This window comes from Phyllobates terribilis, unplaced genomic scaffold (assembly GCF_046119375.1).
Source record: "Phyllobates terribilis strain yellow unplaced genomic scaffold, ASM4611937v1 Scaffold_4__5_contigs__length_816908805, whole genome shotgun sequence".
Lineage (NCBI taxonomy): Eukaryota > Metazoa > Chordata > Amphibia > Anura > Dendrobatidae > Phyllobates > Phyllobates terribilis.
The window spans coordinates 255,468,820-255,540,908 of NW_027362764.1; positions in this window are offsets into that span (position 1 = coordinate 255,468,820).

Here is a 72,089-nt window from a genome sequence, read left to right on the forward strand (position 1 = left end):
AAATCCATTTTGGTTTCATTTTTGTATGTTTTATTGTGAGTCCGTAAAAGTGGCGTAATACTCTGACAACGTTGTTGACAGCAGTGACCTGGGGGTCAGAAATGCTTTCTGGGGTCTTCCCCATGCTGTTCCCATGTCATTTCAGCACTGTTCCCATTGATTTGGGCAATTTTTAGGCCCTCTGCAGACCTCCGGGGGGAGCCGCCTGAAAAATGCTCAAGTTTCCCATAGATTTACATTGGGCTCATTGCTAGGGTCGAGCACCCGAGTATTCCAATTTGCTTGACCCGAGCAACGAGTATCCGAGCATTTTAGTGCTCGCTCATCGCTAGTAATAAATGTCAATGATTAACATATCATCCTAAACCAGCAGAGATGGTTTAACTATGTAGAAACTGTTAACCACTGCAAAGCACTAAAAGTAATGCAGAAGCAGCATCACTTACTTAGTTACTTTGTATGTTCTTGAGACTCTGATAAATAGGGTCATCATGCAGTCCACGCTCCACATTTTAACAGGGTCATCATGCGGCCTTCGCTCAAAATTTATAGAGGGTCATCATGTGGCCCTCCTTCCAAATTTTTACAGGCTCATCGTGTGGCCCTCACTCCAAATTTTTAGCAGGTCATCTGGCGGCCCCCACTCAGTTACCCAATCAAACAATCAGATTCTATGTCTCGACCAACTAATTTAACTCATAACTACCCTAAGCCACCATCTATATATATAAAATCGTCTAATTCTGTCTGTTTGTCTGTAACGGAAATCCCACATCGCTGATTGGTCGCGCCAGCCGCCCGCAACCAATCAGCGACAGGCGCAGTCTGGCCGCGAATTGGCACGGGATTTTAACTACGCTTCGCTGATTGGTCGCGGCCCGCTGGGCACGACCAATCAGCGACAGGCGCAGTCCGGCCGCGAATTGGTGCGGGATTTGAACCACGCTTCGCTATCAGCGATATTGGCGTGGCTACTTTAAATTAACCCCCCAATGTATCCCCCCCGGGGCCCCTAATGAATTTCGCAAATACCTCATGTTGCCAATACTGCCTGTGTGCGGCGCTATTGATGACCGTGCACAGGCAGCACGTGACCCCCGAATGCAGCCGGCTGTTGCTTCCGCTTACATCACGACTATTTGCGGCTGCAGACAGGGGTCTCCTGTTCCGCGTTCCACGGTGAGTGACGGGTTGTGGGTGTGGTTACCCCCCATCGCATCACACCCTGCATCCACCGCGCGCTCTCTCAATGAATGAGTGCGGTGGATGCCATGTGTGACACGATGGGGGATAACCCCGCCCACAACCCGTCACTCACCGTGGGACTCGGAACAGGAGACCCCTGGCTGCAGCCACAAATAGTCGTGACGTAAGTGGAAGCAAGAGCTGGCTGCAGCCGGGGGTCACGTGCTGCATGTGCTCGGTCAGTGATAGCGCAACGCACAGGCAGTATTGGCAACATGAGGTATTTACGAAATTCATTAGGGGCCCCGGGGAGATACATTGGAGGGTTAATTTAAAGTACTGGACAATCCCTTTAAACCCTGCTTTGCTGATTGGTCGCGCCCGGCCGCGACCAATCAGCGATATTGGTGCGCAATTTAAACCCCACCGCGACAAATCAGAGATATTGGCGTGGAATTTAACCCCCAATCACAGCGCGACGTAGTTCACTCATGTTTACTGGACAAGTTCTGTCAGTCACTGTGCCACGTAGTTCAGTCACGTTTACTGAACAAGTTCTGTCAGTCACAGTGCCACATAGTTCACTCACATTTACTGGAGAAGTTCTGTCAGTCACAGTGCCATGTAGTTCAGTCACGTTTACTGAACAAGTTCTGTCAGTCACTGTGCCACGTAGTTCAGTCACGTTTACTGAACAAGTTCTGTCAGTCACAGTGCCACATAGTTCACTCACATTTACTGGAGAAGTTCTGTCAGTCACAGTGCCATGTAGTTCAGTCACGTTTACTGAACAAGTTCTGTCAGTCACAGTGCCATGTAGTTCAGTCACGTTTACTGAACAAGTTCTGTCAGTCACAGTGCCACATAGTTCACTCATGTTTACTGAACACGTTCTGTCAGTCACAGTGCCACGTAGTTCACTCACGTTTACTGGAGAAGTTCTGTCAGTCACAGTGCCATGTAGTTCAGTCACGTTTACTGAACAAGTTCTGTCAGTCACAGTGCCACGTAGTTCACTCACATTTACAGGACAAGTTCTGTCAGTCTCAGTGCCACGTAGTTCACTCACGTTTACTGGACAAGTTCTGTCAGTCACAGTGCCACAAAGTTCACTCATGTTTACGGAATACGTTCTGTCAGTCACAGTGCCACGTAGTTCACTCACGTTTACTGGACAAGTTCTGTCAGTTACAGTGCCACATAGTTCACTCATGTTTACTGAACACGTTCTGTCAGTCACAGTGCCACATAGTTCAGTCACTTTTACTGAACACGTTCTGTCAGTCACAGTGCCACATAGTTCAGTCACGTTTACTGAACAAGATCTGTCAGTCACAGTGCCACGTAGTTCACTCACGTTTACTGAACAAGTTCTGTCAGTCTCAGTGCCACGTAGATCACTCACGTTTACTGGACAAGTTCTGTCAGTCACAGTGCCACAAAGTTCACTCATGTTTGCTGAATACGTTCTGTCAGTCACAGTGCCACGTAGTTCACTCACGTTTACTGGACAAGTTCTGTCAGTCACAGTGCCACATAGTTCACTCATGTTTACTGGACAAGTTCTGTCAGTCACAGTGCCACATAGTTCACTCACATTTACTGAACAAGTTCTGTCAGTCACAGTGCCACATAGTTCACTCATGTTTACTGGACAAGTTCTGTCAGTCACAGTGCCACGTAGTTCAGTCACGTTTACTGGACAAGTTCTGTCAGTCACAGTGCCACGTAGTTCACTCACGTTTACTGAACAAGTTCTGTCAGTCTCAGTGCCACGTAGTTCACTCACGTTTACTGGACAAGTTCTGTCAGTCACAGTGCCACAAAGTTCACTCATGTTTACTGAATACGTTCTGTCAGTCACAGTGCCACGTAGTTCACTCACGTTTACTGGACAAGTTCTGTCAGTCACAGTGTCACGTAGTTCACTCACGTTCACTGAACAAGTTCTGTCAGTCACAGTGCCACATAGTTCACTCATGTTTACTGGACAAGTTCTGTCAGTCACAGTGCCACATAGTTCACTCACATTTACTGAACAAGTTCTGTCAGTCACAGTGCCACATAGTTCACTCACATTTACTGAACAAGTTCTGTCAGTCACAGTGCCACATAGTTCACTCATGTTTACTGGACAAGTTCTGTCAGTCACAGTGCCACGTAGTTCAGTCACATTTACTGGACAAGTTCTGTCAGTCACAGTGCCACGTAGTTCACTCACGTTTACTGAACAAGTTCTGTCAGTCTCAGTGCCACGTAGTTCACTCACGTTTACTGGACAAGTTCTGTCAGTCACAGTGCCACAAAGTTCACTCATGTTTACTGAATACGTTCTGTCAGTCACAGTGCCACGTAGTTCACTCACGTTTACTGGACAAGTTCTGTCAGTCACAGTGTCACGTAGTTCACTCACGTTTACTGAACAAGTTCTGTCAGTCACAGTGCCACGTAGTTCACTCACGTTTACTGGACAAGTTCTGTCAGTCACAGTGCCACATAGTTCACTCACGTTTACTGGACAAGTTCTGTCAGTCACTGTGCCACGTAGTTCACTCACGTTTACTGGACAAGTTCTGTCAGTCACAGTGCGCTGAACAGATACTACTTTACTGTACGCTACCACGATTTACGCTTCCTGTCTTCCAATGGCTTGTAAGCGAAAATACGCCACTGAGAATGATAGAATAAATTACATACATATTCTAGAATACCCGATGCGTTAGAATCGGGCCACCATCTATTGGGTAATAAATGTCAATGATTAACATATCATCCTAAACCAGCAGAGATGGTTTGACTATGTAGGAACTGTTAACCACTACAAAGCACTAAAAGTAATGCAGAAATAGCATCACTTACTTTGTTACTTTGTACGTTCTTGAGACTGATAAACTTTGATAAAAAGAATCATAACAAAAAGGGATTATTTATCATCAGATCTAATATAAAAGTGTCAATATAACATGTTCAATGGTCATCACACTTGGAGCCAGGATGACTGTGAGACAAACCACACTAAGTTAGACACAGCTTTTCATAGACACTTTATTTTAATACTCTCATTATTTTTTGGAGGGGCTACAGCTCTTCCTGCACAAGTGTGTAGTTATACCGCCATGTGAATGACTGTGTGCATGCCAACATTTTAAGGCAACATAAATGGACCTAATATATTTACCTAGTGTAATTTAATTAAGAGTTGGTGACACAATTGACTGTAAGAGTAACATATTATGTACTAGAGCAGTTGAAAAAAAAAGGGGCAGACCACAGGGCATATAAAAAGTTATATGTTTTACTTTAAAAAAAACACATTTTGCACATTTTGTAAATGCTTACACTGTGTTTTCATTGACCAACAATTCAGAGAGTAGTTTTGCAGAAATCCTTATAATTGGAGCTCTCTTTTATATACAAACGCAATGTTCAGGTTATTTAAGAACTGTTGTTCTGTGTGGTAGGAGAAAATAACTGCACCATGTTTCACACATAATCAAATTATATATTAGTCTGTAAGGAGCCAAGTTAATATGTGTATTAAACATACCTCTTATGATACATAACCATATAAGATTGGCACAAATCAATGTCTAACCTGGCTCACATACCAATTCCATACAGTTATGTGACTTTAAACCTATGGAAGTTGGTATAAACATCAATCTGACTCATGAACCACTTTTCCAGATGTGTTAAGAAGGAAATTAAAGCAATAAAGCACATCTCTACATGGCATGTTCCCTGGACAACACATTTATGTAAAATATTACTTTTCATTTAAGAGACAACTGCCATATAAACAGGGATATTCTAGAGCTACTGTACAACTAGATTTGGTGGGGAGGTGTTAGGAACTGGATGTTTTAGGAATTTAAACCCCAAGACTAAACTAAAACCAGTCTTTCCTATTTAGTTGCGTTAATTATTATCATTTTTATTAAGTCACCATTTTATGTGGGAACTATTTGTCAGTAGTATGTGGGTTTTTCATTAGTACACTGTATACATTATATATGATATACAGTATATATTGAGCACTCTATGGTATTGTGTTCTTTTGTCTAGTTGATTGGTAGTTAGGCTAATAGATGCTGGTCTTCATATTCAAATGAGTATGCAATGGATGACACTACCAGCAATCAGTACTTCCTCTAAATCACCGCTCTGAAAGAGTTAAAACAAAGTTCTACTAAGATCAACAAAAGCCCCCCAGGGTGTGGAATTGTTTCCCATATTGGGTTTGTTGTAGATTTTGACCTCCCCATTGCACTTAATGGAGAAAATCTGCATTAAATCAGCAACGCAACATAGATTGATATAGAGTGGTTTTACAGTCCACACCATAGGTCGAATTCCGATAGGTTTCCTGACAGATTTTTCCCAGCATGTGAATGAGATTTACTAAAATTGAAAATACTTGGCAGCTACTTTAATACACAGGTTTCCCACTTTCAAATCCATTTTGAAAATCCTCAGTGCATCTGCCTTGTGTGAACATCCCTTTAACCTCTTATCAACATCCTCCATTCTTGCAAGCCACCATATATGTACGGAGCGACGATCATGCCGACTCCCCAGCAGAGTCGGTGAAATCATCAGCTATATTTCACAGCTATATTTCATAGCTGACACCCTGCAGTAACACCTGCGATCATTGCTAGCACTGATCACGGGTGTTAAACCTCTCTGATGCCACTGTCAATAGTGACAGTGACATCGATCAGCTTGTAGAGAGAGAGGGCCCCCTCATTGCTCCGATCGGCACAGCAGGATAGCAATCGCATCATGCTGATGGTCTCCATGGTAACCCCTGGCCGAAAAATCACCCTGGTACGATGGCCTGTAAGGTCCTGCCTTGAGCAGGACCTGATACGCCTCCTGTATGTGCCAGATTCACAGATGTAATACACTGCAATGCAAAAGCATTGCAGAGTATTAAATCAACGATCAGACCAGAGAAAGCTTATGTTCCATCCTGGGACTAGGTGAAAAAAAAGTGAAATAAAGTTTCTAAAAATGTCAAAAAAATGAGAGGGAAAATAAGAAAAAAAAATTGGAAATGGAAAAAATGTTTTGCAAGTAAAAATGCTCTAATTGCTTTTTATTTGTCTTGTAACTGAAAGAGCAGCAGGTTGCACTTCCCTATACAGGTGAACACTGCAAAGAGATGTACAGTACAGACCAAAAGTTTGGACACACCTTCTCATTTAAAGATTTTTCTGTATTTTCATGACTATGAAAATTGTACATTCACACTGAAAGCATCAAAACTATGAATTAACACATGTGGAATTATATACTTAACAAAAAAGTGTGAAACAACTGAAAATATGTCTTATATTCTAGGTTCTTCAAAGTAGCCACCTTTTGCTTTGATGACTGCTTTGCAAACTCTTGGCATTCTCTTGATGAACTTCAAGAGGTAGTCACCGGAAATGGTCTTCCAACAATCTTGAAAGAGTGCCCAGAGATGCTTAGCACTTGTTGGCCCTTTTGCCTTCACTCTGCGGTCCAGCTCACCCCAAACCATCTCAATTGGGTTCAGGTCAGGTGACTGTGGAGGCCAGGTCATCTGGCGTAGCACCCCATCACTCTCCTTCTTGGTCAAATAGCCCTTACACAGCATGGAGGTGTGTTTGGGGTCATTGTCCTGTTGAAAAATAAATGATGGTCCAACTAAACGCAAACTGGATGGAATACCATGCCGCTGCAAGATGCTGTGGTAGCCATGCTGGTTCAGTATGCCTTCAATTTTGAATAAATCCCCAACAGTGTCACCAGCAAAGCACCCCCACACCATCACACCTCCTCCTCCATGCTTCACGGTGGGTACCAGGCATGTAGAGTCCATCCGTTCACCTTTTCTGCGTCGCACAAAGACACGGTGGTTGGAACCAAAGATCTCAAATTTGGACTCATCAGACCAAAGCACAGATTTCCACTGGTCTAATGTCCATTCCTTGTGTTCTTTAGCCCAAACAAGTCTCTTCTGCTTGTTGCCTGTCCTTAGCAATGGTTTCCTAGCAGCTATTTTACCATGAAGGCCTGCTGCACAAAGTCTCCTCTTAACAGTTGTTGTAGAGATGTGTCTGCTGCTAGAACTCTGTGTGGCATTGACCTGGTCTTTAATCTGAGCTGCTGTTAACCTGCGATTTCTGAGGCTGGTGACTCGGATAAACTTATCCTCAGAAGCAGAGGTGACTCTAGGTCTTCCTTTCCTGGGGCGGTCCTCATGTGAGCCAGTTTCTTTGTAGAGCTTGATGGTTTTTGCAACTGCACTTGGGGACATTTTCAGAGTTTGCCCAATTTTTCGGACTGACTGACCTTCATTTCTTAAAGTAATGTTGGCCACTCGTTTTTCTTTACTTAGAATTTGTATTATGGCAAGAAAAAACAGCTAACAGTCTATTCAGTAGGACTATCAGCTGTGTATCCACCTGACTTCTGCACAACACAACTGATGGTCCCAACCCCATTGATAAGGCAAAAAATCCCACTTATTAAACCTGACAGGGCACACCTGTGAAGTGAAAACCATTTCAGGTGACTACCTCTTGAAGCTCATCAAGAGAATGCTGCCAAGAGTGTGCAAAGCAGTCATCAAAGCAAAAGGTGGCTACTTTGAAGAACCTAGAATATAAGACATATTTTCAGTTGTTTCACACTTATTTGTTAAGTATATAATTCCACATGTGTTAATTCATAGTTTTGATGCCTTCAGTGTGAATGTACAATTTTCATAGTCATGAAAATACAGAAAAATCTTTCAATGAGAAGGTGTGTCCAAACTTTTGGTCTGTACTATATGTCATGCAGTAACATCTCTTTACAGTGGGTCCCTATGCTGGGTGGATGCTTCTGGATCCCTCCTGACAGTACACAACCATGGGTGCATGGTCCTGAGCCTATGCACTCAACAGTGTCTACAAGCGCAGTGTGGATCTAGCCTTGTTTTGGGCCAATGCCGCAGCAGTTTACCCAGACACGCACCAATCTTAAGATGAGTTGTCAATTGTTGGGTCCTTGACAACTCTTTCAAAATCCTATGCGGCACATGTCTCTGGAAGCACAAGCCGAGCACTATGTATTGGGCACTAAAATGGCATATTTGCAATTCTCACTCTACAACATCCATTGCACACTAATTTCTGGAAATGCCAGTGGGGTAAAAATAGTCACTACATCCCTAGATGATTTCCCTGAGTGTGATTTGCTAAATGGGGTCACTTTTGGGGGATTTCTGCTGTTTTGTAAGCTTGGGGTCTCTGCAAACGGTGCCCACAAACTACTCTAGGAAACTCTGCTCCTAAAAGCCAGATGGTGCTCTCTCTCTTCTGGGTATTGCTGCATTCATAAAAAAATGCTTCATAAATGTTTGGGTCCATTTCCTTCTCTTATTGTGTGTAAACATTAAAAAATTGGAGCTAAAACAACATTTTAAAGCAAAAAAATTATTTTTTAATTTTCACATACCAATGTTATAAAAAAGTTTGAAGCATCTGTGGGTTTAACCCCTTCACGACCTTAGATGTATCCTTACGTTCAGGTTGGGAAGGACTTCCCAACCTTGCACTTATGGATACGTCAAGGCGACATGACAGCTGACACCCAGCACAAACTGCCAGGAGCGGTGCCCACATCACTCTTAGCATTTTAGCCACTTAAATGTTGCAATCAATATCAATTGCAGCATTTAGAAGGCAGGCAGAGGGAGGGGGCCCCCTCTCAACTCTGATTGGCACCTCCGTGACTTCATTGCGAGGGCCCAATTGTTGCCATGGTGACCTGAGGTTGTCATGACGACATCCAGGTCACCAGGCTCTAGCAAGCTTGTTAGACCATGCTCTAAGAAGCTTAAGTGAGAGCAGAAGTGACAGTTATAACGCATTGCAATGCTGACGCATTACAATGCATTATAACAGTGATCAGGGCTATGAATGTGAAAGTCCCTTAGAGGGACTAAGTAAAAAAGTAAAAAAAAAGTAAAAAAAGAAATTGTAAAAATATATATAAAAAACACAAAATGATAATAAAAATATTATATTTTATACCCATAAATAATTATTTTTATGTTAACTACCCTACCTATAAAACTGTCAGACTAACCTCTTCAGTGAACACCGTAAAATACAAAAATAAAAATCAAAGCAAAAACTATACTTTTTCATCATACAGTCAAACAAAAAATGGAATAAAACGCGATTAAAAAGACGAATGTAATAATAATGCTATCACTGAAAACATAATATTGTCCGGCAAAAACAAGCTGCCATACATCTCCATCAGCTGAAAAATTAAAAAAGTTATAGCTCTCAGAATAAAACGATGATTTTTTTTCTATGAAATAGTTATTTTTATGTAAAAGTGTCAAAGCATAAAGCATTATATAAATATGGTATGGCTGTAATTGTACTGACCCGATAAATAAAGTTGCCTCATCAATTTTGCCACATGCGGAACAGCATTAACCCCCCCCCCCCAAAAAAGAATTCCTGAATTGTTGGTTTTTGTTTATTCTGCCTCCCAAAAAGTGGAATAGAAAGCGATCAAAAAATATCATGTGCACAAAAATGGTACCAATAGAAACTTCAACTCGTCCAGCAAAAAACAAGCCCCAACATGACTCTGTCAGCAGAAATATAGAAAAATTATAGCTCTCAAAATATGGCAATGTAAAAACTAGTTTTTGCAATAAAAAGCGTCTTTTAGTGTGTGACAACAGAAAAACATGAAAAAAACAATATAAATCTGGTATCGCTGGAATCGCGCCGATGCGAAAAATAAAGTCGCCTAATCACTTATACCGCATGAGGAACGGCGTAAAATATAAGTAAAACCAATTCTTGACCTTCTGTTGATTTGTTCATTCTGCCTACAAAAGATCGCAGTAAGGGTCAGCTCACATTTATCCTGCGATCTGCGCTGAGCACTTCCATGTAAATCTCTGATTCAGACGGAACACCAGCCGGAAGATTCCCCATAATGAGGCAGATGGAGTCACTTTGGACTTTGTCTGGCCTGTGATCTGGCAGTGTCCGTCTTTTTAGTGGTGCAAAAAACGTGGTCCACCACAGTTTTGTGCACTTCTGAAAAGAAAGACACCGCAAAACAGAGGCCAGATGGAGTCCAGAATAGCTCTACTGCCTCATTATAGTGAGTGGATCCCTCAGGGGTGTCATCTGAATCATGTCACTAGGAGATTTAGATGGAAACCCCGAAGTAAGTGCTTAGCGTAGAACGCAGGATAAATGTGGAAAAACAGAGGATTCCAGCAGCAGGCAAGTACGATAAAAGTTTCAATATTTATTTAAAGCATATAAAAGTCCAAAGTCAGCTAACCCACCACCATCTATAAAGTCTAAAAAGTCTGGCAGACACGTTTCGGATACATGTCCTTATTCATTACAGTGCAAGGGCTCTACAAATGCAGCATGGTGCCCGTAAACCATACAAGCAAAGTCTGCTTCTCAAAACAGCACTTCTTTCTTTTGGAGCGCTACTGTGTACCCGAACAGTAGTTTTCCCCAAAATATGGTACAACGGCAGAAGAGATTGCTCAACAAATTGGGTGGTTCATTTTCTCTTGTTACCTTTGTGAGAATGAAAAATGTGGGGATGTGAGCTTCATGGTATGGGTGTCAATGGCAGAACATCTGTGTGCAATACTCACATTACCAAGCACAATGCCAATGTGTCAGATGAAGTGGTGTAAAGTACGCTGCCACTGGACTCGAGAAATGTGGAAATGTGTATTGTGGAATGATTGATAACAATTTTTAAATCTCTAATAGACTATTACCTGTTTGGTTAATTCAGGAGAACAATACCTGTCTGACTGCATTGTGCCGACTGTATAGGATGGGAGGATAATTCCATGTGGTTATTTTTCAAGGCCCATTAGATTCAGTAAAGGGAAATCTTAATACTTCAGCCTAACAAAACATTTTGAATAATTGTATGCTTCCAACTTTTTGGAGGCATACAAAAATACGGAAGACTTATTCTATTTCAGCATGATTGTGCCCAAGTGCACAAAGTAAAGTCCAGAAAGGCATGTTTGGGTAAGTTTGGTGTGGAAGATCTTAACGGGCCCACACAAAACCCCAGCCTCATTGAACACTTTTGTCTTGAACTAGAACTGAAATTGTGAGCCTGGTCCTCTCATCAAACATCAGTATGTGCCCTCACAAATGCTCTTCTGGATAAAGGGGCCAAAATTCATACAGATTGCACAATAATACTGTTCATGGAAGCCTGGAAGCTGTCAATAGAGTTTCCACAGATAGGCTTAGTGCAAGCCACACTGTTTATCAGATTACAGTGGTTGCCCTTGTTGCACGCTGCTGTTCACAGGTACCACAGGACCCAAAAGGGTGCATGGATGGACTTCTCCACAAAAGGCCCTCATTACATGCAGACACCTCCACCTTTCCACCTCATACCACCAGAGGGAGCCCTGTTAGGGATATATATATGGAGGGTGGAGTTAGGCAGTGAGCAGAAAGTGGGAGAGCGTGCTGACGCTGAGACCAGTGAAGGAGCAGCACGTCTGCTGCTGTGTTCTGAGGGCCTCGAGTGTGGCCGAAGGCAAAGAGGAGAGGAGAGAGGAGTTGAGGGGGCAGCATGAGGATGTGTGTAGATTATAGACAAATTAATCAAATAACACATAAAGATGCATACCCTTTGCCCCGTATAGAGAAATCCCTGGCTGCACTAAAATCTGCCAATTACTTCTCTATATTGGATCTCACTAGCGGGTACTGGCAAGTCTCTGTTGCTGAGGAAGACCGGGAGAAGACAGCCTTCACCACCCCGATGGGATTATGCGAGTTCAACAGTATGCCATTTGGGCTCTGCAACGCCCCCGGGATGTTCCAGAGGCTGATGGAGTGTTGCTTAGGACACCGGAACTTTGAGACAGTGCTGCTGTACCTGGATGACGTTATCGTGTACTCGAGGACGCATGAAGACCATCTGAAGCACCTGGCGAAGGTATTTGAAGCATTGTCCCGGTATGGGATGAAACTAAAACCTTCCAAGTACCACCTGCTCAAACAGAAGGTTCAGTACCTGGGACACATAGTCAGCTCGGAGGGAGTAGCACCAGACCCGGAGAAGGTCACTGCCATCCAGAAGTGGCCTGAACCGAGAAACATCAAGGAAGTACGTCAGTTTCTGGGACTGGTCAGGTACTACAGGAGGTTCATAAAGGATTACACCAAAAAGGCAGCACCTTTACAAGATCTCCTGGTGGGACAGTCCAAAAGAGGTAAAAATCCCCCATTCCAGTGGGGTAAGGAACAGGCTGAATTCTTTGCAGTAATGAAGGAAGTCTTAACTGGTGAATAAATCCTTGCTTACCCTGACTACAGCCAGCCTTTCCTGTTGTACACCGACGCCAGCAACGAGGGACTGGGAGCTGTGTTGTCCCAGAAGCAAAACAGCAGAGAGAAGGTAATTGCCTATGCCAGTAGGAAGCTTCGCCCTACTGAGAGGAACCCGGAGAATTACAGTTCCTTCAAGCTGGAGTTCCTGGCCTTGATCTGGGCTATCACTGAAAGATTCAAGCATTACCTAGCCTCAACTAAATTCACAGCCTTTACCAACAATAATCCTTTGACACACCTGGAGACAGCCATGTTGGGAGCCATGGAACAGCGTTGGGTAGCCAGGTTGTCGAATTATCAGTTCACAATCAAGTACCGGCCGGGTCACAAGAATACCAATGCTGATGCCTTGTCAAGAATGCCCCACCAGTCGGACACCAAGGATGAAGTGGATGATCTCGAAGAAATTGAACTACCTGCTTTCCACAGAAATGGAATGGTCCACAAGCAACACGCCTCCAGAAGATGTCATGGTAGGACGCCAAACCCTCTACCTCATCACAGCTGGAAGGAGACCCAGGACAGTGACCCAGTTGTCAGCCTCATCAAAAGACTGATAACCCAAGAAGGTTCTCACCTGGAGAAGGATGCTCCCCCCACAAGCCAAGCACCTGTGGAATGAGAGAAGCCGGCTGTTCATCTACAGAGAGAAGCTGTGCAGAAGGTATGTCAACCCCAAGACCCATGAAATGGTGTGTCAGATTGTTGTACCTAGGACAGATATCCAGATGGTGTTAGAGACCTACCACGACCAAGCAGGTCACTTTGGCTGGAAGAAGCTGGAAACCCTGCTGAAGGACCAGTTCTATTGGGTTGGAACGCAGAGTTCCATAGAAAGGTGGTGCCGGAATTGTGGACCTTGTAGCCTCAGAAGGAAAGACTACGGCAGCCAGAAAGCCCCTTTGCAGTCCATCAAAACAACCCAACCCCTGGAGATTGTCGCTCTGGATCACGTCAAACTGTCACCCAGCAAATCAGGCTACTTCTATGCCCTGACCATGGTGGATCACTATTCCCGGTTCCTGGTGGTAGCCCCTGTCAAGGACCTGACAGCAGAAACTGCAGCAAGAACGTTCCAAGCCTACTTCTGCAGACCCCATGGATATCCGGAAAAGGTGCTCGCAGATCGAAGCTGAGCTATTCAAGGAATTCTGCCACCTGTATGGATGCAAGAAGATCCGGACTACGCCATATCATCCGCAAAAAAACGGTAAGTGCGAGAAAATGAGCAACATCGTTATAGACCTGTTGAAAACCCTACCTTTGGAAGAAAGGAACCAGTGGCCAGAAAAGGTACCTGACCTAGTGGACCTGTATAACCACATACCCGTTAGTTCTACTAATTGTACCCCAGTGTACCTTATGAGAGCAAGACCTGGAAAATTGCCCATGGACCTGTAGCTCGGAGTGGTAGAATCGGCTGCAGATACGTCCACTGAAGACTGGGACACAAGTCGGCAAGAGCAGTACAGGAAGGTACAGGCCTGTGTCGAAGACAGTCTAAACAAGGTGAGGGAAAGACAGGAAGAGCTGTATAACAAACATGCACCAGCAGAACCCTTGGCACATGGAGAGATAGGGCTAAAGCGGAAAAGAAGAGGTCACAAGCTCGCTGACCAGTGGGGAAGAGAGCCCTACACTGTGCTAAACTCCAGATTTGACAACAGTAAAACCTGCCTGATTAGTAAGGATGGAGGTAAGACAACTGCAACAGTCTCAAGAGACCACTTGAAGGTGTGCCCAGGTCTCCTGAAGACAACGGAGGAAGAAGTACCTCCTATAGCACCGGAAGAACCCAAGGAAGATGTGCTTCACACAGTTCTAGGAGATTTCCCTGCGGACTGGCCTCAACTTGATGGAGCAGTTATTATACCAGTAATACACTTCTATCAACCACAAGAAGAACCTGTGAGCGCCCTAGAGGAACCTGCTCAGGAACAGGAAGAGTCCCCACTCAGAGAAGGATTGCCCGTTGAAGCAGAGCCTGAAGGCCCAGTAATCAGTGCACTTGCCAGTCCCATAGAGAGATTGAGGCAGTTTTATAATCTACCAGCACGTACACCTGATAGGTTAGCAGAGAGTGCATGCACAGACACCAGTATCACCCCAGTGCTACGAAGGTCCACACGCAGCACACAAGGCCAAATCCCTGCCAGGTTTAGGGATTAAAATACAAAATGCCTAAAGTATAAATAGTTACCCAGTTGGGTATTGCTATTGTTTATTGTGTAAACTGAAATTAATGTGTGCCTGTAGTTACCCGTCAGGGTACAGAGACTTGTAGGCTGAGAACTGTGAGCAGCCAAAAAATGTCCTTGTAAATTGTTGCACTCTTCAAAAGTGCCCCCCCCTTATTTGACCACTGAACAAAAACCCGTTTGGATCACTTATGCCCTGTAGCCATGCCCAGTGCCTACGTTGAGGGTTTTCAGGCGGGTACATCATGTTACTTATTTTAACGCTTTCTTCAGTGAAATGGACACCGGGTTACGGGACTTACTGTAACTTTATTATTGTTATTATAATTATTGTTGTTACCTGTTTTAAAAATGCTTCAGTCCAGGAGTACTTAATTGTACTAGGGGGGGATGTGGCACCCTGCTGTTCACAGGTACCACAGGACCCAAAATTGTGCATGGATGGACTTCTCCACAAGAGGCCCTCATTACATGCAGACACCTCCACCCTTCCACCTCATACCACCAGAGGGAGCCCTGTTAGGGATATATATATATGGAGGGTGGAGTTAGGCAGAGAGCAGAAAGTGGGAGAGCGTGCTGGCGCTGAGACCAGTGAAGGAGCAGCACGTCTGCTGCTGTGTTCTGAGGGCCCCAAGTGTGGCCGGAGGCAAAGAGGAGAGGAGAGAGGAGTTGAGGGGGCAGAGGAGCATTATAGGCTAACCCCAAGACACAAACCGGACACTGGGTCCGCGCCTACAGGGTCCTCTATACCCAGTAGGGACTACCGGCTTACCAGGAGGCTTCCAGACCCCTGGTCATCCTGAAGCTACCAGCAATAACCGGACAAGGAATCACGAAGGCCCCGGTGTCCAGGGATAGTGGTTGCCAAAGAAAGGTCCTACTACCAAGCGGTCAGGTGAGAGAGCAACACAACACAGAAGCTAGGTCAAGTTTCAGGCTGGCTAGAAGCTTAGAGAGAGGGAGACATGGATCAGGAGGACTTATACCCGCTCACTGGGGAGAAGTCCTGAAGTGCACCCTTCCTAGCAAGTACCCTGGACCATACCTGCCGTTACACCAGTAAAGGTACTGAAGCAAATCCCCTGTGTGAGTGTCCGTCATTTCCCCTGACCTGGCCATCTCTCACCTGCACCCCTTCCATCTACACTGCCCCGGGGGCTCGCTCCGCCTGTTGGGACCGGAAACATCCCAGCTGCCATCCCATCATCCCCGGAGGTCTGCAGCAGCACCGGTAACCGTTACTGGAAGCCACAGGTGGCGTCACAAAACAAACTTTATACTAAAGAACCCCCTTTTTCAAGACAGGCCCCAGAGTACGGGCCCAAGAGCCGACTGCCGTGACATCATAAACAAAGTAAAAGGCCCGGGTACCGAGTCCCCTATATCCCCCTGGGTGACACACCCTGACCTTCACCCTTTAACCCCTGTACAGGCACCTGGGCTTACATATGAACCCCTGGGCTGAGGGCACCGAGTCAGTTTCCACCTGGTGGAGCAAGCTGGCGACAAGTAGGGTCATCACATGGAGTGGATACCAAGACCTCACATCTGTTGCAGTCATGTGTCACCAGCAATAAAGGCACGCTGTTACCCAACAGCCAAAGTGAAAACAGAGGAGGAAGAAATTGGCACAGATGTTACACAAACACAGTCCAAAATCTTATGGAAAGTAGCTCCAAAGTCAACATTAATGTCTATGGTTTTAGAATAGGATGCCATGAAACTCCTGTAGATGTAATGTCTATGCATCCCAATACTAAAGTCCATATGGTGTATGTTGACGAACTATTGAACAAGTGTTTAAATCTAATGTGGCACCACCACTGGGACAATGAAGCCATACACAATTCTCCACGGAAATCAGTTGTTTGTCTGTGTGATGCAAGAATACACCCAATCTTCTATTTACTGAAAACAATCAGCAATCCTAAAATTGAAGAGGAATTAATTGTATATTATTTTTTCCACTATGCAATCAGAAAGAATTTTGCATAAGTCTGGAAACTACATTTACATAAAATATTTGCTCTTAGTGGTGATACCAATATATAAATTAAATTCCCTGTTATTCATGTGAAAGTGTTCATGACAATTTATTTCCAGGGTATCCATACATATTTTTCAATCCATAAACATGTATATACAAAGGCATTGTACACCCATTTCATCTTTATTTTGCATATAGTGAGCAAGAATATTGTATGAAAGTGCGTTACCATGTGTTCCATGATAAAAAAATGTATGATGGATCAAACACACAGCAGTACTGAGCTAACTTTGCAGACATTGCTTCCGTAAACAAGCAGCTAGCATGTGAAAGCACTTCCCTACAAGCTGAATCACATATGGGTAGGCGGAATCGCATAAGTTGCTATAACAAATCTTGTTGCCAACATCATTGGGAGTAAGACCCTCATGTCGGGAAGTTCTTTTGCTGCAGCATACTGTTACTACCATGGTGTCATGACCTGATGAAAGAAGTAGAACAGACAACAAATTTATACTGCAGCTGCTATATAAAAATATTTTTTGGGTGAAGGCAAAAAAAAAACCCACAACAAATATCGACTATGAAGATCAATTTAGATGGAGCATAGGCAAAATTTTAGCAGCACTTGCAGTAAATTTGTAGCCATGTGTCTCGTATTTATGCAAATATAAACTTATTTGAAAACACTGTTGGTACGGGGTTATTAAAGGGAATTTGTCAGTATGAGCAACTCTCCTAAGTCGTCTATATGGATATACAGGTCATAGAACGTTAAATATAATGATATCGTGATATCTGCGATATGATGTCTTATTCCAGAGAAATACACGTTTTTCTTAACATGTAAATAAGCTATTAAGATCTATAGGCTGGACAGATCTCATAGATCTCCTCCACAGCTTATTTTAAATAATAGGGGGCGTTACCGGTATGATACATGTAATGACGGACACTTTGCTCTCCTCATCTCACTGCAGAGCTCTGCCTGGTTATCAATAGCACAATATAGCCAAACTAATCTTTGACTCATAACAAAGACAATGAATATAACCAAATGAAAAAACTTTACAAGGACAAAAATGAAATAACAAAAATAACTCAAAATTTAATAAACTTTATTTGGTACAAATCTTAAAAGCAGTTAAATACAAGTAGTTCCAGTAATACAAGCAAGGAATAAAATGTGGGTAAACTGAGGTGGGAACCCCTAAAATAGTAGGTATAGATCACGTAGATACCGTATATGTTATAAATGGTATAATTTTACAGTATGTGTTAATAAATATTCAATGATATATAAACAAAAATACATCGATACAAAAACAAGTCAATAAATATATGATCCACTGCAAAATGTCATGGGTAATAAATGAATATAAATAGTTAGACAAAAAGACCCCCCCCCACCAAGCAGTCGACGTGCATTTTACTGTTGCTTTGTTACCTCTGCTTTTGCAATTAAACAATTGCATCGAACATTAAACATTTAGAAAATGCAGCAATATAACATGTCAGCACTATAAGGTCTTCAGGAGGGTGTTTCTTTTCTTTTTGCACTTTTGCAGTACCACATTAGGATACTTTGTCAGTATTTTTCATATGCTTCAAAGTTTATTTTCCAAAAGCTAAGTTGGAATGCGTGTTTTAGACCTCTAGCGTTATATGTAAAGTCTAATTAACTTAAATGAATTGTTGTCAACTAATCGGACAACCTATGTTTCCCCCTCTTAAAATAATACACCTACTGTATAGTCTTCTCCGGTGCCGGAGCCGTTCCAGCGGTGTCATTACTGGCTCTCAAGGGGATTACGTGACATTGTTATGTCAACGATTTAGTACTTTATTTTTATATTTATAAATTAACTTTTAATATATAGTACATCTTAAAATTAGACAACATTAAACAACAAACCACATTATCAGTGCAGGCAAATGAAAGAAGGGCAGTGCCTTTCCTTATTACAGCACTACCTTACACTACCTAGCTGCGGAGGTTGGCACCCTATATCCTGCGCAATGGCGCCCCCGCTCACCGACAACTCACTCTGCTTTCCCTATATCACCCTATAGTGACAAAAATAAAGTGCAAGGTGCAGAAAATTGAGGTAGAAATGTATAAGAACCATTAGCAAATGGTAGGGAAAAATATGTAACAGTTGCTCTGATCAGTCCAATTTAGCAGGATTCATCTGTGTGCCTGTATCAGAGACTCTGTCCGATTGTGAGCAGTCACCTCAGCATCAACATCATGAGTGAACCCAGCAACAACAGCCAAGCTGGTGCCAACAGTCCTACTGTGCCCATCACGTGCAACATGCCATTTCCTGTCCCATTTTATCTTGGGGCACTCTGGTTGCCACGCTACAAGGGGGATCCGCACACCTTCAGGGACTTCCGTGACAAGTTGCTGGCTCTCTTTCTGTTTTACCCCCTCCACTCCAGAACAGCAAGCGCATATCCTGCTGGGTCATCTTGAGGGTACTGCGTCCAGGGAAGTTCAATCCTGGCCCCCAACAGAGAAGAAAACGCCTGAGCAAATCCTTGTGAAACTGAAGGATGCCTTTGAGGTTACATCTCTCTGAGATCAAGATGAGATTCTTTGCAAGATGACAACAGCCCTCTATCCCTCCAAGAGGCTTTCTCTGCTGTTTTACAGGTTGACCCCCATGAAAGTGTGGACTCTAACAAAATCTTGATAGACTGCTTCATAGAGAGGACTCGCACTGAACTGTCGCAGAGCCAACCCCGCATGCTCGCTGCACAATATCCCAGCTTCACCTTTGCAGACTTCAAGACCCTAGCCATCCGTGTCCTTGGCAATGAATATGTACAGGGAAAATGTGTCCCCTTTGCTCCACTAGCTGGTTCTATTACTGCAGCCCCTCCATCTTTCCAGATGACATCGCCAGGTACCATGCAAGCTACACAAGCTGCGCTGATCCCTTGAGGCCCGTGTAGATGACATTGCCAGAGGACTCGAATAAAAAATCTGATTATTTCACCTTCGCACTCCAGAGAGCAAGCCCAGGACAGAACTCTCTCTTCTAAGTCTCCACCAAGAAGTCTACCTCCAGGGAAAGCTGCTCGCCGTAAGAGATCTTTCTGACAGCACTGCTACAGATATGGACACACTGAGGTCCAGTGCTGTCAGTTAAACAGGCCACTCCCGAGGCTGAAGACCGCCCCTCGGGAGGAAGAAGAAAAAGTCCAAATAGAGCATCCATGTGGGTGCCTCCCTTCACTTCGCCCTGCCCACACATAACTGTCCTGGTAAACGGTGTCACTCTGGAAGCTCTCGTTGACACCGCCTCACAGGTAACTACTTTGCAGAATCGGGCATATCTTGAACATTGGGACTTTAGTGACTTAAATAACCCTCCAGATGTCTGGATAAACATAATAGCTAGTAATGGTCAACACATACCTCACCAGGGTTACTATCCACTATTCGGATTGGGGACATTAAGCTCCAAAAACAGGGTGTCATTGTAACCGATGTAGAGGATGAGGGTTTTGCTGTAATAGTTCTAGGCAAGAATGTTCTTAGAAATTGTTTTCCAGAAGTGTTGTCTGCCTTGCATACCTCTCTCCCCACAGCTATATCTTCTGATCAGCGGACCATTCAGCATGCCATCCGTGTGCTTGTCGCCCAGCAGAAGTTTGCAAATAGCAATGGTGAAATTTGTCGTGTCCGCATCCGAGACACCCGACCAGTGATTCTGCAGCCTTATTCAGAAACCATGGTTTGATGCCGTGCCCGACCAGGTATTGAAAATCAAGATTATCAGGCTCTCCTCGAACCAATCCTGCTAGACAGACAACCATTAGTGAAAGCTGCTTGCAGCATTGTAACTGTCTCCAACAAAAGAGTGCCAGTTCGACTGATTAACTTAAGTGATGCACCTGTCAACCTTCACAAATTTCATCCAGTAGCGCAGTTTTCTCAACACTCACCAGAAGACATCATCTTAAGTGAAATAACTGCTAATCAACTTTCTACGCAAGCTGCCCAAGACAGCAAGAAGGTTACTTCAGACCCTGATGGACTGAGCTGAATGTGGGAGATGCCACTACTCCAGTAGAGAGAATCAATGGAGTTCTGCACATTGGCAAACGTTATCATCAAGCATTCAGTGAGCACCCATTGGATTTCGGTAAGACTACTCTGATTCAGCATCGAATCCTCACAGGCGATCATCCTCCCATCAAGGTGTAGGGGGTGGCTTGGTGATGAAGACGTCGAGTCAAGATGGTGTTAATAATTGTTATATGTGTTTATAGTTATTTATTTGATAGAGTGTTTTGCTGTGTCAAACCCATATGTCTGATTATTGTATGCCGGTTCTCCTATAGGCTTTGCCTAAGGCCGTCCCTGGGATGTGGGAGGTCTGCCCATTAGGGGGAACCATACAATAGAGATAGGGATTTAGTACAGTACACTGCTTAGACACCAGAGGGTTAGGATAAGGGTTACATCATCAGTTGGGAGGAGTTACAGCAGAAGAACAGTTTTTACAGAAAATCATTTCCTGGTTACAGACAGTCTAGGAGGGGAGAGTGAGGAGCGAGGAATATTAGGCAGTGTACGCCTGCCATTAGGAGAGGCCGGTGCCAGGCCACTCTATTCCTGGCTTCAAGACCCGAGTGCACAGAACCGGGGTAGGTTTTGTTCACATACACAGAGAGAGACAGAGTGTGGAGGACGACTGAGCAGATAAGAAAGCAGACTCCAACAACAATATCAGCAGTGAAGAAGTGTTTTACTATTGCAAGTTGTCTGAATAGAATGAAGACACATTTGAGACAGAATCTGGACCCTGGAAATGTCCTAGGCTCATGGCCTTTGAGAGGTGCTCAGTGCAAGGCCTCTGTTCCCCTAGAGGAGAGTCTCTCAGCCGGGTCCCAGAAGATGTGGAAGATGTTGAGTCTCAGGAAGGGACGAGAACAGTTACTGGAAAGGCACATTCCCAAGGGGGCTTCACAAACCAAAGATCTTGTCTTGATTTGTATACAGCAGCCGTGTATGGAAGAATTGCACAGTAAAAGTGAGTCTGTTAACCTGGATCTACGATCTCCTGTCTTGCTTGCAGTCGGTGTCGGTCCTGGTCCAAGGGACGGCATAACAGTCAGTACAGCAAATCCTCCATTGCTGCACACACTCCGGTCTCAGTCCTTAATAGTAGAGGAGACATTGGGCGAAGAAAAGATAGTTCCGGCACACATCGTGATGGGAGTGGCCCTGGGTGCTCACCTCTACAAAGGAGCGACATCATCCCATACCACCTGCAAAGTACCAGTCTGTCAAGAAAATGCTTCAAGACATGAAAGAGGCTGATGTCATAAGTGAAAGTCAAAGCTTTTGGGCCGCACCACTGGTCCTTGTGAAAAAAAAAGATTGCTCCATCTGTTTCTTCGTGGATTATCGCAAGTTGAACAACATCACACACAAGGATGCCTATCCCTTGCCACAAATTGAAGAGTCCCTGACTGCTCTCAGATCTGCCTCTTACTTCTCTACTCTTGACTTAACCTGCGGATACTGGCAAGTTCCCATGGCGCTAGAAGACAGAGAGAAGATTGCATTTACCACACCAATGGGGCTTTTTAAATTTAACTTTATGCCTTTTGGGCTTTGCAATGCCCCTGCTACGTTCCAACAGCTAAATTCAGAAGACAATGACAAGCATTGATGTCAAAAGGTGACCGGAGTTCTTCAGCTTTTACCTAAATGGATAAAAGAGGGTGGAAAGTGTTAATTTCAAATACAGGATTTTTTTTGTGTGTTTTGTTCAATTAAAGGACTTTTTCATGTGTGTGTCTTTATTTAATTTTCACAATGGGGTTAGTAATGGGGGTGTCTTACAGATGCCTCTCCATTACTAACCCCTGGGCTTATAGTGTTAGCAGACATAAAACAGCTGACATCAACCCCAAAACTATTACCCCACTTTCCACTGCACCAGGGCAAGTGGAAAGAACTGAGGCTAAGAGCCAAATTTGGCGCATCTAAAGGATGCACCATTTCTGGAGTCGCTGATGGCTGGTGTTTTCAGTCTGGGAGGGGGCCAATATCCATGGCCCCTTCACAGCATATTAATATCAGCCTGCAGCTGTCAGTTTAGCCTTTGCTAATCAGTGTTTTTCCCAATCAGTGATGGTAGAAAGAAGCAGATGTACACAGTTGTCAATTGAACTTTACTCAAAATGAAACAGCCAGCTTGTTTATACATAGTACTATATGAGGCAACTACCTTGATAGTTTCAACAGCCACACATGAGGCCATAGGCTGACAAGAACAAAGTGGCCAGTTGACACCAGTGATCACTGGCAAACAGACAGTATAGGGTCCCTAGTGTAGAAAAAAGAATCAGAGCATACCACGCTTTGTGAGTTGAAAATCCATGGGAGGAAAACCGGTGGGTGCCATGACTTCAGCTGGTGTGGCTCTGCAACAATAGACAAGTGAAAAGAGCGGCACGTCCACAGGTAAAATAAAAACACTATTTTATTTCTTTATACCATAAAACCAGACATACAAAGATAAAAAGCTGACGCGTTTCCGGCGTCCTAGACGCCCTTAATCATAGCGTAGTGATGAAATGACTATGGTTCTGTTTTAAGCTAAACACAGCCAATCACAGAGAGTCATGTGTAATTAGCAGGTGTGCAAGAACACAGAACATGCTATGAAATAGAAAAAAGAACCAATCAATATATATATATGTGGCACCCCAGGTCTAGTCGCCACAGTGGCAGCAATGTCATGTCTGAGAGCAGGTGGGAGGTTCCCTGGTTGGGGACAATTAGCATGCAGCACCTCCTGCCTCAGTCCAGGGAGGGGAGAAACCTGCCCTTTATAAACTGGATCAGGGGCGGGGTTAAAGAGACCAGTTAGAGACAAGCCAGAGACAAGGTTCCAGTGAAGTGGCAGATAGAAACAGGTCAGCAGCAGGCTGAGGAGTCCCTGTAGGCAGAGGAGGAACACGACGCCAGGAGGGGAGCTAGCAGAGCTCGTCCTGGCTAGAGACTTACAAAGCCGGACACTGGAGTCCGAGGCTATGAGGGTTCTAACCCCAACAGCAGAAAACCACCTCACAGGGGACTTCAAGTCCTCTGGCCCAAGGAAGCCCGGAGGCTCAGCCACACGAGAGGGACCACTACTGCCCCGGAGGGGTGAGAAGTATGGAAGGCCCGAGTCACCAGTCATACGGGTGAGAACAACACGGTACACTCAGAGACGTGGGCTACCACCACACTACAGTGGGATAGCCAAGAAAGAGTGAAGTCAGCATGGTAGGCCTACAAACTCCCCCTGACCAGCGGGATTTCCCTGTTGCTCTCAGACTGACCAGGCCTCCATTGTTAACCTGTATTCTGGAAGGATCCCTTAATACCTCCAACAGTAAAGACCCTGAATTGCATGACTGACTCCGTGTGGTTACTGCTGCTCCCGCACACCATCACCACCAACATCCCTATTTACTGCCCTGAGGCTATACTCCTCCCGTGGGGAGTTATACTGCCCTCTGCTGCACCCACAACACCAGCCTCAGCGGTCTGCCCTGCAACGGCGGCTCACTCTGACCGCAATCCACGGGTGGCGTAGTCGGACATTTAATCACAAAACCCTATAAATAGACCGCCATTTGGGTTGACTACCCTGAGCCACGGGACCGGGTCCCCGCAACGCAAGGACTACAACCCCCAGCATCCACAGCGGGTCTGGTTCCGGGTATCCCCACACACACACACGGCCCAGGGGGCACGTCATATATATGAGAGATCTATTCTCTAGTTCGTACATATGCAATATTTTGCTGTTCAAATTTGGCAGGTATGCAAGAGCAAAAAAACATGCAATAAAATACAAAAAGTGACCAATCAATATATACAGGTATATAACAGATATCTATCCTCTAGGTCATACATATGAAATATTTTACTATCCAAATTTAATAGAAAGCATGGAGCAGACAATAATGTACATAGAATGAAAAGTTTATATATATAAAAAAGATCACTAACTCATGCCTTTGGGATGTTTGCTATCTAAATTTAATATCCAGAATGCTTCTCACAGCATAAGGCGTTTTTGCCAACTTCCTCCTCTGGGGAATATGGCACTCTTTCTATTTAAAGTGCAATGAATCACCATTATGCATGGTAATAGAATGTTTGACAGCGCCAGAGTGCGATCCATTTTTTTAAGATATATTATTTAAGTGTTCGGAAATTCGATGTTTTAATTTTCTAGTGGTACATCCTACGTATTGTACTTTACATATATCACAGAAAATCTAGTATACTATATGGTAGGTATTGCATGTAATGAATTCTTGGATATAATGAACATCTTGAGAAGAGCGAAAGCTTTTTGTTTTGTCTGCAGCAAAGGCGCACTTGTTACAACGGTTTCCATTACACTTGAAAAAACCTTTGGGTTTTAACCAAGAGGTCTTTTTGGTCGGACTTGGAACAGGCTTGGAGAAAGCGTGTTGCCCAAGTTCCGGCCTCTTTTTGCTACAAACCTGCAGCCCTGAGATATGATTTTTCTAAATGTGCCATTTTGGTTGATAAATGGAAGAATTTTTTTGATAATATTTTTGACTTGGTTATATTGTAGGCTGTAGGATGTGGAAAAAGTACCAGATGTGTCATTATTCATATTTGGGGGAATATTTTTTTTTTTAGATAGGAGTTGATTTCTTTTTATGTTTTTTACTTTGGTGAATGCACTCTGAATCAACTGACTTCCATATCCCCTTTCTCGCAATCTGTTATGCACAACATTATTCTCCACAAGGAAGCGGTTGTTGTCTGAACAAATGAGTTTGACACGTAACATTTCACCATAGGGGATAGCCCATGTAGTATGTTTGGGTTTACAGCTTATCGATTGGAGAATAGTATTGCCTTATATACTTTTCCTGTACAAAGATGTATGTACACGATCAGCAATGCAATCTACTTCAAAGAAAAATAAATGAAATTTGATTGGAAAGTGGATCAGCCGTGAACTTTAAATTGCATGTGTTATCATTTAGATATAAAACAAATTATAGGGCCCCTACATGGCAATAACCATTTAATAATGTCAATATAGGATTGCTGGATAATATAGCGGCATTAGTTGGCCATAAGTACTGCATTGCTGTAACATACATTACCTAACTGTGAGAGCAAAATACTTTCTACCATCACTTTGCTGGCAAAACGTATGTAGCGCAATAAAGCATAACATAAGATTATGTGATGTAGTATTATGAAGACATTTATAAAGACATTTATTTGGAATTAAGGAACTTTGTAACCTTTGTAAGAGGGTGGCACATCACTTTCCAACCTTCTTACTAGGTATTTAGTTAAAGTCCTAAGAATCCCTGTGACTTGTATTTTAATAAAACTAGAATCTGTGTCTACTATGTTTGACATTTATTATTGTAGTAGCTACTAAGTCCGCTGCAACACTATGTTTTTTAAGTGAAATAAAATGTTTGTCTTGGTTATATGCCAAATCTGGGGTCATTCCCAAACTTAAAGCAGAATATCCCTTCCTGACGTTTCTTAGTAACATGCAAAAATAGGAAAAAACATTTGAGCTGTTGGGGTTTCATTGTGGTCACGAGTGACCATAAAATCTGAACAAGAAAAGATTATTCTGAATTGATCATTGAAAATCCATTATCATCAAGTAGATTTGAATGAACGCTTATATTCATACTCATTTTCATTTCACCCTGTGAAGAAACAAAAAAAATCATATTACATGAAAAGTAGTTGTTAGTGATGAGTGAGCACTAAAATGCTCGGGTACTCGTTGTTCGAGTTGAGCAAATTGGAATGCTCGAGTGTTCGGACCGAGTAATGAGCCCAATGTAAGTCTATGGGAAACTCGAGCATTTTTCAGACGGCTCCCCCGGTGGTCTGCAGAGGGCCTAAAAATGGCCCAAATCAATGGGAACTGTGCTCAAATGACATGGGAACAGCATGGGGAAGACCCCTGGAAGCATTTCTGACTCCCAGGTGCTGTCAACAACGTTGTCAGAGGTATTATGCCACTTTTACAGACTCACAATAAAACATACAAAAACAAAAACAAAATGGATTTTTCTGGGAAATATGTTAAGGAACATTCTTTCCACTGTAATAACTTGTATATAAGGCAAAATAAATAACCAAAAACAAAAATGCTCCTCCACAACTTGGGCTATGTTCACACATAGCGTTTTTGATGCGTTTTTGCATTTTTGCATTGCTTTAAACCAAGACAAATGCATTCACTGGGAAATGTCATTTTAACATTTAACAACCTTATCTGGCCATGTGGTGTGTGACACATCATCAGACACATCCTGTTTCATTTATGATGGAGGGACTCTGAAAGTCACGAAGCCTATTTTTATAGGGCCATCAGGCGGCCCTTACTATTCTTAAAGGGCCAGCAGTCGGCCCTCGCTATTGTTTGAGAGCCATCAGCCGGCTATGCTTTGTTGTTCCCATTATTAATGAGTGGGTCTCCTATACTGTTATTGCGTATGCAGTGGCTGCAAGGGCTGCCAAAAATTTGGACGCACGCCAATGCCCTTTGCAAGAGACGTAGAGGTCAGAGAGCTTCCTAAAAACAATGTTCCCATTATTAGGAAGTGGGTCTTCCATAGTGTTTGCCTATGCAGTGAAGCAATGGCTGCCAAAAATTTGGAGGCACTCCAATACCCCTTGCAAGAGGTGGAGAGCCTCCTAAAAACAATGTTCTCATTATTAGGAAGTGGGTCTCACATAGTGTTTGCCTATGCAGTGAAGCAAGAGTTGCCAAAAATTTGGAGGAACTCCAATGCCCTTTGCAAGAGACGCAGAGGAGGTCAGAGAGCCTCCTAAAAACAATGTTCCCATTATTAGGAAGTGGGTCTCCCATAGTGTTTGCCTATGCAGGGAAGCAACGGCTGCCAAAAATTTGGAGGCACTCCAATTTCCCCTTGCAAGAGACATAGATATGTTGATTTGGTACATATGGTGGTGATATAGTAGTGGAGAATGAGGATGTGGAGAAGGAGGAGGACAAGAGCTAATAGACAAAATCGGTAAGCGTATACCCATGTCTGGGTGTGAAGATAGAGGTGCATGGGAATAGAGTTAGACATCCCCAAAAAAAGACACTGTATTTTAGTTTATGTTACACTGCTATCATTCGGTGGTGTTGAGAAGTCTGGCCCTATCCAACCCTTGTTCATTTTTATGAGTCAGCCTGTCAGCATTTTCAGTTGACAGGCGGATGCGCCTATCAGTTATAATTACACAGGCTGCACTAAAAACCCGCTCTGACAAAATGCTAGCAGCAGGGCAGGTCAGGACCTCCAAGGCGTCGAGAGCCAGTTCATGCCACGTGTCCAGCTTGGATACCCAATAATTATAAGGCACAGAGGAATCACAGAGGATGTTGGTACGGTCGGCAAGGTAATCCCTCACCATTTTCCGAAACTTTGCACTCTTTGTGAGAGTACCCTTGCCTCAGAGCCTGTGCGATGGGAGGGTCTGAGAAAATTGGCCCAGAACTTTGACAGTGTTCCCCTAACTCTGCTGGATTGCATTTGTGGCTCTCTCGCTTGTACTCCTTGGTTGTCCAACAAACTGTGACCTCTGCCGCCAGCATTTTCAGATGGGAGTTTTTTTAATAATTCCGCAACAAGGGCCTTCTCGTACTGCACCATTTTATTAGATCTGTCCTGCAAGGGAATAAGAGACCTAAAGTTCTCCCTGTTGTGTGGGTCTACAAGCGTCACCAACCAGTAATGACTGTCACCCAAAATTTGGAGAACATGAGGGTCACGGGAAAGGCAGCGTAACATAAACTCAGACATGTGTGCCAGACTGCAAAGAGGCAAGAATTCCATGTCCTCACCAAGAGGACGACTGACCATGTTCTCCTCCTCATCCTCTTCCCACCATCTATAGCGCAGGAAACTAGCTCCTGTTCTTCTTCCTCCTCTTCCTCATTGTCACCCAATCCACGTTTGGATGAGATGAGGCTGGACTTTGTGTAATCACCCTGTATGGTTCCTTGCTCCATCTCATTGTGCTCTGCCTGCAATGCATCCTCTTTTATTGAGTGCAGAGAGCGTTTCAGAAGACAGAGAAGCGGGATCGTGATGCCAATTATGGTGTCATTGCCGCTCACTATCTTGGTGGAGTCCTTTTTGGAGTTATTGGCAGAGTCTTTAAAAAAAAAAACAGACTCGGGAAGGCTTAACAGTTGTACTGGCAACCTCCATCGTGTTGATGTTACAGGGAACGGTTGCCCACCTTCTGTCTGCCGCCACCACACTGCTTGTTCTTGCCTGTTGTGGTGCTACGCCTCCCTTCTCCTATGTGCTCCTGTGCTCGCTCTGCAGGTCGCCTTGCCAGGTTGGGTCAGTGACTTCATTGTCCACCAACTCGTCTTCCACTTCTGCACCCTGGTCCTCCTACTGAATTTCTGGCAATTGTGTCTCATCATCATCATCCACCTCTTGTAACAGTTTACCACCGTCGCCTTCGTGTCATCGTGGCTGCTCAAATATTTGGGCATTGCTACATGCGATTTCCTCTTGCCCCGCTTCAAGTGGTCCGAGCAAGAGGCCCTAATCTATAAATGGAAAAGTGACCAGCCCTTCGGAGTGTCCAAGTGTGGGATCAGTTGTCTCTCGGCAGTCGGAATGGTGGGAGGAAGGAGGATCAGGGTGAGGAATATGCAGTCCAGACTCACGGCTACAATATTGGTGTTCTGCGGTCCCCTATTAATTGGGACCGGAAGGTCGAGCGACAAGATGTGGGAGTTTGTTGTGGCACAATTTCAGCTTGCCCACGGCCTCGGCCTCGTCCTCTGCATGCACCATCACCATCATGTCCACTTCCCCTCTCTTGCCACATGCCTTGCCCATTTTAAATGGAGGACAATATTTTCCACGTTCACTACAAATGGCTGGATTTGAACCGCAGTGATACGTGTGATGGAAAACCACAGTTTTCAATAGCTGTCCTGTAGGTTACTATTTTTCACAGCGACAACGTGCCAATAACTTCACTGACACACTGCAACAAAGTTTAAATGGAGGCCAGAAATGCCTGAATTTGGAGCGAACTTATACAGTACAGACCAAAAGTTTGGACACACTTTCTCATTTAAACGCAAACCGTATGGAAAAGCATGCCGCTGCAAGATGCTGTGGTAGCCGTGCTGGTTCAGTATGCCTTAAATTTTGAATAAATTCCCCAACAGTGTCACCAGCAAAGCACCCCCACACCATCACACCTCCTCTTCCATGCTTCCCAGTGGGAACCAGACATGTAGAGTCCATCCGTTCACCTTTTCTGCGTCGCACAAAGACACGGTGGTTGGAACCAAAGATCTCAAATGTCCATTCCTTGTGTTCTTTAGCCCAAACAAGTCTCTTCTGCTTGTTGCCTGTCCTTAGCAGTAGTGTTGAGCCACCCCCGTAGTGTTCGAGTTCGGTTCGGTTCGTCGAACACCCATGTGTTCGCCGAACTGTTCGTCGACCTGTTCGTCAAACACCTTCGAACACCGTTAAAACCAATGGCAGGCAAACAAAAACACATAGAAACACATAGAAAACACCTTCAAAGGTGTCCAAAAGCTGACAAACTGCTCAGAAGACACAACTAACACATGGAAAAGTGACAAGTACATATAGTCATGCGAAAAGAAAAGAGGTGGAGGAGTAAAAGGAGGGGGAGACACAGATATAGGCATGTCATGCCCTTCTAAAATCCAAAAAGTGAGAAGCCGACACGGCCAGTCCGCTCCTGCCCGTGCCACCTCCGTGTCGCTGGGTTTGTGCCAGAGCCGCGGTGAACCCTGACGGCCAGCCCCCCTCTCCCAATACTGGTGCCTGTCCGCTGGTGGGTCGAGCGAGCCCCCCTGTGGTAGAGGCAGCTCTAAGCTTTTTAATTTAAATTGTCTCTCTAATTTGAATGAATACACTTTAAATCCATTTACAAGGATCTATTGGAGGGCAAGTCTCATGCCAGCAGCCGCGTAATTCCAGCTCCAGTAGCGTCCACTAAAGCTGCTGCAGTTAAAAAGCTTTTATAAGGATCCACCGCAAGGCATCCTACTGCCAGTCCCAGCCCCTATGCCTTGGGGTGCCTCCTGATGCTCTTCACTGAGTATCCCGTGGTCCCGAAGCATTTCCTTTGAAAAAATTAATTGTCCAAACTACAGGTGGTGTAGCTTGCTTAACAGCCGGGATAATCCGCTGACTAGCAGACACTGCTACTAGGCACAAAGTATTTCCTGGGCTAGATGCAGTTAAAAATTTGTAATTAGATACTCTCGTTGGATGCTGAGAAAGCATTCCATAGAGTCTCCTGGCACGCCATATATGATTCTCTTAAAAAGCTTGGGGTAGGGGTCTAGGGGACCCTTTTATAGCCAAAATCACGGCCCTGTATCGCAATACGTCACCTAGGCTGAAGATAAATGGAACTGTAGCACCCTGAGGGCTCGGTTGCTACAGAGGTATTGCACCTCACCCAGAGGTGTGATATCTCACTCTCAGGTAAGGATGGAGTGTGGATCAGGACCCGACACCTGCATGCATTACACCACATTGCCGTGGGGCAGGGCGACCAATATGCCCCTGAGATGGGCACGACAGTCCCTGTCCCTGGCTGGAGTGGGGGGAGGGAACACTGAGGAAGGGGAACCCTATAGTGCAGGAGCAGGGAGGAAGCAGTTCCTGGGTGCATTGAGAAGGGAGTATAAAAGGTGGGCACCATCTTAGTTCAGTGCAGAGAAGTCTGAGCAGAAGTGACAGGGAGCAGGGGCTCTGCATGAGCTCTGCTCCGGAGGCGGGCCTAGTAACAGAGGCCCAGGCCTGGAAGAGGGAGAAGGAAGGAAGAGGAGTGGAGAAGGCTCCAGGAACGAGGAACAAAGGGATCCCAGGGGTGCGGACGGGCGAGTCACCACCGCACGCCCGAATCCACCTGCGTGGAGGGGTCAGGCCAAAGGGGGAGACCGGTCCCCGAAACTAGTGGAGGCAGGAAACGACCCTCAGCTAGAAACCGGAGGCTGTGACATTTTATGTGGCACAGCCCCTCACTACACCCGCTAGGAAGGCACCACATAGGGTCAGGGAAACTGGCGCCAAGTTTACCAAGAGGAGGCCCGAAGCAGCCGGACAGAAGGGTTGGTAAGAAAGACCAGACAAAGGACACACAAAGGGGGTCCTGTGAAGCACTCCAAAGTTATCTGGGAGTTGTCTGAGCCCCTCACCTGGTGAGCACAGTACGACGTGGGCAGCCGTTACCTGCAGACGTGGTCTGGATAATAAGAACTGTGAGTAAAGGCCCTGCACTGCATCACTGACTCTGTGTCGTTACTGCTGCTGCCCTGCACCATCACCCCCATCCTCCGCATACACTGCCCTGAGGCTATACTCCTCCCGTGGGGAGTTATGCTACGCTCTGCTGCACCCACAACACCAGCCTCAGCGGTCTGCCCTGCAGCGGCTGTTCACTCTGACCGCAATCCACAGGTGGCGTAGTCGGACATTTAAACATCAAAACCACATAAATAGTTCCGCCACTGGTTTGACTGCCCTGAGCCACGGAACCGGGTCGCCGCCACGGAGACTACAACCACCAGCATCCACCAAAAAGGGTCCGGCTCTGGGTATCCCAAGGCCCAGGGGGTGCATCAGAACATTTTCATCACCTTTCACAATCACCAATGGGACAAGGCAGGGATGTCCTCTGTCCCCTCTCTTATACATCCTAGTGACGTAGCACCTGCTCTCATCAATTCGCCATAACCCCAATATTAGGTGGATTGAGGTGGGAGGCACCGAGTACAAGTGCTCTCTATTTGCTGATGATGTCCTAGTATATATCACTCAATCACATATATCCTTCCATGCTGTTATGGCTGAAATAGATCACTTTGTTACATGGTCAAATTTTAAAATCAATGCAGCGAAGTCTGAGGCCCTCGATGTCTCCCTCCCCAAATCCATACAGGATTCCATCCAGTCCAACTTTCCCTTTGCCTGGCCCTCACAGGGTATCAAATACTTAGGAATTCCTATTCATAGAGACCTCTCCCATCTATGTTATCTTAATTTTGGGCCCTTTATTGAACAACTCCATACAGACCACCGTTGGCAAGTTAGAACTGTAAGATTCACTACGTGAACCACTGGTGTTTTGTGGAAAAGCACATGTACACTGTGTTCCAAATTATTATGCAAAAAGTGTTTAGGAGTGATAAGGGAAGAATTTGTTTGTTTGTCAGTTAAACTCATTGATGGTGATGTGTGTCAGGGCTCTTTATATCACTGTAAGCAATTGCAGACACCTGTGCTAATTAGTTTGGCAGGTGTGTCCAATGAAAGGCAAGACTACTTAAGAAGGCTGTCCCACATTATTAAGCAGCCTACATTTTCTGCCAAAATGGGAAAGAAAAAGGATGTGTCGGCTGCTGAGAAGCAACAAATTGTGGAGTGTTTAGGTCAAGGCATGACTACAATCAACATTGTGCGATGATCAGGATGAAGTGTCTTGGCAATCAAGAAGTATGTAGCTGATTCACAGTACACACGTGTGCGTGCTGATAAGGGCAAATTGAGGACTCTTTCCTACAGGCAATTACGTCAGGTTAAAAGAGCAGCGTCAAAAAAGCCTTGTCATAGCAGCAGACAAGTTTTTGAAGCTGCTGGTGCCTCCAACGTCCCCCGAACAACAAGATGCAGGGTCCTTCAGAGGTTTGCAGCTGTGCGTACGCCATCCTGTTGACCTCCTCTATCCACTTCACACAAGCAGAAACGGCTCCAGTGGGCCAAACATTACATGAAGACTGATTTACAAACTGTTTTGTTCACGGATGAGTGCCGTGCAACGCTCGATGGTCCAGATGGATGGAGTGGAGGATGGCTGGTTGATGGACACCCCACGCAAACACAGCTACAGCGCCAACAAGGAGGAGGTGGAGTAATGTTTTGGGCTGGAATCATGGGGAGAGAGATTGTCGGCCCCTTTAGGATCCCTGAAGGGGTAAAGATGAACTCCATAATGTATGTGGAGTTTCTCAAACAGCACTTCCTGCCATGGTTCAAGAAGAAGAACCGTGTATTCCACAGCAAGATCATTTTTATGCATGATAATGCACCATCTCATGCTGCACATAAAAAATCTGCATCTCTGGCTGATATGAGCATAAAAGGGGACAAACTTATGGTGTGACCCCCATGCTCCCCTGACCTCTACCCCATTCAGAACCTCTGGAGCATCATCAAAAGGAGTGTCTATGATGGCGGGAGGCAGTTCACATCTAAGCAACAGCTCTGGGAGGGTATTCTGTCCTCATGCAAAACAATTGAAGCAGAAACCATCCAAAACCTGACAAATTCAATGGACGAGAGAGTTCAGAAGCTCCTTTCGAACAAGGGGTCCTATGTGAAAATGTAACATCACCTAGAATAAAGTTTTGAGTTGAAAACTGTTTGATTTCAGTTTCTAATAACCTACTAATGCTTATAATTTCAAAAATGACCATTTTTTTGGTCTTTATTAAAATGAAAAGGTTGATCGAAAAGTTTGGGGGATCTAAGAGTGTGGCAACCCAGTAGTCAGGATTACTTCGAATTCTGACAATATGAGGGTCATGTTGCAGGTAGTGCAGCAAGAAGGCACTTATGTGTCTTGCGCATCTCGGATCCCCAAAATTATTTTCCGGGCTAGATGCAGCTAAAAATTATTATTAATTTTAAATCTGGTGTAGCTTAGTATAGATGGCCTAATAGAATCAGTGCTGTACACTGCTACAAAGCCCAAATTATTTTCCAGCCAAGGTACAGATAAAAATGATTAGTAATTTTAAATCTGGTGGAGCTTAGTATAGATGGCCTAATAGAATCAGTACTGCACACTGCTACAAAGCCCAAATTATTTTCCAGCCAAGATACAGATAAACATGATTAGTAATTTTAAATCTGGTGGAGCTTATTATAGATGGTCTAATAGAATCAGTGCTGCACACTGCTACAAAGCCCAAATTATTTTCCAGCCAAGGTACAGATAAAAATGATTAGTAATTTTAAATCTGGTGGAGCTTAGTATAGATGGCCTAATAGAATCAGTACTGCACACTGCTACAAAGCCCAAATTATTTTCCAGCCAAGATACAGATAAACATGATTAGTAATTTTAAATCTGGTGGAGCTTATTATAGATTGCCTAATAGAATCAATGCTGCACACTGCTACAAAGCCCAAATTATTTTCCAGCCAAGATACAGATAAACATGATTAGTAATTTGAAAGCTTAAAACGGTTGGTGAGGTGATTTTAACCAATCATCAAGCTTTTACTCTCCCCAGGATGACACAGGGGTAGAAAAGTCGTTTCGGATCCATGATTTGTTCATCTTTATGAACGTGAGTCTGTCTACATTATCAGTGGAGAGCCGCGTGCGCTTATCTGTCAGCACACCACCAGCAGCGCTGAACACACGTTCAGACAGAATGCTGGCTGCGGGGCATGACAAGATCTCCAAGGCGTAAGTGGCTAGCTCCGGCCATTTATCCAGATTGGAAGCCCAAAAAGAGCAAGGGTCCAGTGACACAGTCATGGCTTCAATGTTTACTTGGAGATACTCCTGTACCATCGTCTCTAGGCGTTGACTATGTGTCAGACTTCTTGTCTCCTGTGGCCTTGCAAAGGATGGGCTAAAAAAGTGGTGAAATGATTACGCAAAATTGATGTTACCAACAGATACTGTGGTTCTGAGACGAGTGCTGAACACTCGACGGTCCCATGGTTGGCAATTTGGAACTGTGAGATTCACTACGTGCACCACTGGTGTTTTGTGGAAAAGCACATGTAAGATTCTGCAACAGTCTCTGCTGATACTCCTGCATGCGTGCATCCCTTTCTATGGCAGGAATAATTTCTGCAAATTTACTTTTGTACTGGGGATCTAACAGTGTGGCAGCCCAGTAGTCAGGATTATTTCTAATTCTCACAATTCTAGGGCCATGTTGCAGGTAGTGCAGCAAGAAGGCACTCGTGTGTTGCGCATCCAGGAGCACCAAGTCCCTGTTGTGTTGGTGGCGAGGTAACAATCATGCTTCCTTCCTCTGTCCTCTCCCCCCAACCTCGCACAACAGAAATGTGATCAAGGTCTCCCTCATCTGATGAGTCTTCCATCAGTTCGTCCTCCACTTCTTCCTGGGCTCCTGCACCTTCCTCACTAGTTTGGCTGCTACCATGCGCCCTAGTAAAACCATCTCCGCCACCCTCACATGCCTGCCGCCTTGGTGCTGCCGACCGTCTGGACCTTGCAGATGTTAGCCCTTCCGCATACAACTCCTCCTCCTCTACTTCCTCCACCTCCTCTTGTGCCACCACCTGACTCCGAATTCTGTTTAACATGTGCTCCAGCATGTAAATCACCGGAATAGTCATGCTGATAATGGCATCGTCAGCACTAAACATCTTTGTCGCCATTTCAAAACTGTGCAGAAGGGTGCATAGGTCCCTGATCTGAGACCACTCCTCCAGCGTGATTTGCCCCACCTCTGGATCCCATTGGCCCAGGCTATACGTCAGAACGTATTGCACCAGGGCTTGTCGGTGCTGCCACAGTCGCTGCAACATGTGCAGAGTTGAATTCCACCGGGTAGGCACATCGCATTTTAGCCGGTGAAGTGGCAGGCCCAACGACTTCTGTAGAGATGTAAGTCGCTGAGCTGTGGGATGCGAACGGCGGAAGTGAGCACACAGTGACCGTGCCCTCTGCAGAAGGCCATCTAGTCCGGGATAGTGGGCTAAAAATTGCTGGACTACCAGGTTCAACACGTGAGCCATACAAGGCACGTGTGTGACATTGCCCCGGCGAAGGGCCGCACCCAGGTTTGCAGCATTGTCACACACGGCCTTCCCTGGTTTCAGGTCCAGTGGAGACAACCATTCATGAAATTGGTTCTCCAGAGCTGACCACAACTCCTCAGCTGTGTGACTCACATTTCCCAGACATTTCAAAGTAAAAACCGCCTGATGACGTTGAGCCCTACTGCCAGCATAGTAAGGAGGTGTGCAGGATCCCTTCTGCACAGTTAGAAAGCTTGTGGCATGACCAGACAGGCTTTGGGTGCAGGTGGAGTACTGAGAGGAGGTTGAGGAGGCAGAAGCAGTGGAGGAACTTTGAGATAAAGAGGATTGACGCACAACTCGTGGGGACGGCAAGACTTGGACAGCAGCCCCTTGTCCTGCTGTCACCATAGTTACCCAGTGCCCAATCAGCGACATGTAACGCCCCTGTCCATGCCTACTCGTCCAAGTGTCTGTGGTGAAATGCACCCTGTCACACACAGAGTTTCTCAAAGAAGCTGTGATGTTGTGTGCGACATGCTGGTGGAGCGCAGGCACACCTTTCTTTGAGAAGTAGTACCGACTGGGCATCTGGTACTGGGGCATTGCGACGGACATAAGGTCTCGAAAATCCTCTGTGTCCACCAGGCGGAAAGGCAGCATTTCTGTAGCCAAGAGCTTGCAGATGGTGAAATTCAACCTCTTTGCTTTCTCATGGCTAGGAGGAAATGGTCTTTTACTTGTCCACATCTGAGGGACCGAGGGCTGGCTATTGTGCTTAGACGGGGTTGATAAGGGTGTCCCCGGCAAACTGCCGGTCTGTGAGGAAGATGCAGGCGGACATGTTAGGTTGCCTTGATCCAAAGGTGGTGCTATTGATGTCAGACAGCACTCAACACCAGCTGGTGTTACCACCTCCAAAGAAAATGATGACCTGCCAATCACGCTGGCTGTTGCGGGTAAAGAGGTGGCAGGTCTGCGTCCCAAAACAGGTGTGACTGCTGTCCCCCCAGTCACAGAGGATGAAGAGGCCGCGGATGCACAAGATATGGCAGACGGTGGTTGGCCTGGCCGGCTAGGCCGCATTGTAGCACAGTGAGCTTCCCACTGCAACTTATGCTTCATATCCATGTGCCGGTTCATGCATGAAGTACTCAAACTATGTATTTTTTGGCCTCTACTTAGCTTTTGCTGACAAATGTTACAGATAACACGAGTTGGGTCATCTTTATCGATCTGAAAAAATGCCCAGGCTATGCAAGGCTTAGCACCCATGCAACCTGAAGAGCCACCACGACTTGTGATGAGAGGCAGAGTTGTGTTTGATAATGCAGTTGTTGACGTGCTTCCAGTACTACGTCTCTGACCAGGAAGGCGCAACCTGACCTCGTCGTCACAAGCATCCTCCTCCACCTCCTGTGCTGACCTCATCTCTTGGCTGACTGTGGGTTGACAGTAAGTGGGATCTCCAACCTCATCATCATCACCCTGTGCGTTATCACACCCGTCGTCCTCAGAGCCAACCTGTTCCTGCCCTGACAAAAAACTAAAGTTGTCGCTCCAATCAGGTATTTGAGTCTCATCATCGTCTTCCTCATTGTCTCCACCAACAGGAGTTACAGTTTGGGAATGAGGGTCTACATTATGGTCAGAACCTTCTGCGTCTGGTCCTGGATCCCACTCATAAAGATTCTGGGCATCAGTGCAGATCATTTCCTCGTCTGGATTCACAGAAGCGCTGGAGTCGACCTCTGATTCCCAGGCTATAGTATGAGTAAACAGCTCTGCAGACTCAACCATCTGTTCTACCTCATACTCAGACGGGCAGCTGGAGATTTGGGAGCTGTGAGGAAGCAAGTGCGATTGGGGTGACACCTTTGAGGACTGGAGTATTTGTGATGTTGAAGTTGATGTGGAGGAGAGCCCACTTAAAGGAACACTTGATATCCGTTGAAGCACCTGCTGTTTTTGTGCCTCATCTGGAATTTGTAGCGATTGGCGTGGCCGTAAGAAAGGGATCTTATCACATTGTCCGCTAAAAGAAGTAGACATTTTAGTTTGGCTGGAAGATGGTCTTTCTTCTGCAGATGTTACTGTTGCTTTAACACCTACCCCACGGACACAACCTTTTTTCCCCTTCGCAACACGCCTATTCCCCTTTCCACCAGCAGCAGGCCTTTTTCCACTCATTTTGGTGGTTAACTAATTCACAACTCTGGAGTTGTTTACACAAAAAAACAATGGATGGGAACCGAGCAGAGCTGAGTGGCCAAACTGTGGTATTAGGCCAAAACTATTGGCTGGGTTAGATACAGAAAAAACTTATATTCAATTTGCAACCTGATGGAGGTCAGTATAGATGGACTAATAGAACAAGTCCCACACACAGCTAGAAGCCCAAATATTTTTTCAGAGGTAGATGCAGAAAAAAATTGTATTCAGTTTGCAACCTGATGGAGGTCAGTATAGATGGACTAATAGAGAAAGTCCCACACACTGCTAGAAGGCCAAATATTTTTTCAGAGCTAGATGCAGATAAAAATTATTTTTAGTTTGCAACCTGATGGAGGTCAGTATAGATGGACTAATAGAGAAAGTCCCACACACTGCTAGAAGGCCAAATATTTTTTCAGAGCTAGATGCAGACAAAAAATTATTTTGAATTTGCAACGTGATGGAGGTCAGTATAGATGGACTAATAGAACAAGTCCCACACACTGCTAGAAGGCCAAATATTTTTTCAGAGCTAGATGCAGAAAAAAATTATATTCAGTTTGCAACCTGATGGAGGTCAGTATAGATGGACTAATAGAACAAGTCCCACACACTGCTAGAAGCTGAAATATTTTTTCAGAGCTAGATGCATAAAAAAATTATATTCAATTTGCAACCTGATGGAGGTCAGTATAGATGGACTAATAGAATGATGCTATGACCAAAAGATTTTACTTCACTAGGTGCAGTAAAAAAATTGGTATTCTATACACAGGTGGTATATTTTGCAACACAGATAGGCTACTCCACTGACTAACACACTCTGCAATAGGCCAAAAAGGATTAGCTTTGCTAGATTCAGCCAAATGCTGTGAAAAAAACTTGCACAGCACTGGCACAGACCTGCCTGGCAAAAACTGATAGGAACTGATGTAGCCTAGTCCTGAAAAGGACTGCAATTACAATTAGTCTTTACTCCCACAACCTATCTATTTAAGAGCACAGACCTGCCTCATAAAAGTCATAGGAAATGCTGTAACCTAGTCCTTAAAAGGACTGCAATCACAACTATTCCCTACTCCCAAGCTATCTGTAGATTTGTGCGAAAATTGGCTTGAAATTTACAAGGTATAGCGCACACAGCAACAGCGGTGCCGTCTAACACGCAGCTGCAGCAGTGAGAAAATGGTGGCGACGGGGAAAATGGCTTGGTCTTATAGGGCAAGGACATGTGACATACACTGCCAATGACACATGCCCTTGCTTGTGTGAAAAAAAGCACTTCGCTCCGTGTGTGCGCTGCTGATAGGCTGACAGATTGCACCTCCCCACTGTAAATGCGGGAAAGAAAAAAAAAAATGGAGATCTTCATTATTCCTGCAGAGATCCACCCCCTGCCCCTCCCCCCGCCCCGCTGTACACTCAAACTGCATATTAACATTAATTTTCATCATTACTGAGAAAAAATCCAGTTATGATTTTGGTGCACGAACAGTTATCGAACAAAACTTCGAACAGCCGAATTTTTCTCAAATCGTTCGTGTTCGCCGAACGGCTCGAACACCGCCCAAAATAGCTTGAATTTGAGATTGGCGAACAGTTCGAGTCGAACAACGTTCATCTCTACTTAGCAGTGGTTTCCTAGCAGCTATTTTACCATGAAGGCCTGCTGCACAAAGTCTCCTCTTAACAGTTGTTGTAGAGATGTGTCTGCTGCTAGAACTCTTTGTGGCATTGACCTGGTCTCTAATCTAAGCTGCTGTTAACCTGCGACTTCTGAGGCTGGTGACTCAGATAAACTTATCCTCAGAAGCAGAGGTGACTCTTGGTCTTCCTTTCCTGGGGCGGTCCTCATGTGAGCCAGTTTCTTTGTAGCGCTTGATGGTTTTTGCAAATGCACTTGGGGACACTTTCAACGTTTTCCCAATTTTTCGGACTGACTGACCTTCATTTCTTAAAGTAATGATGGCCACTCCTTTTTTTTTACTTAGCTTGCCATAATACAAATTCTAACAGTCTATTCAGTAGGACTAACAGTTGTGTATCCACCAGACTTCTGCACAACACAACTCATGGTCCCAACCCCATTTATAAGGCAATAAATCCCACTTATTAAACCTGACAGGGCACACCTGTGAAGTGAAAACCATTTCCGGTGACTACCACATGAAGCTCATCAAGAGTGTGCAAAGCAGTCATCAAAACAAAAGGTGGCTACTTTGAAGAACCTAGAATATAAGACATATTTTCAGTTGTTTCACACTTTTTTGTTAAGTATATAATTCCACATGTGTTAATTCATAGTTTTGATGCCTTCAGTGTGAATGTACAATTTTCATAGTCATGAAAATACAGAAAAATCTTTAAATGAGAAGGTGTGTCCAAACTTTTGGTCTGTACTGTATATGATATGTGTGACGGAAAACCACAGTTTTAAATAGCTGGCCTGTAGGTTGCTATTTTTCACAGCGACCTGATGTCTTTAACTTCACTAACACACTGTAACAAAATTTAAATGGAGGCCAGAATGGCTGAATGTGGAGCGAACTTGTATGTGATACATGTGATGGAAGATCACAGTTTTAAATAGCTGGCCTGTAGGTTATTATTTTTCACAGCGACCTTGTGTCAATAACTTCACTAACACACTGCAAAAAATTTTAAATGGAGGCCAATATTTTCCACGTTCACTACAAATTTCTGGATTTTTATCGCTGTAATATGGAAAGGAGCTGGCTGTATTCTGCAGTGGCAACAAGCAAATGGAGCAGAAAAATGGTATTCTCTGGATTGCTTTTTAAGCAAATAATCAGGATTAAGATAAAAAAAATTATCCCTGGCCTATGATACCTGGGGCTATTTCTAGGAATATCTGTAACAGCAGCCGCAGACAGAACTGGAATGGAGACTCTTGTGCTGTATGAACTGCAGTCTGCCACATACACTGCCTACCTGCCTAGCTCTGATCTATCTATCTATCTGTTGTGGAATACTAGACTAACAGGATGTTAAATGGACCCTCTTGCTATATTCACTACAGTCTGCCACATACACTACCTGCCTGCTTAACTCCTGCTGTCACCACTGAATAGATGCAGCTGGATTAGTCCTCAGAACGACTGTTAGTTCAGATGGATATATATAGATGTTGTGGTATACCTACACTAATTAATAAAGAAGCAAATCTCTCCTTAGCTCAGCAGCATCTCTCCCTACACTGCCTGTTTCCGGGGTAGACTGCGACGAGCATGGCGGTGCCAGGTCTTATATAGACCTGATGATGCTGTGTGGCCAGCCAATCACTGTAATGCCACAACCAACATGGCTATGGCATTACAGTGCATGGCAGGCAATCCCTGAATGTTAATTGGCTCTCTAAAGACTGCCAAACATGCTCCCGCCCGAGCAACCAGGAAATACTCGCAGAGCGCCGAACATCTCGAGCAGTGAGATGCTCGGACGAGTACCGAGCAGTGGTGAGCACGTTTGCTCATCACTAGTAGTTGTCCATGGTGTATGACTGACAACACTATAATCAATACAAGTATGCCAGGCTACGACCTAGACTGTGAACAATATCTTCCCCAAAATATCATTTAAGTAATATAGATAATAAAATCAGAAAGAATTTCTGAACATTTCATTTAAAGGGGCTTACGTATAATAAATATTTTAAAGCTATGTATCAATTTAACATTGTCAGATAGTGACCAGGGACTGTGGGCACATACCCGATTCCTCGAACTAGGGGCACCTTAGGCTATCACTGTTCCTAAGATTATCCTGGATGGTAGAGATGCTGCGGTTTCGTACCTTGCTATGCTCCTATCTTGCCCTTATCTATTCCCTCCCCCAACCAGGGAGGTGTGTGACTGAAGTGTATAGGCAAAGATTAACCAGAACAACAGGGGTAAACAGACAGGGATAAAAGAAAACTACAATGCAAAAAAAGAGAGCATGGACCGCACCTCCAAAAAATCATACAATTGATTTAATGCTTCTCGGCAAAAATATATATAACTGAACAAGGGGTTCTTAGTTTAACATTCTGATCAGACTGTATGAAGCCCACTGCCACGTCACGGCAAACCTCTTAGTGAGTCCTAACATTCCCTGCTTAAAAGGAGCGGCGTCGTGCGCCAATTACACTCGCAGCAACAATGCACCAGCTGGGTGGGCGGCCTGGTGCCTCACAGCACCCATGCTGCAAGACTGAGTCCTCATGACTCCAGACCGTACCGTCCCACAAGCACAACACCACAGCAACAGTGGCCGACACACTGCACCAACACTACATGAAAGGCGCATTGTAATTCACCTTCCTCAAGCTCTCAAGTGAAAGTTAAAATAGGCTATACCCAACACCACAGCAACAGTTGCCAACACACTGCACCAACACCACATGAAAGGAGCATTGTAACTCACCTTCCTCAAGCTCTCAAGTGAAAGTTAAAATAGGCTAGACCCTCTTTGCAGTCTCCTGCTAATTAAAATCACCTGTGTCAAATGTGAGGAGTGCTGGTCCAAGAAAGGGAAAAGAATATACAATGCAAAAAAGAGAACATGGACCACACCTCCAAAAAATCATACAATTGATTTAATGCCTCTCGGCAAAAATATATATAACTGAACATGAGGTTCTTAGTTTAACATTTTGATGAGACTGTATGAAGCCCACTGCCACATTACAACAGTGGGCTTCAAACTACAATTATACAAATACACTCACAAAACAATAGAGTAGGAAACAGGGGAGGAATAAGGAGGAAGAAACCAAATGCGAAAGGATGAGGATAAACATGCAAACCAACTCCACGTAGCAATCTCTTGAAAAACTTTCCAACCGCCTACTCTAAACACTGAACTCTCTCCTTCAACTCAAAACCAAATAGTGGCAACTACCACTGGCAAGGTTAAAAGGAAGGAGGAGGGTTCTCATACCTGCTGGGAGCAACGAACTCCAAACAACTAATACAAACCAAGACAGAGAACTTCAGGAGTCCAACTAAGCAATTTAACCCTTGCAGCACCAGCTAGCTGCTAATAGGATGGTGAAGCCATACTAACTAATGCAGGTGTATGTGTCACCAGACACTACGATTGTCTGACCCATCTCAGTAGTTGTATCCCCGTGACAAACATTTTATTACTTCTCCCTAATATAATATAACTCACTGCTGTCCAGCTGACCCACTGACTCCTACCTATAGAGAAGTTGAGTGGTTAAATGTTGTGTTCAGAATGAAAAAGTGCCTGGAATCTTAGGGTGTTATGATCTCTTAAGTTCTAACCAATTTTTTTAGTGTTTCAGAATAGCACTCAAGTGGATATTTTGAACTTCGAATTTACCTGCTTTTCCAAATTTTCCCAGAAAATGTGATATGCGAAAAGTAAATTCAGTTGAACCTTAATACGAGAAAGCTTGTAACTGCTTGGAAAATACACATGGGTGAGAGAAGAAAGAATACTGCACACCATAAGAGCTTACTGTTACACACTTATCCTGGGTCTGGAATTTGCTCCCTTCACCTCAGTCTGCTGCTCTCTGTTGTGCTCCACGTTGGACTTTGCAGGTTGCCTGGTGTGGTACCCCAGGAGTCCGGTTGCCACATTGGCATTGCCTCCCTCATAGGGAGTGATGCCATGCCTGGAAGCAACGAGGAGTCCCCTTATCAGGTAACACCAGCATCCAACACATTTCCTGGCTCCAGAACAGAAGGGGGAGCTCTAACCCAGTTTCAAGGGAGCTTCCCCTTTAAATTGGAGCCCGGAGGCGGGGGTTAGAAAAGTCAGTTGGAGTGAGAAAAGTCAGTTGGAGACGAAGGAGAGCAGGAAAAAGACGAGGGAGAACCTGGGGAGGGGAGCTCTGACCAAGCTCGCCCCAGAGAAAAGCACCAGAAACCGGACACCGGAGTCTGTGGTTGCTCGGGTACTAAAGTCCCGGCAGCTAAATCTGGAGGGGAGGAGACTGCAGGTCTCCTGGCCCCACCAAACACCCAGTCGCTCAGCAGCATACTAGAGCCCAGAGCCGCCACGAAGGAGCGACACCTGTAAAAGGCTCGAGATGCCTGCCATACGGGCTAGGATTTAATGATCATTTAGGAAAAAGGTCCGCAGCATAGCTTTAGGCAGCAGGGCCAAAGAGGACAGCGCAGAAGGAAGGCCTATAACCTCACCTGGCAAGGTGGATCCCAAATTGCTTCTAGTCTGCCCGGATCTCCATTATCTTCTGTTACCTGTGCCCCGGTCTGCACCATCAAACATCAAGTAAAGGTAGTGGAAACTGCCATTCTTGTGTTGTCTGGTCATTATCTGCACCCTCAGTCCTGCACCCCAACATCCACAATCCTATACATAAACCGTATGGGTAGCCCTGGGGCCCGCTCTACCAGTGGGGAGCAAATCCATCCCAGCTGTGTCACCAACGGCCCCAGCAGTCTCTTTCAGCAGCGGCGGCGGCCACCTATAGCCGCATACCACTGGTGGCGTCACGAAACTTATCACCTAAACAAACTGTCCTTTTTATTGACTGCCTAGGGCCCTGGACCGGGTCACGCCCCCGTGACTATCCCAAGGAACCGACCAACCCGATGGCGAGTACCCTACGGTCCTAGGGGGAGCGTCATTTTTGGCGTCACGAACAGGATTGTCGTAGCCCGGTATAACCGGGTACTGTGTGCCATAGACTTTGTTTAACTGCATAATCGCATCATTTGACATCAGTCAGGGGGAAGCAGGAGGCTCCAATCCGGAACCGCCGGGTAAGCGATCCCTCTCGCCTGCAGAGCAGCAGACTGGTATGCCAGAAAAAACCCAGGACCTTGCTGTGGTTCACTAGGGGGGGAGGAAGATGCCCAACCTAGAAGAAGGTCCAGCTGCAGGCGTGGCCGCAGCAACTGTAATGCCTTTATCCATGCCGTATATCCCAGAGGCGGCATGGTTGCCTCAGTACTCAGGGGAGTCGCATACCCTGAGCAAATTTGAGGAGAGACTGCATAGTTTGTTCGAAGTGTACCCCCTGTCAGAGAAGCAAAACATCAGCATCCTTATAGGTCAGCTAATTGGTGCAGCTCAGAGGGAGGTGAGGTCCTGGCCGGGCAGGGACAAAAGAACTGTTAAGCAAATTCTGGCCAGGTTGAAGGATACCTTCGACACCCGCACAGCAGCGGAGATTAAAATGAAGCTCTATGGGTGCAAACAAAGGGTGCAGGACATTGTACGGGACTATGCTCTAAACCTGCAGGAGGCGCTGCGGGCCATTAAACAGGTAGACCCCGACAGTGTGCGAGACAAGGACAGATTGCTAGCTGAACAGTTTATTGAGGGACTCCTGCCTAACGCTTACCGGACACAGCGGTGCATTATGGCTCTGCAAAACCATGATCTAGACATCGCGCAATTTAAAGACCGGGCCATCCGGGTGCTGCGAGAATCAACCACAAGTGGCACTGCACCCCTCCGGCACCCAGCAATCAAATACCACCAGGAGGCGTCCTTTTCCTTGGCACCTGTGGAGGTTGACGCGCAGACCCAAGATAATGACCCCTCTGCAGACCTACACCTTCAGGTCCAGGATCTGACCAAAAGTGTGGCTACACTAACCAAAACCATGCAGGCCATGCAAGTGTATCCAAAGGAAAGTATCCAGCTGGCTTTCAGTCCAGATGACGTCCCGTGGCGACGGCAGAGAAGAATTCCACCGACAAGAGGGAGAGACTGCGATTGCTACGACCAAAACGGACAACCCATCTGCCGCCGCTGTCAAAAGGCGAGGCACATCGCAAGATTCTGCAATTTAAACGAGCAACCCCTGGGGCAGAGGGTCAACCTCCAGGAGTAAGACGACCAGGCCCACAAAGCTGGCGAGACAAGTACGTGGGAGGACGACCGGTCCTGCCTGTTGTGCTTGATGGCATCCCGGTGAACGCGTTACTGGACACCGATTCCCAGGTGACAATGTCAAGGTAAAATATATATATTATAGAAAATCAATTAGTTTCTTTTAATAGATTACCTAATCAGTAGAGATGAGTGTTGTTCTACTCGAACTGTTCGCCAATCTCAAATTCGAGCTGTTTTGGGCGGTGTTCGAGCCGTTCGGCGAACACGAACAATTTGAGAAAAATTCGGCTGTTCGAGGTTATGTTCGATAACTGTTCGTGCACCAAAATCATAACTGGATTTTTTCTCAGTAATGATGAAAATAAATGTTAATACGCAGTTTGAGTGTACAGCGGGGTGGGGGGAGGGGCAGGGGATGGATCTCTGCAGGAACAATGAAGATCTCCATTTTTTTTTCTCTTTCCCGCATTTGCAGTGGGGAGGTGCAATCTGTCAGCCTATCAGCAGCGCACACACGGAGCGAAGTGCTTTTTTTCACACAAGCAAGGGCATGTGTCATTGGCAGTGTATGTCACATGTCCTTGACCTATAAGACCAAGCCATTTTCCCCGTCGCCACCATTTTCTCACTGCTGCAGCTGCGTGTTAGACGGCACCGCTGTTGCTGTGTGCGCTATACCTTGTTAATTTCAAGCCAATTTTCGCACAAATCTACAGATAGCTTGGGAGTAGGGAATAGTTGTGATTGCAGTCCTTTTAAGGACTAGGTTACAGCATTTCCTACGACTTTTATCAGGCAGGTCTGTGCTCTTAAATAGATAGATTGTGGGAGTAAAGACTAATTGTAATTGGAGTCCTTTTCAGGACTAGGTTACATCAGTTCCTATCAGTTTTTGCCAGGCAGGTCTGTGCCAGTGCTGTGCAAGTTTTTTTCACAGCATTTGGCTGAATCTAGCAAAGCTAATCCTTTTTGGCCTATTGCAGAGTGTGTTAGTCAGTGGAGTAGCCTATCTGTGTTGCAAGATATACCACCTGTGTATAGAATACTAATTTTTTTACTGCACCTAGTGAAGTAAAATCTTTTGGGCATAGCATCATTCTATTAGTCCATCTATACTGACCTCCATCAGGTTGCAAATTGAATATAATTTTTTTCTGCATCTAGCTCTGAAAAAATATTGGGCTTCTAGCTGTGTGTGGGACTTGTTGTACTAGTCCATCTATACTGACCTCCATCAGGTTGCAAACTGCATATATTTTTTTCTTCATCTACCTCTGAAAAAATATTGGGCTTCTAGCTGTGTGTGGGACTTGTTCTATTAATCCATCTATACAGACCTCCATCAGGTTGCAAACTGAATATATTTTTTTCTGCATCTACCTCTGAAAAAATATTTGGCCTTCTAGCTGTGTGTGGGACTTGTTCTATTAGTCCATCTATACTGACCTCCATAAGGTTGCAAACTGAATATAATTTTTTTCTGCATCTACCTCTGAAAAAATATTTGGCCTTCTAGCTGTGTGTGGGACTTGTTCTATTAGTCCATCTATACTGACCTCCATAAGGTTGCAAACTGAATATAATTTTTTTCTGCATCTACCTCTGAAAAAATATTTGGCCTTCTAGCTGTGTGTGGGACTTGTTCTATTATTCCATCTATACTGACCTCCATAAGGTTGCAAACTGAATATAATTTTTTTCTGCATCTACCTCTGAAAAAATATTTGGCCTTCTAGCTGTGTGTGGGACTTGTTCTATTAGTCCATCTATACTGACCTCCATCAGGTTGCAAATTGAATATAATTTTTTTCTGCATCTAGCTCTGAAAAAATATTGGGCTTCTAGCTGTGTGTGGGACTTGTTGTACTAATCCATCTATACTGACCTCCATCAGGTTGCAAACTGAATATATTTTTTTCTTCATCTACCTCTGAAAAAATATTGGGCTTCTAGCTGTGTGTGGGACTTGTTCTATTAATCCATCTATACAGACCTCCATCAGGTTGCAAACTGAATATATTTTTTTCTGCATCTACCTCTGAAAAAATATTGGGCTTCTAGCTGTGTGTGGGACTTGTTCTATTAATCCATCTATACAGACCTCCATCAGGTTGCAAACTGAATATATTTTTTTCTGCATCTACCTCTGAAAAAATATTGGGCTTCTAGCTGTGTGTGGGACTTGTTGTATTAGTCCATCTATACTGACCTCCATAAGGTTGCAAACTGAATATAATTTTTTTCTGCATCTACCTCTGAAAAAATATTTGGCCTTCTAGCTGTGTGTGGGACTTGTTCTATTAGTCCATCTATACTGACCTCCATAAGGTTGCAAACTGAATATAATTTTTTTCTGCATCTACCTCTGAAAAAATATTTGGCCTTCTAGCTGTGTGTGGGACTTGTTCTATTAGTCCATCTATACTGACCTCCATAAGGTTGCAAACTGAATATAATTTTTTTCTGCATCTACCTCTGAAAAAATATTTGGCCTTCTAGCTGTGTGTGGGACTTGTTCTATTAATCCATCTATACTGACCTCCATAAGGTTGCAAACTGAATATAATTTTTTTCTGCATCTACCTCTGAAAAAATATTTGGCCTTCTAGCTGTGTGTGGGACTTGTTCTATTAGTCCATCTATACAGACCTCCATCAGGTTGCAAATTGAATATAATTTTTTTCTGCATCTAACCCAGCCAATAGTTTTGGCCTAATACCACAGTTTGGCCACTCAGCTCTGTTCGGTTCCCATCCATTGTTTTTTTGTGCAAACAACTCCAGAGTTGTGAATTAGTTAACCACCAAAATGAGTGGAAAAAGGCCTGCTGCTGGTGGAAAGGGGAATAGGCGTGTTGGGAAGGGGAAAAAAGGTTGTGTCCGTGGGGTAGGTGTTAAAGCAACAGTAACATCTGCAGAAGAAAGACAATCTTCCAGCCAAACTAAAATGTCTACTTCTTTTAGCGGACAATGTGATAAGATCCCTTTCTTACGGCCACGCCAATCGCTACAAATTCCAGATGAGGCACAAAAACAGCAGGTGCTTCAACGGATATCAAGTGCTCCTTTAAGTGGGCTCTCCTCCACATCAACTTCAACATCACAAATACTCCAGTCCTCAAAGGTGTCACCCCAATCGCACTTGCTTCCTCACAGCTCCCAAATCTCCAGCTGCCCGTCTGAGTATGAGGTAGAACAGATGGTTGAGTCTGCAGAGCTGTTTACTCATACTATAGCCTGGGAATCAGAGGTCGACTCCAGCGCTTCTGTGAATCCAGACGAGGAAATGATCTGCACTGATGCCCAGAATCTTTATGAGTCGGATACAGTACCAGACGCAGAAGGTTTTGACCATAATGTAGACCCTCATTCCCAAACTGTAACTCCTGTTGGTGGAGACAATGAGGAAGACGATGATAAGACTCAAATACCTGATTGGAGCGACAACTTTAGTTTTTTGTCAGGGCAGGAACAGGTTGGCTCTGAGGACGACGGGTGTGATAACGCACAGGGTGATGATGATGAGGTTGGAGATCCCACTTACTGTCAACCCACAGTCAGCCAAGAGATGAGGTCAGCAGAGGAGGCAGCGGAAGATGCTAGTGACGACGAGGTCAGGTTGCGCCTTCCTGGACAGAGACGTAGTACTGGAAGCACGTCAACAACTGCATCCTCAAACACAACTCTGCCTCTCACCACAAGTCGTGGTGGCTCTTCAGGTCGCATGGGTGCTAAGCCTTGCATAGCCTGGGCATTTTTTCAGATCGATAAAGATGACCCAACTCGTGTTATCTGTAACTCTTGTCAGCAAAAGCTAAGTAGAGGCCAAAAAATACATAGTTTGAGTACTTCATGCATGAACCGGCACATGGACATGAAGCATAAGTTGCAGTGGGAAGCTCAGTGTGCTACAATGCGGCCTAGCCGGCCGGGCCAACCACCGTCTGCCATATCTTGTGCATCCGCGGCCTCTTCATCCTCTGTGACTGGGGGGACAGCAGTCACACCTGTTTTGGGGCGCAGACCTGCCACCTCTTTACCCGCAACAGCCAGCGTGATTGGCAGGTCATCATTTTCTTTGGAGGTGGTAACGCCAGCTGGTGTTGAGCGCTGTCCGACATCGATAGCACCACCTTTGGATCAAGGCAACCTAACATGTCCGCCTGCATCTTCCTCACAGACCGGCAGTTTGCCGGGGACACCCTTATCAACCCCGTCTAAGCACAATAGCCAGCCCTCAGTCCCTCAGATGTGGACAAGTAAAAGACCATTTCCTCCTAGCCATGAGAAAGCTAACAGGTTGAATTTCACCATCTGCAAGCTCTTGGCTACAGAAATGCTGCCTTTCCGCCTGGTGGACACAGAGGATTTTCGAGACCTTATGTCCGTCGCAGTGCCCCAGTACCAGATGCCCAGTCGGCACTACTTCTCAAAGAAAGGTGTGCCTGCGCTTCACCATGTCGCACACAACATCACCGCTTCTTTGAGAAACTCTGTGTGTGACAGGGTGCATTTCACCACAGACACTTGGAGGAGTAGGCATGGACAGGGGCGTTACATGTCGCTGACTGGGCACTGGGTAACTATGGTGACAGCAGGACAAGGGGCTGCTGTCCAAGTCTTGCCGTCCCCACGAGTTGTGCGTTAATCCTCTTTATGTCAAAGTTCCTCCACTGCTTCTGCCTCCTCAACCTCCTCTCGGTCCTCCACCTGCACCCAAAGCCTGTCTGGTCATGCCACAAGCTTTCTAACTGCGCAGAAGGGATCCTGCACACCTCCTTACTATGCTGGCAGTAGGGCTCAACGTCATCAGGCGGTTTTTACATTGAAATGTCTGGGAAATGTGAGTCACACAGCTGAGGAGTTGTGGTCAGCTCTGGAGAACCAATTTCATGAATGGTTGTCTCCACTGGACCTGAAACCAGGGAAGGCCGTGTGCGACAATGCTGCAAACCTGGGTGCGGCCCTTCGCCGGGGCAATGTCACACACGTGCCTTGTATGGCTCACGTGTTGAACCTGGTTGTCCAGCAATTTTTAGCCCACTATCCCAGACTAGATGGCCTTCTGCAGAGGGCACGGTCGCTGTGTGCTCACTTCCGCCGTTCGCATCCCGCAGCTCAGCGACTTACATCTCTACAGAAGTCGTTGGGCCTGCCACTTCACCGGCTAAAATGCGATGTGCCTACCCGGTGGAATTCAACTCTGCACATGTTGCAGCGACTGTGGCAGCACCGACAAGCCCTGGTGCAATACGTTCTGACGTATAGCCTGGGCCAACGAGATTCAGAGGTGGGGAAAATCACGCTGGAGGAGTGGTCTCAGATCAGGGACCTATGCACCCTTCTGCACAGTTTTGAAATGGCGACGAAGATGTTTAGTGCTGACGATGCCATTATCAGCATGACTATTCTGGTGATTTACATGCTGGAGCACATGTTAAACAGAATTCGGAGTCAGGTGGTGGCACAAGAGGAGGTGGAGGAAGTAGAGGAGGAGGAGTTGTATGCGGAAGGGCTAACATCTGCAAGGTCCAGACGGTCGGCAGCACCAAGGCGGCAGGCATGTGAGGGTGGGGGAGATGGTTTTACCAGGGCGCATGGTAGCAGCCAAACTAGTGAGGAAGGTGCAGGAGCCCAGGAAGAAGTGGAGGACGAACTGATGGAAGACTCATCAGATGAGGGAGACCTTGATCACATTTCTGTTGTGCGAGGTTGGGGGGAGAGGACAGAGGAAGGAAGCATGATTGTTACCTCGCCACCAACACAACAGGGACTTGGTGCTCCTGGATGCGCAACACACATGAGTGCCTTCTTGCTGCACTACCTGCAACATGACCCTCGAATTGTGAGAATTAGAAATAATCCTGACTACTGGGTTGCCACACTGTTAGATCCCCGGTACAAAAGTAAATTTGCAGAAATTATTCCTGCCATAGAAAGGGATGCACGCATGCAGGAGTATCAGCAAAGACTGTTGCAGAATCTTACATGTGCTTTTCCACAAAATACCAGTGGTGCACGTAGTGAATCTCACAGTTCCAACTTGCCAACCGTGGGACCGTCAAGTGTTCAGCACTCAAACCGTAACAGAACCACAGTATCTGCTGGTAACATCAATTTTGCGGAATCATTTCACCACTTTTTTAGCCCATCCTTTGCAAGGCCACAGGAGACAAGAAGTCTGACACATAGTCAACGCCTAGAGACGATGGTACAGGAGTATCTCCAAGTAAACATTGAAGCCACGACTGTGTCACTGGACCCTTGCTCTTTTTGGGCTTCCAATCTGGATAAATGGCCGGAGCTAGCCACTTACGCCTTGGAGATCTTGTCATGCCCCGCAGCCAGCGTTCTGTCTGAACGTGTGTTCAGCGCTGCTGGTGGTGTGCTGACAGATAAGCGCACGCGGCTCTCCACTGATAATGTAGACAGACTCACGTTCATAAAGATGAACAAATCATGGATCCGAAACGACTTTTCTACCCCTGTGTCATCCTGGGGAGAGTAAAAGCTTGATGATTGGTTAAAATCACCCTACCAACCGTTTTAAGCTTTCAAATTACTAATCATGTTTATCTGTATCTTGGCTGGAAAATAATTTGGGCTTTGTAGCAGTGTGCAGCACTGATTCTATTAGGCCATCTATAATAAGCTCCACCAGATTTAAAATTACTAATCATGTTTATCTGTATCTTGACTGGGAAATAATTTGGGCTTTGTAGCAGTGTGCAGCACTGATCCTATTAGGCCATCTATACTAAAGCTTCACCAGATTTAAAATTAATAATAATTTTTAGCTGCATCTAGCCCGGAAAATAATTTTGGGGCTCCGAGATGCGCAAGACACATAAGTGCCTTCTTGCTGCACTACCTGCAGCATGACCCTCATATTGTCAGAATTCGAAGTAATCATGACTACTGGGTTGCCACACTCTTAGATCCCCCAAACTTTTCGATCAACCTTTTCATTTTAATAAAGACCAAAAAAATGGTCATTTTTGAAATTATAAGCATTAGCAGGTTGTTAGAAACTGAAATCAAACAGTTTTCAACTCAAAACTTTATTCTAGGTGATGTTACATTTTCACATAGGACCCCTTGTTCGAAAGGAGCTTCTGAACTCTCTCGTCCATTGAATTTGTCAGGTTTTGGATGGTTTCTGCTTCAATTGTTTTGCATGAGGACAGAATACCCTCCCAGAGCTGTTGCTTAGATGTGAACTGCCTGCCGCCATCATAGACACTCCTTTTAATGATGCTCCAAAGGTTCTGAATGGGGTAGAGGTCAGGGGAGCATGGGGGTCACACCATAAGTTTGTCCCCTTTTATGCCCATATCAGCCAGAGATGCAGATGTTTTATGTGCAGCATGAGATGGTGCATTATCATGCAGAAAAATGATCTTGCTGTGAAATACACGGTTCTTCTTCTTGAACCATGGCAGGAAGTGCTGTTTGAGAAAATCCACATACATTATGGAGTTCATCTTTAGCGCCTTCAGGGATCCTAAAGGGGCCGACAATCTCTCTCCCCATGATTCCAGCCCAAAACATTACTCCACCTCCTCCTTGTTGGCGCTGTAGCCATGTTTGCGTGGGGTGTCCATCAACCAGCCATCCTCCACTCCATCCATCTGGACCATCGAGCGCTGCACGGCACTCATCCGTGAACAAAACAGTTTTGAAATCAGTCTTCATGTAATGTTTGGCCCACTGGAGCCGTTTCTGCTTGTGTGAAGTGGATAGAGGAGGTCGACAGGATGGCGTATGCACAACTGCAAACCTCTGAAGGACCCTGCATCTTGTTGTTCGGGGGACGTTGGAGGCACAAGCAGCTTCAAAAACTTGTCTGCTGCTATGACAAGGCTTTTTTGCCGCTGCTCTTTCAACCTGACGTAATTGCCTGTAGGAAAGAGTCCTCAATTTGCCCTTATCAGCACGCACACGTTTGTACTGTGAATCAGCTACATACTTCTTGATTGCCAAGACACTTCATCCTGATCATCGCACAATGTTGATTGTAGTCATGCCTTGACCTAAACACTCCACAATTTGTTGCTTCTCAGCAGCCGACACATCCTTTTTCTTTCCCATTTTGGCAGAAAATGTAGGCTGCTTAATAATGTGAGACAGCCTTCTTAAGTAGTCTTGCCTTTCATTGGACACACCTGCCAAACTAATTAGCACAGGTGTCTGCAATTGCTTACAGTGATATAAAGAGCCCTGACACACATCACCATCAATGAGTTTAACTGACAAACAAACAAATTCTTCCCTTATCACTCCTAAACACTTTTTGCATAATAATTTGGAACACAGTGTACATGTGCTTTTCCACAAAACACCAGTGGTTCACGTAGTGAATCTTACAGTTCTAACTTGCCAACCGTGGTCTGTATGGAGTTGTTCAATAAAGGGCCCAAAATTAAGATAACATAGATGGGAGAGGTCTCTATGAATAGGAATTCCTAAGTATTTGATACCCTGTGAGGGCCAGGCAAAGGGAAAGTTGGACTGGATGGAATCCTATATGGATTTGGGGAGGGAGACATCGAGGGCCTCAGACTTCGCTGCATTGATTTTAAAATTTGACCATGTAACAAAGTGATCTATTTCAGCCATAACAGCATGGATGGATATATGTGATTGAGTGATATATACTAGGACATCATCAGCAAATAGAGAGCACTTGTACTCGGTGCCTCCCACCTCAATCCACCTAATATTGGGGTTATGGCGAATTGATGAGAGCAGGTGCTCCGTCACTAGGATGTATAAGAGAGGGGACAGAGGACATCCCTGCCTTGTCCCATTGGTGATTGTGAAAGGTGATGAAAATGTTCTGACGCACCCCCTGGGCCTTGGGACACCCGGAGCCGGACCCTTTTTGGTGGATGCTGGTGGTTGTAGTCTTCGTGGCGGCGACCCGGTTCCGTGGCTCAGGGTGGTCAAACCAGTGGCGGAACTATTTATGTGGTTTTGATGTTTAAATGTCCGACTACGCCACCCGTGGATTGCGGTCAGAGTGAACCGCCGCTACAGGGCAGACCGCTGAGGCTGGTGTTGTGGGTGCAGCAGAGCGTAGCATAACTCCCCACGGGAGGAGTATAGCCTCAGGGCAGTGTATGCGGAGGATGGGGGTGATGGTGCAGGGCAGCAGCAGTAACGACACGGAGTCAGTGATGCAGTTCAGGGCCTTTACTCACAGTTCTTATTATCCAGACCACGTCTGCAGGTAACGGCTGCCCACGTCGTACTGTGCTCACCAGGTGAGGGGCTCAGACAACTCCCAGATAACTTTGGAGCGCTTCACAGGACCCCCTTTGTGTGTCCTTTGTCTGGCCTTTCTTACCAACACTTCTGTCCGGCTGCCTCGGGCCTCCTCTTGGTAAACTTGGCGCCAGTTTCCCTGACCCTATGTGGTGCCTTCCTAGCGGGTGTAGCGAGGGGCTGCGCCACATAAAATGTCAGAGCCTCCGGTTTCTAGCTGAGGGTCGTTTCCTGCCTCCACTAGTTCGGGGACCGGTCTCCCCCTTTGGCCTGACCCCTCCACGCAGGTGGATTCGGGCGTGCGGTGGCGACTCGCCCGTCCGCACCCCTGGGATCCCTTCATTCCTCGTTCCTGGAGCCTTCTCCGCTCCTCTTCCTTCTTTCTCCCTCTTGCAGGCCTGGGCCTCTGTTACTAGGCCCGCCTCCGGAGCAGAGCTCATGCAGAGCCCCTGCTCCCTGCCACTTCTGCTCAGACTTCTCTGCACTGAACTAAGATGGTGCCCACCTTTTATACTCCCTTCTCAATGCACCCAGGAACTGCTTCCTCCCTGCTCCTGCACTACAGGGTTCCCCTTCCTCAGTGTTCCCTCCCCCCACTCCAGCCAGGGACAGGGACTGTCGTGCCCATCTCAGGGGCATATTGGTCGCCCTGCCCCACGGCAATGTGGTGTAATGCATGCAGGTGTCGGGTCCTGATCCACACTCCATCCTTACCTGAGAGTGAGATATCACACCTCTGGGTGAGGTGCAATACGTCTGTAGCAACCGAGCCCTCAGGGTGCTACAGTTCCATTTATCTTCAGCCTAGGTGACGTATTGTGATACAGGGCCGTGATTTTGGCTATAAAAGGGTCCCCTAGACCCCTACCCCAAGCTTTTTAAGAGAATCATATATGGCGTGCCAGGAGACTCTATGGAATGCTTTCTCAGCATCCAACGAGAGTATCTACTTACAAATTTTTAACTGCATCTAGCCCAGGAAATACTTTGTGCCTAGTAGCAGTGTCTGCTAGTCAGCGGATTATCTCGGCTGTTAAGCAAGCTACACCACCTGTAGTTTGGACACTTAATTTTTTCAAAGGAAATGCTTCGGGACCACGGGATACTCAGTGAAGAGCATCAGGAGGCACCCCAAGGCATAGGGGCTGGGACTGGCAGTAGGATGCCTTGCGGTGGACAGCCGAGCTCGATCCTTATAAAAGCTTTTTAACTGCAGCAGCTTTAGTGGACGCTACTGGAGCTGGAATTACGCGGCTGCTGGCATGAGACTTGCCCTCCAATAGATCCTTGTAAATGGATTTAAAGTGTATTCATTCAAATTAGAGAGACAATTTAAATTAAAAAACTTAGAGCTGCCTCCACCACAGGGGGCTCGCTCGACCCACCAGCGGACAGGCACCAGTATTGGGAGAGGGGGGCTGGCCGTCAGGGTTCACCGCGGCTCTGGCACAAACCCGACGACACGGAGGTGGCACGGGCAGGAGCGGACTGAACATGTCGGCTTCTCACTTTTTGGATTTTAGAAGGGCATGACATGCCTATATCTGTGTCTCCCCCTCCTTTTACTCCTCCACCTGTTTTCTTTTCGCATGACTATATGTACTTGTCACTTTTCCATGTGTTAGTTGTGTCTTCTGAGCAGTTTGTCAGCTTTTGGACACCTTTGAAGGTGTTTTCTATGTGTTTCTATGTGTTTTTGTTTGCCTGCCATTGGTTTTAACGGTGTTCGAAGGTGTTCGACGAACAGTTCGACGAACAGTTCGGCGAACACACGGGTGTTCGACGAACCGAACCGAACTCGAACACTACGGGGGTGGCTCAACACTACTAATCAGTGTGAATTAATATAGCGATGATGGAATAATCTATGTGTATGTATGTATGCAAATGTGTATATGCACATGGATTATTTTAATAGTTAATGAGTATATAACTAACAGTTTCTATTCTTATTGTAGAAATGATTTCCTGGGGATGCATATGCATGGCTGATAACAGAGAGATTCATGTCGAGTTGGCAAAGATGGCGCTGAGAGACAAACTCACCCCCTCCCATCGGAATTCCTAAGGTGTTACTCAGACCAAGAGATACATAGATGAGCAAATTACAGTGTGCCGAGTTATCAGAAAAGAGCAATAAATTTTACTAATCCCACCTAGAAGGAGAATTCTATTTAACCCCATGTCTACGTAATAAAGTATGCCATTTGCATGGTTCAGTCTCTGAGTGAAGTTTTTCAACCAGACTAGCAGATTTGGTTAATTCGCTACTTTGCATACACTCGGACATCTTTAATTTGGAGGAGAGCAGTTATCTAGTGTATCTTAAATTGGTGAAACCTCCACAAATGGTGCCGTGACTCGGATCACACTCGAGTCTAAGTCTCGGGTTGCCCATCACCGGACCACCTACGGACGAGCCGGGACTGCTCAAAGCGAGAGCCTGAACAACTCTCATCACTGAATACGTTAAGTCTGCCGATTTAATGAATCCGTAGTGCTTACTCGCATTTTGAGCGGTCTCTGGTGAGTTTGTGGTGTCTAGATTGGCCCTTAGGGACAGCCCATGCGACTGGGCGGGTCCCCGCTGTGTGATTCCAAGAACTCTGGTGTGTAGTCGCTCCTGGCTATCTGCTGTTTTGTGGTATCTTAGGTGTCCCATCCCTTTAGAACAATCTTTGTATGCAGAGGCGTACACGTATACACTTGAGAATTTAGGAAAATTTCTTTGTTTATAATGCGGGCAGGCGGGGAGTGACGTTGTTGCTGATAAGTCGTGTATTAAGACGTCATTAGGACGCGGGCGCGCGGGGCAAACCAATCCTCTATTAAGTTGTGTATTAAGTCGTGGGACACGCGGGGAGGGAAGTTACTGATAAGTCGTGTATTAAGACGTTATTAGGGCGCGGGCACGCGAGGTTAACTTATCCTCTCTATTAAGACGTGGAATACGCGGGGAGCCGACTGCATCGTTAAGCCGTATATTAAGAAATCACTAGGATGCGGGTGCGTGGGGTTTTCAGTGCTTCATTAAGTCGTAAAAGAATCGAATCAGTGCTTGGTAGGGAGTGTAGGGACTTGTTACAATTCTACTTGTGTTTCAGCTGCCTGGTCTAATCATAAGTCTAAGGGGATGGAACGCCTGGAGCCAAAATCATGGAAAAACTAAAGACAATGTTTGTGTTGCAGGGTCGCTCCATCAGGAGAGACAGGACCCCAAAGATATAGTTGCTGGAAGAGAAGGAATGAAATACGTAGAGAAAACCAAAAAAGTAATGCAATTATGTGCGTTGTACCCGGGGGGTAGATTACAGTATGAGATTTTGAATGTAGCAATATGTGAAAACGGGAAAACTGGAAGATAATGGGTCGTTGCAAAGTGCATACACGTAGAAAAAGGCTGCGCTGAGTTTATCGAAAGAAGGGAAAAGTATGTGCAGAAACTTATACAGTTAACTAAAATCTGCGAGCTACCAGATAAGGGCCGGTTACAGCTGCTAGAATGGCAAGAATTTATGAAGAAGAAAAAGGGCAAGCTAGAAGGATAAGGATTGTTACAAACAGCTTTGGCTCGGTATAGAACAGCAGAGAATTTGTCAAAAGAAGGGTGGGTGGAGTAAGAAAATACAGACAATAAGGGAAAGAGGCCATGTTATGTGTATTACAAAGATACTGCTCTCCAGCCACCGCCCGATAATGGAGGACGGGGGGGATGGACCTGTACAAATTGCAGTCAGCAGAATCCTGATAATAGAGATACTTGTCTTGCATGCGGGGCACCACATCCCAGACCTCACACTGTTCCTCCCCTCCCCACCATTCCACCGCCACCGCCCTATAATGGTAGCGCAATGAATTGTTGAAGGTGTTCTAATTGTGGCCAGTAGAATCTATTGTCAGCAGATTATTGTGTTGCATGTCATGTGCCCAGTCCAGGAGGCCCACCACTTGCTACTACCCAAGCCACTCCCAGTGCCCCATCCTCATCTGTTATACCTATGTCCACCCAAAGTTTCAACCCTTCCTGCAGCGGCCATGTTGCTACACCCATTGCATCACCTCCGGCGTCTGACCAGATGTCCCTTTTGGTGGCGGCCATCTTGGCGCACCCTTCCTGTAGTGTGCTTCCTTCCGGTGGCACCCATCTTGGCGTACCCGGAATACAGGACACAATACACACTACACCCGGAACATCAACAGCAACATTTACTCCTATATCAGTGTGTCCGGTTGTCACTCCAGATGGTGCATACTATGTCCCAAAAGACTATGTCCCTCTATATTCATTTGCCCAGCAAAACTCTATTTAATAGTCCGGAGTTCCGGCAGGCCCTTAACCGAAGGAGAAATACTATTGAACCGGAGGAGCCGGCAGCACCACCACCACCATCAGCGTCCACACCAATAAGCGATCCAGAAGGTAAACCTGCTCGTGCGACATTTCGTACACCAGTATCAGAATTCCCTTCGGATCAGGAGGATTCCTGTGCCACCCTTTCAGATGAAGAATACCCACAGGTATGGAAACCATGGACAGAAAGATTGATTTGCAAGTCATCAACGGTACTAACAGCAGGTCTGGGGGATCTGGTAACAAAGCGAGTGGATGCAATAGTTAATGCAGCAAACCGTAGACTACAACATAGGGGAGGAGTGGCTAAGACTATTGTGCAAGCCGGAAGTAAAGGCCCCGTCACACTTAGCGACGCTGCAATGATCCCGACAACGATACGACCTGTCAGGGATCGTTGCTGCGTCGCTATGTGGTCGCTGGTGAGCTGTCAAACAGGCAGGCTCACCAACGATCAGGGGAGCAGCGACATCGTGGAAAGAATCTTTCCACGATGTCCTGCTCCTGGTTACGAGACTGCTGAAGCCGGAGCAGGCTGGTAACTATGGTAAATATCGGGTTACTAGGGGCACACGCGCTCCTAGTAACCCGTTGTTTATCATGGTTACCACTCTGCTACAGTGAGCGGGAGGTTACCGCTCACTTTAGCAGGCTTGTAACCATGATAAACAACGGGTTACTAGGTCCGCGTGTGCCCCTAGTAACCCGATGTTTATCATGGTTACCAGCCTGATCGCTGATCCCGCTGGTCACACACAGCGATGTGTGCTGACCAGCGGGAGGACAATGACCAAAAAAAGGTCCAGAACATTCTGCAGTGATCAGCGACCTCACAGCAGGGGCCTGATCGCTGCAAAGTGTCACACATAGCAACATCGCTGGTGAGGTCGCTGTTGCGTCACCAAAACCGTGACACAGCAGCGATCTCGCTAGCGATCTCGCTATGTGAGATGGGGGCTTTATGCTATTCAAGAAGACTGTAACATCATTGTACATTCTTCAGGACCGGTCGAGGCAACAGACCTGGTAGCCACCAGACCAGGGAGATTACCATGCAGGCTTATCATTCATGCATTAGGTCCAGTATATGATGAAGATAATCAAGATCAGTGTGTGTCACAACTTAGAGCTACAATCAACAATATTCTGAACTATGTTGGAACAAGGAACCTTACTTCTATTGCTCTTCCTGCTATAAGTTCTGGAATGTATGGATTTCCTATGCAAGCCTCTGCCCAAGCAATAGTCCAAGCTATACGGAAGTATAGAGGACTAACTACATTGGAGGAGATAAGACTAATCAGCAATGACTATCATAAATCTCAAACTCTCACCCAAGCTGTGGAAAGTGCCACAGCTAGATCAGACCCACTCAGAAGATAACCCAAATTAACTATTTCCTAGACAAACAAGCCCACCTCCTGTTGCTGTGTTGCCAGTATCTCCTTCAACATCTTCTCAGTCAGAATCTCCAGTGCCAGATTGCCATAATAGATATGTGGCATTCACACCTTCGCAAATTTATCGAGTGATTAGACAACTACCTGACCCAGACATACACCCTATGGCATTCTACAGAAGAATCAGACAAATTCAACAAACTTATTCAGCCACTTGGAAAGATCTTCATGAAATCACTAGCATTAAAGTGGGAGATGCCTTCTGGCCAATAATTCAAGTAGCTCTGAATGACAGCCAAGTGACAGACAAGGAGATTTACCAATCAGCAGGATCTTTTTGTCAACAACTTCAGCAATGGGCCAAGCAGCTGCTCACAGACTCACCTACCAGTTTATCGGACTGTACTCAAGAATCAAGGGAGAATGTCGAAAAATTTTACACCAGAATCTATACTCTGTTCAAAGATCAAGGGTTCGATGAAGGTCAGAGGATCCAACAGAATCTGCTAGTCACTTCATTTGTTAGGGTACTTAGAGAGGAAATCTCAGCGAAGCTTACAGACTCCAGACAGAATATGTGGACATGTCCCCGAGAAAGGTACTCCTCATTGCTAAAGCTATAGAGAAACAAATGTACAGAGGACCGAGTTTAAGACTAAGGGAACCAATCTGTTACCATTGTAACCAACCAGGTCATTTCAGAAGAGGATGTCCAGAGAAAAGAGGGAATCCTTTCTATGGCTCAATGCCACTCTCCTACAACCCACAATTTAAAAGAAGAGATTCTCCATGCTACCAAGGGAATCCACTGTACTTCTGCCAAGAGTATAGACAGCCATCATGGCAGCCACCACAGAGAGAGTATGAGACAACGCCAAGAGAACCTGTGCAGAAATACAGAGACCAGCCACTGCAACAGATGTACCAAAATAACATGGATCCACCACTCCGGTTTGCAGGGGAAGACCAGAATTACCCCGCATAGGACAGTGGCAAACCCATGCTCACCTTGACCTCAGTTGAAAATGCCCCCACTAAATCTGGACTGATTTCTACTGTCAAAATAGATGTAGGGGACAGAACTTTACTTTTTCTAGTAGACACGGGTGCAGCCAGATCAGTAATACGGTCAAGAGATTTACCCTATGAATCGCTTATATCTGTGAATTTCCTTTCATATGTGGGAGTGGATGGAAAACCACACTCATCCCGACTAACATTTCCATTGTCTACTGGGAAAGAACAGTAGCTGCTGACCTGATTGCTCGTTTCAGACACCTGCCTGCTTAATTTGTTGGGAGCAGATCTACTCCAGAAGTTAAATGCTCAGATATCATATGATGAGAATGGAATGCATCTAGATGTCTCTACTCCATTATCATTAGAGGAACAAACAAAGGTACAAGCCCTCCCATTGTGTGTCATCCAATTTGCAACAACCGCCATACCACAGCATTATCTTGACGGCATACCACCTGAAGTTTGGTCTCAATATCCTGATGATATAGGCCGGCTGCCGGTCCCACCAGTCCAAATTTTCCTAAAAGAAGGTGCACAGATTCCCAGACTTCCACAGCACCACTGAAAGCAGCCCAAGAAGCGTCATTAGATGCCCAGATCCAAGAATTACTCAAGAAAGGAGCATTAATCCCCTATGTTTCTCCTGCTAATACTCCATTGTTTCCAGTGAAGAAGAAAACTGCAAGAGGAGAACCGGATAAATTCAGGATGGTGCAAGATCTGAGAGCTGTGAATGCAGTTACAATCCTGGAGACCTCATTGGTGCCAAATCCACATACATTACTGAGGGAATTTTACAGTAATCGACTTGGCAAACGACTTCTTCAGTGTGCCTCTGCATCCAGACTGTCAGTATCTTTTTGCTTTTACACACAGAGGAGTACAGTACACCTGGACCGTTATGCCTCATGGAGCTCAGAACTCCCCTCATCACTTCACACTGGCCTTAACTAACTGTCTCCAACCCTGGAAGAGTGAGAACCTTGAAGTCACATTTATACAATATGTCGATGATCTACTCCTCTGCTGTCCCAACGACCAAACTTGCCACAGGTTCAGCTACTGTTTGCTCCAATTTCTGGCCACCATCGGATGCAAAGTTACTCTGTGAAAGCTACAATGGTGTTGTACCTAAGTTATGTTTTTGGGTCATTGCATATCCCAAGGTACCAAGCATCTCACTGAAGAGCGGAAAACTGCCATCCGTGACATCCCGTACCCGAGAACTGTCAAACAACTCCAAGCTTTCCTGGGAATGGTCACATACTGCAGGCAGTGGATCCCTAATGCATCAGTTCTCATGCAACCTGTATATGATCGGGTCCACTCTTCTGAGCTTGACCTGCATTTTGACCAAGAAGCTGAAGATGCAATGGATCGGTTGAAAGAACTCAGCATTTCAGCCCCTGCACTGGGGATTCCCAACTATGAATTTCCATTCTTTCTATTTGTCTCTGAAGCATGTGGCCATGCCTCAGGAGTTCTGGCAGAAAAAACATGGAGGCCACATGAGACCCATCGGATATTATTCCAGTAAATTGGATCCAGTGGCGCAAACAGCTCCAACATGCCTCAAAGCAGTGCTGGCAGCTACAGAACTCCTCCACAGAACAGCAGATGTTGTACTTGGCCATCCTACAACTATACTGACCCCTCATGATTTGAAAGCTATCCTTGCACAAACCCAGCACAACCATCTGTCTATGCAACATCATGTCAGAATCCAATGTGAGCTCCTTTTTCCAGAAAATATAGCTCTTCGGCGATGTACGGTCTTGAACCCCTCCACTCTGCTTCCACTGTCAAGGACTGCTCTGAAGACTTAGGGGGGTCCTCAGAAGACTATGAATACCCTGATTCAAGTGACCATGATTGCCTTGAGGTCATGAAGGCAGAAACCTCTCACCTACCTACTGTCTCTGAGCAGACACTGCCTGAAGCGGATCTGATATTGTATACTGAAGGGTTCAGATATGCAGATGAATATGGAACTTACCATACCGGATATGCGGTGGTGTCCCCACCAACGGTTGTTTCTGCTGGACCACTGTCATCTTATATGTCAGCTCAAGAGGCCGAACTGTATGCTCTGACCGAAGCCTGCATGTGGCGCAGAGAGTCGAGTGGCCAATATCTACATGGACTCGAGGTACGGATTCGGGATTGCCCACGACTTTGGCCTGATATGGGCCCTGAGGGGCTAAAATACAGCCAGTGGAGCTCCAATTCGGAATGCAGCGGCAGTGAGAAGTCTGCTAGAAGCTCTGAAGTTACTTAGGCAAGAGGCTGTGATCAAAATTAAGGCTCATGGGAAACTGAATTCAGAGGAAGCCAAGGGCTGACATTACTGCAAAAGCAACAGCTATGGAACCAATATTTCCAGAGGAAGCAGAGGTGTCGGGGGGTACGGAGGTGTTTGTGCTCACCAGAAGTCAGAGACAACGAGGGGATGAGGAAGAAATGGGAATGAGAAATTTGGGGTTGGAAGAAGAAGAGGAGGAAGATGAAGAGGAGCCAAGACTGGAAGAGAATCCGGCACACAGGACTTTAGTGGACCGGCAGAATGTGGTAACAGAAGAAGAAAAACAAGGATGGATCGGACGGGGAGGAACGTTTTGTAAGGACGGAATCTGGAGAGTGGGAAGAAGAATATGTCTGCCAAGTGCACTGTATCCTGAGGTCATTCAGTGGGCTCATGGAAGGTACATAGAGGGAAGAATCAGATGATTTCAGCTATCAACAAACTCTATATTGCAACCGAGATCTCAGTTCTTGCTACAAACTATACTACTGTGAGGTCTGTAACACTTGTAATCCCAGAAGAACAGAACATGTGCCAAAGGAGAAACTGGCAAAGTCACAGTATCCTTTCCAGAGAATCCAAATTGATCATATGCAATTACCCAAGAGTGGAAGATATAAATATGTTCTGGTGGTGGTAGATATGTTTTCCGGCTGGACAGAAGCATACCTAGTAGCCAACATGACTGTTAGAACTACAGTGAAAAGGCTTCTGGCAGAACATATCTGCAGATTCGGGATTCCAGAAGTGATTGAAAGTGATCAAGGACCCGCCTTCAGTGCAAAAGTTACCAAATCAATCTGGGAGATGATTGGGGCCGATTTGGGCCTTCATACTCCTTATCATCCTCAAAGAAGCGGCAAAGTTGAAAGGATGAATGGCACTTTAAAGAACAAAATTCTTAAAGCAAGTAAAGAATTGTCACTTCCATGGCCGGAGGTGCTGCCTATTGCCCTAGACTCAGTCCGAAATACCCCGAGACAACCCACAGGGCTCACACCATATGAGATCTTGTTTGGGGGGGGGCCACCTAGAATGGGTCGATATTACCCAGAGTAGCTTAGTTCAGGGAATGATAAGCTTGTGAATTTTGTTGTCGGACTTGCTAAAGAGTTAAAACTAACTCATGCTACAGTGTACTCTTCTATTCCAGACTCAGATCTTGAACAAGCATCCAGCCTGGAGATTTTGTCTGGATAAAGAATCACGTGCACACTGGATGCCAGATTTGAAGGGCCTACCAAGTGTTGCTTACATCACCTATGGCTGTGAAGGTCAAACATCATGGGTTCATGCATCCCATTGCAAGAAGGCAGTCTCAGACCCACAACCCTAATGTTCCTTTTTCTGATGACAGTAGCTGGAGGGGAAGCCTTTGTTACGGTAACACGTGCATTCCAAGCAACTATTACTAAAGAGAATGATATTCCAGTTTTCTGGTACAACACTTCCTTGAATGTGGTGACATGAAGATTAGGATTAGATTGGAGGGCAAATGGTCTAGAGAATGTGCCTTAACTAAAGCAATAATGTCTGTTTACCTTATATCTGAGTCCCAGGAATCCAAAAAGGAAATAAAGGCTGCGTTTTCAGGTACATACAGGGCCAAGAGAGAAGTTAACCCCAAAGGCAGTTTTGATCCACATATATATATTGATGTTCTCGGAGTACTTAGGGGGGTGCCAGACGAATCCAAGGCCCGAGACCAAGTGAAAGCGGGATTTGAGACCATAATACCCATAATAACCGTTAACAAGAACGTAGATTGGATAAATTACATATATTATAACCAACAAAGATTTGTCAATTACACCAAAGATGCCTTACAAGGGATAGCTGACCAACTAGCACCCACATCTACCATGGTCTTCCTAAACAGAATAGCTCTGGATATGTTACTTGCAGAAAAAGGAGGGGTATGCAAAATGATAGGTGAACATTGTTGTACTTATATCCGAGACAATACCGGCCCCACAGGGAAAGTTACTAAGGCTCTCAAAATCTATGAACAAACAGTTCCCCTTAGAACATAAGTGTTGTACCAGAGAGGTTACTGGAAGTAAATGAGTTTGTAAAGTTAATATCCATATTTCTGTGGTAGGGGTGGCCCTCAATTACCCAGTCACTAGATATTTTAGGGTCTCCATCCCTTTCCTGTAGGTCTTTGTATGAGTTACATTTAGGAACGTCGGTGGGTCCGTCTAAAAGGGACGGAGCGACCGTCACATCGTAGGGTTCCAGAATAACCTTAACATAGGGTCAATTCTTCTCCCTCTCTGATTTTTAGCATATGGATATTAAAAGCAAATAATTGATTTTAGGGGGGTCTGTCAAGGTAAAATATATATATTATAGAAAATCAATTACTTTCTTTTAATAGATTACCTAATCAGTGTGAATTAATATAGCGATGATGGAATAATCTATGTGTATGTATGTATGCAAATGTGTATATGCACATGGATTATTTTAATAGTTAATGAGTATATAACTAACAGTTTCTATTCTTATTGTAGAAATGATTTCCTGGGGATGCATATGCATGGCTGATAACAGAGAGATTCATGTCGAATTGGCAAAGATGGCACTGAGAGACAAACTCACCCCCTCCCATCGGAATTCCTAAGGCGTTACTCAGACCAAGAGATACATAGATGAGCAAATTACAGTGTGCCTAGTTATCTGAAAAGAGCAATAAATTTTACTAATCCCACCAAGAAAGAGAATACTATTTAACCCAATGTCTACGTAATAATGTATGCCATTTGCATGGTTCAGTCTCTGAGTGAAGTTTTTCAACCAGATTAGCAGATTTGGTTAATTAGCTTCTTTGCATGCACTCGGACATCTTTAATTTGGAGGAGAGCAGTTACCTAGTGTTTCTTAAATTGGTGAAACCTCCACAACAACGATGCCATATATTCTTTTTAAACGGTACTGGGCTGATTCAGACATTACCCACAGTCCAGATGAACACTTTAACATCTTTGCCAGCAATGGTCAGCCCTTGGTTCAGGTGGGGTATAAAGAGGTGACCATAAAGGTTGGCCGAGTAGAATTGCCATCACAAGCATTGATTATTGTATATATTGATAGCCGAGAAAGACATCCTATGATAACCTTAGGCACCAATGTGATAGTGAATTGTCTAGGCAAAATTATTGATTTGTTGCAACAGGTCGCAGAGACTGCCAGTTCTAGTCAGCAGCGAGTTCTGCAGAAGGAGATCAAAGCCCTGATGCAGAGACAACAGGTAGAGCTTTCTGGAGGAGAAGTCGACAGTGTCCGCGTGAGTGATCCATTCCCCATTGCAATACCCCCTAGGAGTGAAATGTTAATATGGTGTTGGGCAGCAATAGGTCTCAGGGGTCAAGATTATCAGGCCCTGGTAGAACCCGTGTACTCTGATAGTAGGCCCACCATCTTGACGGCCAGGGGGGTAGTCGATGTCCGCAAGGGGAGAATACCGATACACATCCTGAATTGTGGGGAGAAAGAGGTCCATTTACCCCGGTATGCCACCCTTGCTAAGCTGTTCACTATCAGTAACAACGCAATAAAGGCAGTGGAACCCTTGCCTCTGCCGAAACAGGCGGAGAACAATGGCTCCAAGGGGTAGATGGAGAATTGGTGTCAGAAGGTACAAGTAGGCCCTGACTCCACCCCTTCACACCAAAAGCATGGGGTGTACCGAGTGGTCCAAGAATATGAGCGAGTCTTTAGCAAACACCCACTAGACTTTGGGCCGGTAAAAGGGGTCCAACATCGTATCCCCACAGGAGATCATCCGCCCATTAAAGAGAGGTACCGGCCTGTACCCCCAGCTCACTATCAATGTGCCAAGGTAATGTTACGGGAGATGAAGGAGGCTGGGGTGATCAGAGATAGTTGTAGCCCCTGGGCAGCTCTATTAGTCCTCGTTAGAAAAAAAGATGGTACAATGATTATAGGCAGATTAACCGCATTACACATAAGGATGTCTACCCATTACCCAGAACTGAGGAATCATTAGCTGCACTGAGATCCGCTAACTATTTCTCCACTTTAGATCTCACCATTGGGTATTGGCAGGGAGAAGACCGCGTTTACGACACCAATGGGCCTCTGCGAGTTCAACTGCATCACATTCGGGCTCTGCAACGCCCCGGGAACATTCCATCAGTTAATGGAGTGTTGCCTAGGACACAAAAACTTCAAAACCGTTCTGCTGTACCTGGACGACGTAATCGTCTACTCAAAGACGTACGAAGACCACCTGGAGCACCTGGCCAAGGTGTTCGAGGCCTTATCCGGTTTTGGTCTGAAAGTAAAGCCGTCCAAGTGCCACCTGTTGAAGCCCAAGGAGCAGTACCTAGACCATGTGGTAAGTGCCGAAGGTGTAGCACCAGACCCTGAGTAAGTCACCGTGATCAAGGACTGGCCAAGACCCTCCACTATCAAGGAAGTGCGGCAGTTCCTCTGGCTGCTAGGCTACTACAGGAGATTCATCAAGGGTTTCACCAAGATAGTGGCACCCATGCCCGATCTCTTAGTGGGTGTAATATCCCTGGTGGCGTGCTGGCATGGCTTACCACCTCCCACCATGCAAGACCGCCATCTTACCTATCTATCCAGGCTGCACACTTTGCTCCAGTACCTGCTGTGTCTCTTGTCTGATTACTTAGGGCGGCGGCGCGGCTACTGCCTGATTCTTATAGTTACTGTGTGCGCACTCCTAATGCCTCCCCAGCCTATTGCTGTGAGTCACTGGAGACTTAAACCCCCACCACCCAGTAGGGGGTGCCTGAGCAACACTTTCATTCAGTGTGTTCAGTGCAACTGAGTTGCCAGGTCCTGTCCTGTATCTTGTCTTGTTCCGCCACCCTGGAGGCTGTATACCCAGGCCTGTTGCCTGTATCTGTGACTTCTAGTCTGTTTCCGCCTCCCTGGGGGCTGAGTTCCCAGGCTCGTTCCTGTATCTTGTTCCTGGTTCAGTTCCTGTCTGAACAGTGTCCTAGCCCGTTACCTGTTTGTCTCTATGTCCGAACCTTCCCTTTTCCTGCAGTGTCTGAACCTGCACCTAACTCCAACTCATTGTCTTTGTACTTCTGTTTGTGAGTTTTGTGTCCACTCGCTACTTCATTGTAAGTACCTTGTGGGTATCTGGTTCTGCTTGTCCGGTTTCCCTGCCTCCGTATCTATCTCCTGTGTTCTAACTATCTTCCCGTATTTTCCCGTCTGTTCCATGTGAACAGAGTTCTATCCTGTCTGCTTGCACCTTCTGCTCTGTTCTGCTCTGCTTGTTCACCGCACCTGCGGGTTTTGTTCTGCTCTGCTTGTTCACCGCACCTGCGGTTCCGCTCTGCTCTGCTTGTTCACCGCACCTGCGGTTCCTCTCTGCTCTGCTTGTTCACCGCACCTGCTGTTCCGCTCTGCTCTGCTTGTTCATCGCACCTGCTGTTCCGCTCTGCTCTGCTTGTTCACTGCACCTGCGGTTCCGCTCTGCTCTGCTTGTTCACCGCACCTGCCGTTCCACTCTGCTCTGCTTGTTCACCGCACCTGCGGTTCCGCTCTGCTCTGCTTGTTCACCGCACCTGCGGTTCCGCTATGCTCTGCTTGTTCACCGCATCTGCGGTTTTGCTCCGCTCTGCTTGTTCACCGCACCTGCAGTTTTTCTCCGCTCTGCTTGTTCACCGCACCTGCGGTTTCTCTTTCGCTCTGCTTGTTCACCGCAGCTGCAGTTTTGCTCTGCTCTGTTTGTTCACCGCACCGGCGGTTTCGCTCCACTCTGTTTGTTCACCGCACCTGCGGTTTCGCTCTGCTCTGCTTGTTCACTGCATCTGCGGTTTCGCTCTGCTCTGCTGTCCACCGTACCTGCGGCTCCGTTCCTGTGTCCCAGTCTGTACTGGTCCCTATCCTGCCTGCGTTCCTACCTGCCAGTTCCCGCCTGTCTGCATGCCAGCAGTGCCTGCCAGTTGCCACCTCTCTGCATACCAGCCGTGCCTGCCAGTGCCCACCTGTGTGCATACCAGCCGTGCCTGCCAATACCAACCTGTCTTCATACCAGCCGTGCCTGCCAGTACCCACCTGTCTGTATGCCAGCCTAACCTGCCTGTTCCTGCATTCCCCGGTGTGGGTCAACAGCTGTGACCGGGGTCTGACCTGGAGTAGCACCTGGTCCCGCTGCTCGGTTCCTCCCTGGTTCACGGAGTCGACTGAGCCGCCCTGTGACCTTGGTCGGACTGAGTTGATACTTAGTTACGCCCCTCCAGGCACTCCTCGGTTCATGGTCCGGTGGGATCACTAATCAAGCGCACGCCAGTCAGTCCGGGCGCGTGCGTAACAGTTTGCTTAGGCCATGGTCTCCGTTGAGCCCCACGCCCCTTCGCTCTCAGAGACATTTGAATTCTTGTCTGGCGAATACGTGCACCAAGGAAAACATTTTTCTCAAGCTGTGGTCCAGGCGATTTACGCACCAGCCCAAATGGAGCTATCAGCACTCGTTCCTGCAGATCCACCACCGTACTATGGGGATCCAAAACAAAGCCGTGCGTTTGTGGAGCAATGTATGCTGCATTTCAAATTCTATGCTCACTATTTTCCCACTGATCGTGTCAAAGTAGCATTCATGATGTCCTACTTAGCAGGTGATGCCTTGAATTGGATCACCCCCCTATGGGAAGCATGGGATCCTATCATCTCTGACCTGCAGGCCTTCCTGATGGCCTTTCTAATGGTCTTTGATGACCCTAACCCTGAGGCTACTGCTAAAGCTTCCCTTCCCAATATCCTGGAGCAGTCCCGATGGGTGATGCGTGTAGGTAGCCCACCAGCTCTCCAGCCTGAAGAGACTGCTGCCCACACAGAATTGACACAGGATGACAATGCTCCACAGAATACTTCTGTTCCCAACCTCAAGAGGCAGTCCAGACGTGCAAGGCATAGAGGTAAACTGTCACGCCAGGTACTGTTCTCCCAAAGACCTCCTATTCCCCAGTCTGTTGAGGCAGCTTCCCGCACAGAATCCATGAAGGATGACCATGTTCGTCAGGCAAAGAAGAGGCCGGAACTCAGTCACAAAATCGGATTGGG